General features: G+C 40.4%; 1 protein-coding gene across 1 annotated transcript; it reads left to right on the forward strand.

The window, feature by feature from the left end:
• Positions 1 to 29,487: 29,487 nt before the first annotated feature.
• DSC1 (desmocollin 1) lies at positions 29,488 to 59,946 on the forward strand. The gene is made up of 16 exons (XM_075532877.1): positions 29,488 to 29,550; positions 32,917 to 33,001; positions 34,280 to 34,482; positions 36,003 to 36,122; positions 37,104 to 37,259; positions 43,081 to 43,225; positions 44,772 to 44,938; positions 45,408 to 45,542; positions 46,450 to 46,635; positions 48,306 to 48,565; positions 48,735 to 48,877; positions 56,269 to 56,481; positions 57,168 to 57,410; positions 58,351 to 58,472; positions 58,918 to 59,163; positions 59,911 to 59,946. Exons 1-16 carry the CDS (start codon positions 29,488 to 29,490, stop codon positions 59,944 to 59,946), a joined length of 2,523 nt encoding a protein of 840 aa, XP_075388992.1.
• The last annotated feature ends 12,143 nt before the right edge of the window (positions 59,947 to 72,089 follow it).

Genomic DNA, 72,089 nt, shown 5'->3' on the forward strand with positions numbered 1-72,089 from the left:
AGATATATTTGAACAGTGAAAATTACATGACCTTGGAATATTCCTCAGTATCACTTCCCCTTTATTAGGAACTGAATAGCAGACAGTTCCAACTTGTCATCTTGAAAGGGGGCCAGAAATAAGAGTTACTACTGTAGAATAAATAAAGAACCCTGGTGGCATTGAGGGTTATGTGTTTGACTGTTAACCACAAGGTCGCCTGTTTGAGTTCTCCAGGCGCTTTGCCAGAGCATGATGAGATTTTGTGCTTCCAGAAGAATCGAAAGGCCCAGAAACCCACGGGAGAAGTTCCACTCTGTCCCACAGGGTCGCTATGAGTCGTAATCAACCGACTGGTGGTAGTGAGTTTGGCACAATAAATAGTGATTGAAATGTTCTGAAACTCAAAATGGATCTGTCAGAGTGGTAACTCCTTTTTAAAAATTAAAGTGTTTCAATCTTGCTATAAAATGGCATGATTTCTCCACAGTGTCCCAAAATTCTTAAAAGAAAAGTTAGAATTTTCTCTTAAAGAAGCTTGCCATCATCAATCTCACCTCTGAAATATTTACCATGAATTATCCATTGACTTCTTGCTATATACCAAAATGTATTCTAAAATGTAGGATGCGTCATTTGAAGAAGTAAAAGTTAGGCATTCAAAATATTTTTGAAAATCACTGTGAAGTCTTGCACTTTGACACCCTAACTTGCCCTCAGACCGACCATATCTGTGCCTTTTTCACTTGTCTTTGTTCTTTTTCACTCCTCTCCAGCTGTGTTCTGGGTTTGCAGTCTCTGAATCTTGTCTCTGTGTCCATGGCTCAGCCCTCCTTACCAAAAGGGCAAAGCCACTGTCCTTTCATGGATTCTAACTCATAGCGACCCTATAGGACAGAGAACTTCACCGTTGGGTTTCCAAACCTTTTACTATTTTAAAGGCTGCTGAGTGACTTGGGGGTTTGAACCACTGACTGTGATTGTCAGCTCAATGCCTAACCATGGCTCCATACAGTTTCACTGGAGAATCTCCTGATAACTAATTCTTCTTCAAGTATTTCTTAACACTTTTTCTTATCTTGTAATTTGTGGGGTTGAATGGTCATATCAAAAACTAGGATGATAAAATAATAACTTAATAGATGAAAATATGTTGGAATACCTTATCTAAGACATGAGAGCTGATACGGTCTATCCAATACTGTTTTCTGAATCAGCACCCCAAATAACTCCAAGGACAGACCAAGATACCAAGAAAAAAGATGTTTTTGTCAGGCTGTCTTATGAAACTGGAGACTGAAAATATAGCTAAATTTACCAAGGAGAAATAATCTTATTTTATAATATATGTGATCTGTTTTTATTTTATAAATAAATGGATAGGATTGCAGCCCCATTATTTTGGCTCAGTTATATTTTGGATTGTCTGAAAGGTCCTATTACTATACTATATTGTGGAATGAATATGCTACTTAACAATAAAGATGAGAGTAAATCTAAAGGTACTTCTGCTGGGTTTCCAGTTCACACATAGATGGGTGACAAACAAGACATGCAAACAAATGTCTCTGTGATCAGTGGAGGGCTGCAAACATGTTCTCTCTGTGTCCACTTGTCTTGGTGTCAGCAGGGTGCTGTACAATTTTGCCAGCCAAAGCAATGGCTTCCAGGGGAAACTGATGGCACGTTGCAATTCAAATAGAGAGGTCACTTCCAAAGCTTGTAGTGGTCTGATGTATTGTGTTGGTTTGTTGTTTGTTCATTTGTTTACTCCAAAGGGCTCACCTTGGTCATTTTTCTAAACAGACACAGGACAAACATGGCTGCTTCTTAGGAAGAATTCTAAGAAAACTGAATCCTAAAATAGGTTTATTCTCATAGGACAGTCCTAGTGTGTTTTATCACTAAGACAGTGATAAAAATCCATCGCAAAAATGTCAGGGTTGTCCTATGAGAATGTTATGGAGAAACTATCCTGTTCAAATGACAGTCAGCTCGGTCTTTCCGACTTCTTTTTGTTCCCAAAGTGCAAAGCACATTTCAAATGAACATGATACAAGTCTCTTGAGGATGACCAAACAGCTGCATTGAAGTGGTATAAATTGACGAGCACAGAATTCTTCAGGAAATTGTTAAAGAGCTGGAAACCACCTTCGGAAGTGTATGACCAAGAGGGAAGAAATGTCAAGAAACAGTAGTTTCTCATTTTTATATTTTTGTTGAGTGAAAAATACAAGAAACGTTGTGGACTGTCAGAACCCAAACCAAAAATCAAACTCACTGCATGTAGTCCATGCTCCAACTCATAGCGACCCTTTAGAACAGGGTAGGACTGCACCTGTGTGTTCCCAAGACTTAAGTCTTTACGGGAGTAGAAAGCCTTGTCTTTCTCCCTTAAAGAAGCTAGTGGTTTTGAATGGCTGACCTTGCAGTTAGCAGCCTAATGCTTAACCACTATCCCATCAAGGCCCCTTGCGCACTGTCAGAAACTAATCTATTTTAACAAAAGGGCAGACAGTGCCTCCCTTACATGGGGCATATTATTAGCTCCCACCCGTCCTGGAAAAGGATATCATGCTGCAGAGGCACAGGGTCATTGTCAAACAGGAAGATCTTCAACGAGATAAACTGATAGAGTGGCAGTGACAATGGACTCAAACAAAGCCACGATTGGTACAGAGCCACACAGGACTTTGCTCTTGGCACACAGGGTTCCTGGGCACTGGAATCAACTCGCGGCCACGTAACAGCAGCAACATGATTGTAGAGCAACATTTTTTGACTTACTCTTGTGCTGATGCTTATGAATGTTTTTTCATAAGCTGTCAGAGGAAAATGGTTTTATAAACCATAGTTCCCACTTCAAAAACAAAGTACTTAATATCAAGGATGTTCGATGAGGTGCTTACACAAACGCTTATGCATATAAATTATGAAGGAGCTCAAAAGAATTTGGTACTTGACATTGAACTTGGTACTTGACATTGGAAGAGGCTTCTGCCAAAGGCAGAGGACTGCACCCCTACCCCCTTGCTTATTCTAAGCTGATTTTCAAAAGTTGGCTAGCCAGTTTATTTCAGTAAGGAAACCCACCATCTCCCTTCCTCTCTTCCTCCCACTTTCTCTCCCAGCACACTCCCAGGAAGAACATTCATTTAGGATTACCCTCGAAATATCTACAGAATAGCTGCTGAATGACTCCAACTTTATGATTAGCAGAACAATGCTTAATGGGTCTCATTATTGTCTTGTATCTGTAAAGCATGCTTTTGGAAATGCCAACCAATGAGAATTTTTATCTTGTAAGTTCCTGGATCCTCTGTATTTAACCTCTGCTAAAATGATATTTCACAGTGGTAGTTGGGTGAATCCTTATGAGGTGCTACTTGATCCTGGATTATTTTGTTCCTTCAAACATCTCCTCCCTTAGGGTCACAAGGAAAAGACTAGCCAATCAGGGTGCAGTATAGCACCGATGAAATATACAACTTTACTCTAGTTCTTTAATGCTTCCTCCTCAGTACTAACATGATCCCAATTTTACCTTACAAATCCGGCTGGACCAGAGGATGCACACTAGGACAGATAAGAGCTGGAAACACAGGAAATCCAGGACAGATAACCCCCCTCAGGACCAATAATGAGAGTAGCCATACCAGGGGCGGGGAGGGGAAGGTGGGAGGAGAAAGGGGTAACTGATCACAATGATCTACCCATAGACCCCTCCCAAGGGGATGGACAACAGAAAAGTGGATGAAGGGAGACATCGGTCAGTATAAGACATGAAAAAGTGATAAATTATCAAGGGTCCATGAAGGAGGGAGATTGGTGGAGGGGGGAAAGTGAGCTGATACCAAGGACTCAAGTAGAAAGAAAATGCTTTGAAAATGATAATGGCAACATATGTACAATGTGCTTGACACAATGGATGGATGGATTGTGATGAGTTGTACGAGTCCACAAAAAAATGATTAAAAAACAGAACAACAAAACTCTTTTCATAGAAATTCCAGTTTACTCCTTGACAAAATCGAGATAATTAAAAACATTTATGAAATACTAGCAGAATCTATGGAGCACATAGGAATGGATGTTTCCGTTTGTGAAAGTGCGTAGAGATTCATTAGATTTTGGTCAGATTTTTTTTTAAGTATGTGACTGGCTCTTATTGACAGGAAAAGAGATTTGGGCTGTTTAAATAACATGTTTACCATGCCAACTACAAAAGCAACCCATAAGGGAAACCTGCTAGTTATTTCTGATAGTGTCCCATTACCCAGGCCTGGTGTCTCAGTGGAAAGAGAATCAATCACATACAGAAAAGCCGTGTAACAATCCCCGCATGCAACCCCCCGCCCATAACTTTAATCTATCTGCTAAACGTGCTCTTTCCTTCATCAGCCCCAACCCCTTCTCCAGGGCAGATTTGTCAACTCGGCAGTCAGCCTCTGGGATTTCAGGTTAAATAAGCACCTGGGAGTGGCCTGTGCTTATGATCCAGGCCCTCACTTTGGAGCCAAACTCACCCGTCATCAGGGGTGAGAACCACAAGAGTAATTTCGGCAGGCAAAGCGAAGGCAACCCGAGGATGTGTGGGGGGCGGGGGGTGTCCGAGCCAGTAGAGTAGAAATGAGTGATTAGAACTAAAAGCCTGAAATTTTCTTTACGGTTATTTCATTTTGCTTTCCTAATGTTGCTTCCCCAAATCAAGTCATTTGTTGTGATTAAGCCCAACTTCTCCTCTTCCTAGATAGAATGAGAGCTGCCATGAGCACGCAGGAAGGCCCTCTTGCCCAAGGGGTAGTATCACTTTAGGAGGGTGCTCTTTAAATAGCTTCCCCAGCAAAGGTGTCTCCCCTTGTTCAAGGGGAAGTTCAGCCTTTTGGTTAAATCAGCTGCGTACAAACCCTGCCTCTGTTATCGACTGGCTCTGTGTCCTTAGATAAGTCACGTTATATCACAGGTGTAGTGGTAAAAGGGGGATGGATAATAAGAGAAGGAATTGTTTGGATGAATTAACAGCGGTAAACCACTTAAGTCAATAAAGCAATCTAAATCTTACTTGGTACTTGCTGTGGTTAGTCCTGCCTACAAAATACCTAATTAGGAAGATTTTGGGTAACTTTTGAGCAAGGTTTTGAGTCTCCGATGTAGAGAAATAAGGACTATTCTTTTAAGTAGTCATCAGGAAATACTGGCTTCTCTACATTATGCATATGAATACAAACAGAGACAATAATGTCTGAATGAAGTCGAGTGCCACATTTCAATTTATAAAATAGTAATAATACAGATTTCAGAAGATGCTCAGAATGTATTTGACATAATTTGACAGCTGTTCCTGATAAACTGATCATTTAAAAAATATCTCAGACTAGAGATCTACTGTCTCCACAGCCCCCACTTGTCTGCCTAATGAGATTGCCACCTCGCCCCCCCACCCTCCCACACACACACCTCTACCCTATCATCACCATTTCCCCTCTCTTCACCACCTACCTGGGGCTGGTTAAACCTTGCAGTGAGGTTTCGGTTTAGCATCTGACACCAGAGTTTTGTCTTCAAAAGGAAATGCCATTGTTGAAGGAAATGAGGTGATTGGAGTGTTAGTGACTTAAACCTGGACTTGGAGGAGATAAGGAGATTCAGTAAGGATAGCTCACTCTACCTCAGAAACAAGGCGGACTTGAGAGGAGACTAGAAGAGGAAAGAAAGAGAAAGGAGAGACAATTGAAGCAGGGCACCATTTTCAGGCAAAGGATGTTGTGAGTCCCATGGACTGCCACAAGAATGAACAAGGCCGTCTTAGAAGCGCAGTGAGAATGCTCCTCAGAAGAAAGACTGTCCAGACTTCTCACAATTTTTGGAGATGTCTTAGGAGGACCGTGTTCCTGGAGGACAGGGGCCTTGGTGGCATACTGGTGATAGGTGGGCTGCTCTCCTCCAGAGCTGCAATTGGAAACTGCCAGCTTCCCCTCTGGAGAAAGATGGGGCTTCTACAAGTGTACGTGGACAGTCTTGGAAACGCCCGGGGAGCACCACCCTGTCCTGTAAGGTCACTGTGAATCGGCAGGGAGTTTGTTGGGGTTTCTGGAGAGAAATATCATGCTTCAAAAAGTGAAAGGTCAAGGAAAAGAGGAAGATGGTCAAGGAGCTGGACTGACACAGTGACCCTCACAGTGAGCTCAAATGGAACAACTGTGGGGACGGGGCAAGCCCAGGCGGTGGCCATTCTTTGGTACCCAAGGTTGCTGTGCTTGGGCATCGACTCCAGGTCACCTAGCAAGAACCACATCCTGACATCCGAAGGATGAGGGAGCCAGTAAGCAGTCTTGGCTCTTCTAATATAAAGAGCTGTGTGGTTTTTGTTTTCTAGTTCCTGCAATTCCCTCACTCTGCCTCTAAATCTGTACAGAAGGAGGTCTGATAGGCCCTTAGGTTTCTGGATAGGAGGATGTGCAGGGTGTGGCAAATAGAGGGTGGCACTCTAAAGGGCAATGAGCCAGACCACACATAAAGACTCAGGGGAAGAGTGGCTAAGGACCTGTAGAGGGTGCACTGTAGGAAGCTAATGAGAGACCGTGGCAGGACAGAGCGGTAGCTAGAGGCAGGTTCAGGACGCATCCCCTTTGCACTCTCTTCTCTTCATCTTCGTCTGTAACATACATGGAGCATGCGCTACACGTCATGCTGAGGAATTACCTATGGAACATAGCGCTCCCATCCAAAATCCCGACATCCGTCTTTTAGATACTCTCGCCATCATCTCCGTCCCAAAATGCGCAGTGAGTTAGTTCATCTTTTACTTCCCACATGAGGGTCATACACAAAAATGACAACTGCACCCTCCTTAATTTCACGGATGAGAATTGGTCTATCAGGAGCTCAAAGTCATCCCCGCCCAATTTCATCTTTTCACACTCTGAACAGAAGGAAAACTCATTCTGCCTTGACCCATGGAGGCAGACACATCAGAAAGAATTAGTTGTAATATGTGGAGGAATCTCATAGCTGGGAATGAAAATAACAATGGTTACCAGCAACTTCTCAGTTGACACCTCCTTCAAGTGAGGCTCAGGAGGTGTGCTATTCCTTACAGGCCTCTGATGTGGGCCAGTAATCTCTGCAGTCTGCATATGTTGTCACTTTAGCCTCACCAGAACCGATCCAGTTTGAAAGGGACAAGAAAACTAAGCCAGGAGCAGGATCATTTACTTGTTGAAGAGGATAGAGCTAGTCCCTGTCTGCACCAGAGTGCAGTTTAATATTCTTAACCACGGTGCTGGATGTCTTGGTTGATCTTGGAGATGGGGGATAATAGCTGCTATACACAAGAGCAACAAAGTCAAAAGTTCAGTGGGATGGCCTGAGAGGAAGAAGCTGAAATGATGGTGTGCCAAAGGAAGGCCCCAGCTGGAAGCTTAGGTCTGGCAGTGACCGTGAGGGACCAGAGAGAGTGTCTGCAATAGTAGATGGAGCTTTTGCTCCTAATTAAGATTTGACCTGGTGGCACACTGTGTGTGATGTGAAGCTCCTTTTGGCATGTATAAGTAGAAAATACTGAATTATGCAATATGAAGGTTCCAATTAAAATCAGAAATAGAAGAAAATGCAATTACTGGGAGTCAGTGGGTGGTGAAAGCAATTCATGCACTTAGCTGCTAGGGATGGAGGTTCACGTCTACTCCAATGTGCTTTGGAAGATGACAGGGTGAACTACTTCCAAGATATCAACTACTGAAGACTCTCTGGAGCACAGTTCTGCTCTGAGATCTGTAGGGTTGTTGGGAGGCAGAACAGAACTGACAGCAACTTGCTATTCTGGCAAATAGAATAAGATGGAAAACTGAAAACAGATTACAAAACATGAGACAACTGGGGAGAAGTAGAGAATTGCTGGTGTTCGCAAATAACAAGTGAGTCCATACATTATTGGGCGTGGAATTGGTTTAAAAATATTAGAGGGTTGTTTATTGGTGTTTAATAGAAACATTTGTGAGATATTGCTTTATAATTTATTTAATATAAATATTTGTTGACAACTGGCTACAGTTCTCATTATACAATATGGGTTTAGTCATTCTTAAATAATCCCTTTTGCCTTCTTGACATGATTTTAAGTTGAACCCTTGAGGTATTGTTAACTATAAATAGAAGGTTTTTTTATAAGTCCAAATACTGATGCCCAGAGTAGGTGACACAAGAACACAAACATGTCTTTATGTCTCAGCAGACATTTGTCTCAAGTGAGTGTGCCAGGAGTTAATGGGAAATGGTTATTTTAAAGTTTTGTTAAATGAAATCAGAGAAAAGGAAATTAGTATGTAAAATAAACCTATTTTGGAGCATTAACATTCCTAGGGTCGCTATGAATCAGAATGGACTCAATGGCAGCCGTAAAGGTTAAGAACACACACACACACACACATATATATATATGTATATGTATATATATATATATATATATATACGCACAAGACATAGTATCCAAGTCCCTTGTATGAAATTGAAAAAGACATTCTTCCTTCTGTCAGACACAGCTTCATGCTGGGGCACCTGGCTTGATCCAAGAGGCCTGTGAGTGCTCTTCAGGTGCCTTTACTAAGTGACAAACTGAAATAATGTGTACAGTACATTTGTGAAAAGAAGTCTTGTAAACAACACCAAGATATAAAGTGGTTTGATGTGACCCTAGGAAAATATATGCAGCATCCAAATGAAGATAAAGGAAGCAATTTCCTTCTCAATAGAAAATAATCAACGATGTGTGGCTGGGATGAGGAACTATCATAAGATACCAATCCGTGCAGACGTTAAAAATCTCCACCCCAAATACGGAGTTCTGCCACAGAGAGCATGGAGAGAGACCCAAAGGATATCTCTTAGATCAGAAAACCATTGCCCTCTCCAACTCTTCGGCGTCGGTTCTCCAATGGAGAAATCTTACCACAAGGGAAGGAGGCAGGAAGTGGAAAGTTTGAGATTTATTGCAAATAGATTAAGTTAACTAAAATACATCGTGACATGCAACTAAGATGAAGATCATTCTAAATGGGGTTGATTTTTGCCACTGCCACCCCTTGCCCCACTTTTCATTCCAGACTTTCCAAATGTTCTAACATTGCCTCCTTGAATCCTCTCACCAACCAGCCTGGCCCTACTCATCACTACTCAGGAGTTCATGAACATTTATAACTTCTTCCTCCAGATAGCAGAATGCACTGCTCTTGACGGCCCCCATGGGGAAGAGTTTCCATTACCACCCTGTGTCCAGGACCGCCCTTGAGGGGGCTATAATGTGGCAGCAGTCTATGAACCACTTCCTCCTAGACATTGTGCTAATGGATTTGAAACCCAGAGCCAGGCTTTGCTTTATTTTGTTTTTCCAAACTCATAATATGATCACACCTCCAAGAAGCCAGATGTGTGAGTTGAGGAAGACATGAAAGCACAAGCAGAAGCCTTGCGAATTTGATCATATAGTTTATTTTGCCCTCTGATTCTTCTTGTATCATGTGTCAGATATCAACTTCTATCATCTAAGGAACTGCCCCTGTTCTTGTTCTGTGCTGTCTTGTTGCTCCTGCCTCACAGCGACCTTGGAGAACGCAGCACGAAACACTCACTGCTTGGTCTTCTGCCAAACTCACAGTTGTCATGTCTAAGCACTATGTCAATCTACTGGTCAAAAGTCGTCCTTTTTTTTTTTTTTTTTTTTTTTTTTTTTTTACTACCCTTCTATTTCACAAAGCATGATGTCCTTTTCCAGGGACTGGTCTCTCCTGATAAGCTGCCCAAAGCATGTGAAACAGTCTCATCATCCTTCCTTCTAAGGAGCGGTCTGGCTGTCCTTCTTCCAAGAAAACTCTGTTTGTTCTTTTGGGAGTTCAATGGCACTTTCAATATTCTCCGCCAGCACTGTCATCCAAACGCATCCATTTTCCCGTGCTCTTCCTGATTGAATGCCCAACTCTCACATGCAGGTAAGGTGATTGAAAACACCATAGCTTGGTCAGGCGCACCTTAGTCCTCCAAGTGGTTCCTAGTTCAATGTCGATTTCTATAATCCAACTACCTGTTCACACTCTTACTCAGTCTTATGTGTTGGTGGATTTTATAATACTGTGATCAAGTGAATTGCAGAGTTCATCTTAAGAATCTCAACCTACCCTTTCACCAACAGGTTCTGTGCATAGAAACTCCCATCTGAAAACTAGATGAGGAACCATGGATTTTCCATTCTTATGTCTGGAAGCAGCTTGCTACTCAACATCTCTCTCTTAAAAAAAATAATTTTATTGGGGGCTCATACAACACTTAACACAATCCATACATACATCCATTTTGTCAAGCACATTTGTACATTTGTTTCCATCATCATTCTCAAAACATTTGCTATCAGCTCCTCATTTTCCCCCTCCCTCCCCACTCCTCCCTACCTCATGAATCCTTGATAATTTATAAATTATTATTTTGTCATATCTTACACTGTCTGACATCTCCCTTCACCCACTTTTCTGTTGTCCGTCCCCCAGGGGGGAGGTTATATGTAGATCCCTGTAATCAGTTCCACCTTTCCACCTCATTCTTCCTCCTCTACTCAAAATCTCTTGATAGAATTATACTCTGATAGCTGGTCACCTTAAAAATCTACTGATCATCAACACAGATACCTGTATATCCACCCACCTTGGTCATCACTTCAGCTTAGCTATCCATTAAATAATAACCATGGCAACCTTGTAAAAAGATTCTGCCATGCTTTAATCTAATCTTTCCCACCGAGAGTGATGAGATACTGTAGCCTCTTCACCTGGTGGCAGTCTCTTCTACTAGCTCTAGCCTACAGCGAAAAATCACCGCCGATCTCCACAAAGTGACCTGTGACCCCACACAAGACATTCCTCATTTATTTAGTTGGAGTAGTGTCCCTTGGCCCTCTCAGGTTTGGAAAATATATCCCACACATGAATTCATTAAAATATTTCCACTTCTCCAAACTTCATGACTACTTCCAATCTCTCCACTTCCTTGACTGTGGGCAAGTTCCAAGTTTGATTTGCAAGAAGACATGTCAGCAGCGTTGACTCTGAGTGTTCTTGCCAATATATTAAATCCTTAGTCATAGAATGGTGTTCTCATAATTTAAAAAACTGTACCTATGTAGGTTTTTTAATCCTCTGTCGTCCAGCACCACATATAATTTTACATAGTATGATTGGACACCAGTTGCAATTCCTTTCATATATTAACTTTTTCTTCTGGGTATAACTTGAGAGCTTAACTTCATTCTAGACTTGAAGGCCATGAAAAGAGATGGGGTTAGAACTTAGAAGAGAAACTACCGGTAGTCTCTTCCAACAAGAACATCCCATCCCAAGGGTTGACTTTCTTGAACTATTTCCTATTCTGAACTGAGTTTCCTAACACCAAAGCCTGAGACCGGTCATTTCCTTGAGATCTGAGGAGACAGTAGTGAAGGACTGGGGAAAGAAACGTGAAAGGGGGAAGGCTGAGACACAGCTACATTATTGGAGTCAGAATCCCTTGAGGTGACTGATACTCAATCCCACATGGACTTCTGAGGAGTTTTATGAACTGTCTCCCAGAGCTCTCTGGTCATGCAATGGAAGGGAGAATTATTTTCTATAAGTTACATCCTCTATTGTAAAAGATCATGCTTTTTCCCAATGGGCAGGCATGGACATCAAGTGTCACTGCAGCACAATGAGCCTTGTCACTCAGAACTGCTTAAGGGGTAACACAGGAAACCCAATATTCTATTCTCTGACTATAACCAATTCTCTGTCCATTCAGTCTGCTGACGACCTTGCATGTCGAGAGGGTGCTGCCAAAAGGTCATGGAAAGATGCTGGAATTTTCCCACAAATTCTTGAAGTCCCTTCATATTTCACCTACTTTCCAACTCTTTTTTTTAATTCCCATATTTCATCCTATTCAGAATTTCCTGCTGCTTTCAAGTTCATTCATATTCTGTCCCTACCACTTAGTAGCTTAGACCTTGAGAAGTCGATTTAACTCTCTAGGTCTGTTTTCTTGTCTATTTAACGGAATAACAAGAGTATCAACTTAACGAGGTTGTTTTGAGCACGACTTGAGCTCATGTAGGAAAAACATTTAACTCTGTCTATACGTAGCAACCAGTCAGTGATAGCTGTTATGATTACGATGGAGATTATGATGATGTCCTGAGATTGTCTAGCATAGGTACTACAGGTCATCGTTTCATCTACTCTCCCACCTTTGACCCTCCAGGTAGTACAGGAACTTCACTGGTGAATTTGAAACCCAAAGATTCATACGCTTGGCTGCTAGCTGAAAGGCTGGCAGTTTGAGTCTGCTCACAGGCTCCTTAGAAGAACGCTTAGCTTGGCAACATACTTCTGAAAATTCAGCCGTTGGAAACGCTATGAAACACTGGTCTATTCTGACCCACGGGAGGCTACTATAAGTTGGCATTGGCTCAGTGGAAACTGGCAACAAAAACAAAGGGCCAGGAAAGATTTGCCTCTTCACGTGATAGCTAAGTACACACCTGGAGATGAATGGAAGCTGTGTGGAACCAGCAGAACCAGGAGTCAGGCAAATTGGAACGTTTTTTGCATTGAATTGGAAAAGTTGAATGAGTGATTTCAACATAAATGCAAATATCTACAATATTATATAAAGTGATATAAAGATATAGAGCTGTATATACTTGCTTACAACTTGACAATGCATTCTAAGGAAAAAAACACAAACGAAAATAGTATGCCTGATTTAATAAACCCTGCACATAAGAATGAACAATAAGAGATGCTAGATCATTGCGAAGCAATGTCAATCTGCCTAATGTAGAAAGTTAAAAAAGTTATATTCGTCCTGTTTCATCTAATAAATTATAGATAAGCATAACTGCTCTAAATTGCCATTGATTTTCATATTAATTTTCATTTTTTGTCTAAATAGCAATTTTATTGATAATCTACATGGCAAGTAAAATAAGATATTTTTAAATATAAGGTTTCCTCAAACAATATTCATCTTAATCTCAATTACTTACATTTACTCGATTTTAATTATTCAAGTCAAAGGAGCATATTTGATCAATTTCTGATAATGAAATATTTTAAGGAATTCTCAACAAATATGTTTGTGTGCAACTCTAATGGCTAGACGAGTAAATTAGATGTCCTTAAAATTTTTAATTGCTAAGGACACATCCAGTTTATTTAGATTCATCCCTCTGTAGTCATACACAAGCCTGGAAATGCCCCAAATTTGCTGTTTTTAAATAAATTCTGGCAATCCCAAAATATTGGATGGCGGGTATGTTCTCACTATGGTTTAATTGGATCTTGTTTTAGAATAATGCTCAAAGGCTTGTTACCTTGTTTCTTCACCAGACCAGTGGTTTCCAGTCTTAATAACATATTAGAACCACTTGGAAGTCTTTTCTGAAATATACATGTGTGTAAGCCTCAATCATAGAGATGATGATTTTATTGGTTTGGGATGGGCCCTAACAGCAGTGGGTTTGAATGGTTTTTACTTTAAATAAAATCTCCAATGATTGAAGTGTCCGATTAAGACTGAGAACTACTGATGTAGGAAGTATATCTCAGGCTGGGCTACTCTTCAAACTTCTTGAGCACCAGTTAAACTGAGGTCACTCTCAAAAATAGGATTCAGGAAGTCTGAGGAGCTCCCAGGGAGCTGTGCCCTTCTCAAGCACAGCCAGTGATTTGGCAATTGGCCGAGCATAGGAAACGCTGATCCGAGACAGCCAATAAAAATACAAAACAAGCTAGACCAGTCTGTTTTGTGCTTAATGATGAAATCTTTGGAACACGTTATGTTATCATTTTTTACTTTTAAGTCTGTGTATATGTGTGTGTTTGGTTTAGTTATCTAGTTATACCTTTCAGAACATTCAAGAACCAATTAAATGCATTTATAGCACACACACATATGTACTCAGATAAATGTTGTGCACGTTTACGTATGTAGACCCTAAACAAACAGCTAACCACGCTGAACAATATACACATCTTTTCCAAGGATTGTTTTTTTTTTGGTAAGCGTGTCTTTCTTCATGACCAGCTAATTTTCTCACCAGTTCTGAATCACTAGGTTCTAGTCAAATGAATCTGGCATTTTTAATTGGTATCCCAGGAGCCTTGTGGCAATGGGTTTCGTATGCCATATAATCAAGCAGAGTGACTTCTGGTCTTTCCTGCCAGTACACCCTATCTTCACCCTCCTGTGGGAGATAGCACCACTAATTGGGTGTGGGAAAGGAGTTGCATTGTGATGACCAGCCTTTTCAAATGGATCCACCCAGGGAGACTTCCTACAAAGCTGCCTTCTTGTTGGATAGGCATCATTCGGTCAGGCATCAAATAGCAACTACTAAGCGGGGGTGGGGTATATTTTCATAGTTTAAATATTCTAAGCAGCATTCTCATTCATGGTGTCTGTTATGCGCATTTGCACTTCTCAAAGCCGCATGGATTCTAGAAACACACATCTCACCCAGAAAGACCTCTCTGGAACCTGGGCTCAAAAGGTAAACTATCTGGTTTCTGTTCCCAACGTGGAAGAGTTCCATAGACAGCAAGCAAATAAAACACACAAAAATGAAAAAAAGAACACCGTTTTTGGACAATAATTGGGGTTCTCATTCTTTATTTTCTTTCATTCAATTCTTCACCTTTTCTCCATTGATGTTTCCCCTTATATTCCCAAGTTGGATTTTTTCATTTACTTAATCTCAATCTGTTTCTTTAGTTTTACCGCTTCTTCGAGTAAATGTATAATTATTGTTATTTGCAAGTGGAGCTAGCATAAAACAATCCAGGTACACTAAAAATATCCCAAGGTCAACAACAGAATAATCCTGGCGATGCTGACAAAAGTTTCACAGATGACTCTTTAGGGGAGGGGAAATTTAAGAACTAATTCTCTTTTCTTTTAAAAAAATATTTATTAAAAGCTCTTACAGATAGTGTAACATTCCACTGTTCAGTCACAGAAAGCAGGGTTATACAATTGGTACTACAATCACTTTCAAAACATTTCCTTTCTTCTTGAACTCCTTGATATCAGCTCCCCTTGGTCCACTCCCTCCCCCATCATACCCCCGAAGAACCTTTACTCTTTTTTTTTCTATAATAGTTGTGTGTGTGTGTGTGTGTGCGCGTGCATACCATATCTTATACAATCCTATCTATCCATTCACATACAATTCTGCAGTTCGATCCCATCTAGTGGGGTTATACAGTCATCGATGCTGTTAGCTCCCCATTCTCCCTACCCCTCACCCCCATTCCATACCCTCAAGGAACCATTACTCCTGTTACTCTTTCTGAAGGGTTATCTATTTTGACTTTCATGTACCAAATGATCTTAAATATACAGTTGAACATATGTGAATCTAACATATTGAATGAAGTTAAACAAATAAAAGTCACAATAGTAAGGGGAGGAAATATTAGAGAACCATAGAAGAATTATGTGGTTTATCGGTGCTATACTACACCCTGAAATTTATCTCCTCCGTGTGGCCCTTCTGTGGGGGCTGTCCAATTATCTTACAAGTGGGGTTTGCATCTCCACTACATCCATGTCCCTTCACATCAATTTGGTTTCTTGATTTTGAATTTCTGACTCATCTTCCCATCGACACCTCATGATAGCACAGGTTGGTATGCTTCTTCCATGTGGAGTGTGTTGCTTCCCTGCTAGATAGATGGCCGGCAGATTGGTAATTTTCATGGTGTGAAAGATGCTCACACCGAACAGATCTTTAATGACCAGCACGATGCCTTGGAGTGCATGTTTGAGAAGTGCTGTAAACAGCTCGCTCGAGCCAACTAGGACCAGTGGCCTCAGTCCGCTGTGGTAGGACTTCACGTGAGTTCTCATGTGTAATGCGCATCACCACCTAGTGAAGGAGAAGAAGAAACCCTAAATATATAATCCTGAGAATTAGGCTTGAGTTTGGCATGGCCATTTATTAGCTGAATGAACTCCAGCTAGTGTTTTTTGTGGTTTCAGATGTATGGCAGTGACTTAGTAAAGCAATACTTACTGCTCTTCATAGACCTGAAAATAAGCAAGCAATAACCTTCCTCATAATGGATTTAAAATTGTCTCCTCCTTTATACCTCTGATTGGTTATTTTCTCCTCAGCATGTTTCAAAACAAGGGAACAGTGGTGTCCTATGAATGGCATGTGCCCTTCATGCGAGGTGATGACAACGGCGCTTTACTTCAGGGAATGACATTGGCCAAATGTCAATAGAAGCTCACCTGTCACACATCGGACTCCACCACACCAAACGCACTGCCAGCATGTCCGTTCATACTCACTGCAACCCGCGTCTGTCTCAACACTGCCAAGATCATCAAAATCTAGGAGTCTAAGAAACAAGTTCAGGCCAGGAGAGGCTAAGGAGACATGGTGAGTGAACGTTAAAAGTTGTATCCTGGATGGGATCCAAGAACTGAAAAGGGAAATTAGGTAATAACAATAATAACGCAGAAATTTCAATAACATGATGCTACTGTTGAGCTGATTTTGATTCATGACAAAACCATCTATGCTGAGAATTGCTCTGTAGGATTTTCAAAGCCATGAAATCCAATCCCTGAGGTGGTTTTGAACTACCAACCTTTGGGCAGATCGCTGAGCGCTTCACTGTTCGCACCCTCAGGGACTCGACAAATAAAGCATAGATGTTAGTTAATAAGGATATATCAGTTTGTTTCATTGATTGGATCACAGTAGTGTGTGCTATGAATAACAGGGAAAACTGGATGGGAAGTTTATGTGGACACTGCATAATCTGTGCAAGTTTTAAAAATCTAAAACAGAAAGTTTGCTAAAAACAAAAACACACACAAGCTCCCTGACATGTCTTAAGTATTTAAAAAATAATTCTTATGCCATCACTGAATTCTCTCTTTTGTTGGACAACATTTAAAACATGTTTTAGCCCATCATTTGGGTGATACAGCCTTAAGTTGGGTCTCCGGCCTAGGAGTTCCCCAACCTTTCCCAAAGAACCACTGCTCCTCCCTGCTTGACGGCCTTCGATGACCTGTTTCTCTGAAGAGATGGATCCTTCCTCCCAGCCCTTTCCCAGTTCCCTTGTACTCCTCATTCTCAGGACAGTAGAACGTGACACACCTACAGCTTGTGATGAACCAGATCTAATGACATTGGCATCCTTATGCCCTGGACTGAAGTTGATGTTTTCTTGTGCCTGACATCATGGCTCTTTGTATGTGGGGCTTATTTCATCATAAAAAAAAAAAGGAATTCAAACAAGTTGCCATCAAGTTGTCTCCACATCCTGGTGACCCTGTGTTCTCTAGAGTAGAACTGACTGCTCCATAAGGCTTTCTTGGCCGTAAGCTTGAGGGAAGCAGATTGTGGGGTCTTTCGTTCACGATGCTGTTGAGTGGGTTCATTGCTAAGTGTCGTTTTATAGATGAGGACAAACCTTTGCATCACTCAATAATCAAACCAAACGCAGTGCCATTGAGTCAATTCCAATCCACAGCAACCCTATAGGACAGAGTAGAATGGCTCTTCAGAGTTTCTAAGACTGTCAATCTTTCTGGAAGCAGACTGCCCAGCCATCCGGTGGGTTTGACTGGTGGGTTTGAATGAATGACCTTAAGGTTAGCGGTCCAATACTTAACCCACTGTGCAACAAAGACACCTTTGTGTCAACCTGGGACCTTTATTTCCTTATACTTTTTTGTAGAGGACATAGCTATGTCCGGAAAACCTAGAAAATTCCCTGGATTATGAAAGGGGAACCTTGTATCAGGTGACTGCAGTTGGTTCTGTGTGGGCGGATTTCTCCCATCCATTTTGTTTTTATTTTACTTCCGAGCCTCTTCTGTTTCAGGGGTCATCCACTCGTTCTTCTATTACCTTAATTCCGACCTAACTTTCTCGGCTCCATCTGCACACTACAGTAGTCTCTATTTCACACTCAGTTGCCATCAGAACACCATTAATGTGTCTCTCATTTTTAAAGGTGTTTTAGGTTCTCATAGTTCAGGGCCCTTTTCTTCTCAGAATTGACTCAGCAGCGGTGAGTTGTTGTTGTTGTTATTGGTCTTCTATGAGGCTTGTCATCCTCCCAGGTCACCTAATATTTGGCTCCCTACCATTTACTGAATCTCTGATTTTTTTATATTTTGTACCAAAGTATTTAGCACACAATCATTTGCTTATGTTCTCTCCTCTCTTTGGTGCATACATATTTTATCCCTGCAATAGCCTTGTAAGCTCTCTCAGGACATAACCATTCTCCCCTATTTACTTTGTTTCTCTCACAGTCTCCAGCAGGGAGCTAGACACACAATAGAAACCAAGCTGTTTGCTGCGGAGCCAATTCTGACTCATGGTCACTCCCTGTGTGTTCCCTTGGACAACTCAGCTGGTAGAAGGTCCTACTGCAGACATGTAATAGTTACTTGTTAATGAATAATTAGCGGCTTATTCTAAACTAGCATTATGGGAGGATTGGGCAAAATATTGTACTCCTTCCAATTTAAATCCAAGCTCTGAGAATGGAATCAGGAGTTTTTAAAGTCAGCATTTTGTAGTCTTAGTTACCCAGAATTATCCTAGGGCAGGCGAATTGTCTGTTACCAACTGATTGCAGAACCGCATCTAACGCAACAATTAATTTGAGCCCAGTGGCCAATTTAGACCATTTCTTAAAGGGAACATCTTTTAAAGGGTGTAGCTGCTTTTGTTTAAAGTTAATTACTCTTAATCCATCGACATAAAGGTAACAGCAGTTACCTTTACTTAGGTCTGCAACCAATACCCATGGAAGGAGCAATCAAGAAATCAAATGATGTTTTGCATTGTGCAAATAAATCTGTTGCAAAAACAAACAAACTACCCCCAAACAAGCAACTCTTTAAAGTATTAAAAAGCAAAGATGCCATTGACTGGAGCCATGGTATTTCCAATCACCTCTGGTGCATGTGAACGCTGGTTATTGAATAAGGAAACTGGAAGAATCGGGGTTTTGAATGGTGTAGGTGAAGAAGATCGGCTACATCATGGACTACCCCATTGCAGATCCATCTTTCAGAAGAAGTGCGTCCAGAACACTCCCTAGAAGCAAGCAGAGTGAGACTTTGTCGAAGTACTTAGAACATCTTCTCAGAAGGGCCAGTCCCTGGAGAAGACATCATTCTTGTTGAAGTCCAGGGCCTGGTAGAAGAGAAAGATCTTCAAGGAGATGAAGTGACACTGGCTGTAGCAAAGAGCTCGGCTATAGCAACAATTGTGAGGATGACGTGAGAGCAGATGGCATTTCTTTCCGATGCGGTACCACTTGGGGCCATAACTGACCGGCAGACTTAAAAACCACAGTTAATACATATGCAAAGTGTAAATGAAAGAGACAAGCACACATCACTACATTTAAGCAGAACTGTCCCAAGAACACTTTCCCCTGACCGTATTCCCTCCCCCCACCCCCGCCCCCTCCGATGGCTGTTTTTACATCACAGTGGAATGCAGGTGTGTAAGTACCCTTAGAGAAATTCTTATTTAAACTACCCCTCTCTCTCCTCTTATCAAGAGATGCTGTCAGTCTTTCTTTTGGGGACAGGAGTGTCCATTCCGTCTCCCTGGTAGGAGGACTAGCTAAAGAGGAAATCCAGGAATGAGGTCATAAATCAAGGTGCCTGAAACTTTACCTAAATAGACTTTTGTTTTACTTCTGTCAAGACCACTTAGTGATATCTATATTTTGACTTGCCCTTTCTTCTGCTTTCTCTGTTCTACCCTCCCTGAAAGATATAAAAGAAAATCGGCCAGGGGAAGGGGGGCTGCAGTCTGGAGAGACGTTTCCTTCGGATACTTCTGCTGCAGCCCAGGTGAGCCTGATATGAAAAGACTTCCATCATTCTAGTTGGACATTGTAGCAGTCTTCTTTTATCCAAACCAGCAACACAACACATATGTATTCTTTTTAAAAAACTCATTTTGCTAGGGGCTCATACAACTCCTATCACATTCCATACATACATCAATTGTGTCAAACACATTTGTACATTCGTTGCCCTCATCATTCTCAAAACATTTGCTTTCCACTTCAAAATTCTGTATAGAAATTAGATTGGAATGATGTACACCGAAAGGCTGATGTGAAATTATAGGTGACATATATGCTTGTGGTTTTCTTTGTACATACAATCAGCACAGAATAATGTGGTTATTGGTATTTAAGTTACATCACTGCCATTAAGATTCCAGTAATCAAACAATCAGCACCAAACTATTCCAGCAGTCATTAAATGTTTGTTCAGTTAGCATAGAAATAATGAGAAGAAATGGCAAAACATGGAAATAATCTAAAAATTAATGTTGTATGAACAAGATTTTAATTCTCCTGAGAACTTCATTAGCTATTTTAAAGATGTGCAGTCAATTTTAAGTCCCATGAGAGCAGAAGGCTGACTTCTCCCAGCTTTTAAAGCCACTGTTCCCAGTGCTTTAAGGATCCAAAAAATAAAATAAAATAAATAACTTACCGCCATCAAGTTGATTCCCCCTCCTAGTGATTCGATATAATGATTCTATATGGTGTTGCCAAGGCTGTAAATCTTACAGAAGCAGACTGCCTCGTCTTTCTCACAAGGAGAAGCTGGTGACTTTGATCAGCCAGCATTGGGGTTAGCAGTCCAACACCTACTCAGCAGCATCACCAGGACTCCTGGCTCAGAGTATCAATGGTGTGAATAAGTGATTGATGGGTGAATAATAATACAGAGAAAGCCAGTTAAATGACTGGATTTGTCAGCCCCTCACCTATTCTCTCTTTCTGTCCTTTATTCACAGTTGTCTGTGTTACCATTTCTCCCTGAGTCTTTGCCATCTGATCTCATGTTCTCATGTGTCATAATCCTTTAGGGTTTTAGTATAAGGGTCAGATAGGGCCAATCAAAATTTTCAATTATCCCAGTCAACTGATTGGTGCAGGGAGACAGGAGGTTTTTGCTCTTAGAATTCTTAGGGGTAAAGCTCTTGGCAACAAGCCATGCCTGTAAAGATGACCAATGATTAAGCCAATAGACTATAACCCTGTCATTGGTAGCCATCACGCTTTGCCTCTGGAAAGCGAAACAGTAATGAAACCAACCCAAGAAAGGCAAAGTGGAGAGAGTGATAATCTAACCTTCTCTCTTTCTCTCTTAAAAATGTGTTTATTACTCATTGGGTTAAAATGTACAGAGAAAAACAGTTTTCCATCCAACAATTAATACACATTTTGTTTCATGTCATTAGTTGGAATCCCAGTGTAGCACCACTTATTCCATTTCGTCCATATGTTTCTCAGGTCCACTCCTCCTGTCTTCCCGACTTTTCCTGGGGCAAATGTTGGCCTTTGGCTCTGAAACAGCTGCTTGTTTTAAGAAGTTCTTACTTCCCTAAAGTTCTTCTTCCCTTCTTGATCGAATCAAATAAACAACGAATGACAGCATTTGAACACCGGTCTATAGCTGTGCCTGACCTAGGTTTTCCCTAGGCTTTAAATGGCAGGACCTCACAAATGTCTTCATCCTCAACACATTGATTTTGCTTAAGCCAGATTGAGTGAGGTGGTGTGTAGTAACAGAGAGAGTTCTAAAATAGATGTATGCGGTGATCTCTTTTCATGCTCTTCCACAGTTTGCGTAACAATGTAGAGTGATCATCTACTGCAAAAATTAATCAATATTCTATTTTGGTCATGATTATTTGAGCTGCTTCTCATTTTTCCAAAATCTTCCATGTGGGTAAAAAGTGGTTTTTAAGTCCAATGGAATCCAAGGGACTTTTCACTGAATTCCATTGAACTCAGGGGACCCAGAAAGCTAAACCTCCTTTTTCTTTGTTCACGCTTGTCTACAGTTCATACTAATAAACATCACATGCCTGCTTTGACCCATTTCATTCTGATATCTTCCGTCATGTCTGTTCAGCACAAAGTGCCTTGTTTTGATTTCAACCGTGCACACCACATTCCTACCAATGCAGAGTTTTAAAAATAAATTGTGCCCAAAACAAACAAACAAAATCAAAGAAATTGTGCCACCAGACAGACAATAGCTATTGGTGACTGGAGGGTTTCTTTTCCCTTTTAAAAATCATTTGTTGGGGGCTCATACAACACTCACGACAACCCATAGATCCATCCATTGTGTCAAGCACATCTGTACATTTGTTGACATCGTCATTTTCAAAATATGTTCTTTCTACTTGACCCCTTAGTATCAGTTCATTTTCTCCCTCCCTCCCTGACCCCCATCCCTCACAAACCCTTGATAATTTATAAATTATTGTTATTTTGTCATGTCTTACACTGTCTTATGTCTCCCAATTTTCTGTTGTCCATCCCCCAGGGAGAAGGTCACATGCAGATCCTTGCGATCGGTTCCCCCTTTCTACCCCCACCTTCCCCTTACTCTCTTGGTATCACTACTCTCATTATTGGTCCTGAGGAGCTTATCTGTCCTGGATTCCCTGTGTTTCCAGTTCTTATCTGTACCAGTGTATAGCCTCTGGTCTAGCCAGATTTATAAGGTAGAATTGGGATCATGATAGTGGGCGGGGGGTGGACGGGAGGAAGCATTAAAGAACTAGAGGAAAGCTGTATGCTTCATCATTGCTACACTGCACCCTGACTGGGTCATCTCTTCCCTGCAACCCTTCTGTAAGGGGATGTCCAGTTGCCCACAGATGGGCTTTGGGTCTCCAATCTGCAACTCCCCTCATTCACAATGATATGATTTTTGTTCTTTGATGCTTGATACCTGATCCTATGGCTACCTTGTGATCACATGGGCTGGTGAGCTTCTTCCATGTGGACTTTGTTGCTTCTCAGTTAGATGGCTGCTTGTTTATCTTCAAACCTTTAAGACCCCAGATGCTACATTTTGGATAGCCAGGCACCATCAGCTTTCTTCACCACATTTGCTTATGACTGGAGTTTTTGAGGCCCTGAGCTTTTGCTGCAAATTAGCTATCCATAAACCTTCCTTATGAAACTTCACTGTGTTTTAAATAAGATGCATTCTTTGAACTTTTCTCAATATGACTGAAGCTGGAAATTGAAAAAGTGCTAGAGTGATGGGGTCTTTTAAAATGCATATATCTGTTTGAAAGACCACATATCTGTGGTGGTAGCAATAACATATTTTGTCCCTTTTTTCTCCCTAAAATCTGTACGGTTCCCATCTCCTAATAAATGCTTGAACCCTGTATGTGACTCCATAAATATTTTCTCTGTATACTTTATATATAAGAACTCTTTCATTGAATAGGGCAAGATATGACAAAACAACAATGTATAAATTACCAAGGGCACATGAGGGAGTGGGGAGCGGGGAGGGAGGGGGAAAAAAAAGAGGACCTGATGCAAGGGCTTCAGTGGAGAGCAAATGCTTTGAGAATGATTGGGGCAGGGAATGTGCGGATGTGCTTTATACAATTGATGTATGTATATGTATGGATTGTGATAAGAGTTGTATGAGCCCCTAATAAAATGTTTAAAAGATACTCTTTCAAAAGTTCATGAAAAATGGAATTAAAAGGCATTGAAATGTTCCCACCAACTTTTTGAAGTGCCTTCATTTTGGATAGTATCTACCAAAAGAATCTGCCTTTGCAATAATGTCATGTTTGTTTAACTTGAAATTCGGTCTCTTTAACTTTTTTTGCAAGGTATTCTTATCTAGGCATTTAAAGAATTAACATTAGTAAACATGTAACATTAGTGCTTGTTATGAATCTGACCTTGTTCCAAGTGCTTTCTATGTAATATCACGTGTTATCCTTAGAATCATTTTTGAATTAGCAACTACTTTTACCTACATTTTACAGATAAGGGAACTGAAGCATAGAGAGGTTAAATAACTTTACTAACAAGGAGTAAAGAAGGATTTTAATCCAAATAGTCTAACTCAAGAAACCATACTTCTAGCCACATATCAATCTTCCAATTACGCCTGTTCAGTTAGATATATGTTTTTAAAAAGTACAACAGTAATTCAGATAAAATGGAAATAGAGTTCTTTCAAAATAACCTGATGACAGAAAATTGAAAAACTTCTCGATTGTTTTCATTAAACCCAATTCTTCAAAGTAGGGTCCCTCTAATTATAATAATAACTTATTCTTGTCTTTTAAATTACTTTTATGGGGAACTTTTATGTCAAGTTACAAAAGGAGGAGGTATTATTGATGTGACACATTTGCAAACCACCGCCGTAGAGGTAGTTTGTGTGTAGTGTATCTGGTGTGTCTGGAAAAGAGAGAGATAATGGGAGAAGAGTGCACACAGCAGGCAGGTTTGATGGAATAGATCGAGAGACTCACCTTCCAGAGCCATGGAGCAGAGTCTGAGTTCCCTTGAGCTTACTGGTACATGACATCTCTTCATCAAGCCAATACCTGCTAACATAAAAACAAACAAAAACAAAACCCATTTTTGTTTATTTGCCTTTACTCATTTCAGTGGAGAATGGCATCTTATAGGAAGGAGAAGGTAATGATGCTTTCATTAGTTGAAACTATCTCCACTGACCAGGTAGGAAATGTAAGTGTTTAGTTCTTTGAGCTGCAGGAGTACACATGTGTAATTAGATATATACTTAGATAATTGTCCTTAAATACCTCTTAATAATACTTACAGCTACAGTACACATTATACATGGGCACTTAGATTATGACTCTCATTTCTATTTTCCATCCTATTCCTTTCTCCCAATTTGTGGACCATAAACATATTCAAGGGCAGTGGTTTTCTTTTTTGATTGACAGAATAAATCCTATTTAGATACTAAATTTATTTATTGGTGAGTGTGATCTTGGCAATAAAATGTTGCATGGTGTCTTTTAGTACTTGTTCCAAGGTCACTTATTAACCCAAAGTCCCTTGCTTCTGGTTAAAAAATGGTATATTACTATTTCTGCATCTGACTACAAAGGGAATATTTTCTTATGGCCAACTATGCCAAAGAATATTTTCATTTTTCCTTTCTCAAAAGCATGAGTATTGAGTAGTACCTTTACCTTGCAGACAAGCATGATGTAGAAATCAAAGCAGCAAGATCTGGATGAGTAATTCCTTTCATAAAAATTTATGCAGCACATGGCTTAACAGTCATTTTACTTGACCACAGAATGACTTTCACAAAACAGCTCCGAAAGTTCACAGAATTCCAGTGTTATTGGCTGCTATGACTAGTTGTGGGTTATAACTGCTTCCAAGTGCATTTTATTACCCTCAAATTGGCTTATGGTTTAGCAGACCAGCATTCTCACATACCTGACCATCATTTCTTTCAGTATATTGGTATTGATTTGTCATAGAAATGGCTTGACAGCGTGGAAACCGTTTCATTTGGGTGGCAGATATAGCTTGGGACAAGCATCTCCTTCTTGACCTTCTGCAGGTCTAAAGGCACAGGGTGGTGACTTCTTCTCAAGGGGTTTCATTTGCTTCTAAACGGGGTTTTCCTTTGGCTGTTGGAAATGTCTGCCTTGGTGTAAAAATGGTTTGTGTGGATGATGGTGACCTCCGACTTCCTCTAACTCTGTGAGAAGACTCACCATCAGCATAGCTCCAGGCTCATACCCCTGAGGTACAAGTCAGACATACCTGTGCTTCCCAGTCCTTGCACCAACACTGACACCAGCCATCTCCTCCACAACACTCCCCTAACCACAGCCCTTATTGTCCGAAGGATTCACTAGGTCTCTGCTCAGCTCACACAAGTGTAACAAAGCTGTTTAGTTCCACCAATAAGCTCCCACAGCATCTTACCCAGAGTTCCCAAAGTTCCCTGAAGCTCAGCTGTCTGGTTTATTGTACAAGAGTTCCCTTTGTTGGTATACAGGAATCTAACTGAATAAATCAAACGTGATGCATAAAGATCAGTCTCCTGTGCACTGTTGTTGCTGGTAGCTGCTGTTGAATTGGTTCTGACTCCTTGGGACCCTGTGTTCAACAGAAGGAAACACGTCCCCGTCCCCCACCAGTCTCACACTAGGTCTTCTGTTTCAGGCCATTGATGGAGCCACTGTATCACTCCAGGTTGCCACAGGTCTCCCTCTTGCTCACTGCCCCTCTACTTTACCAAGTAGGAAGTTTCAATAAATTGAAAGTAATGCATTCCCAGAGGCTCAACTGTCTGTCTCAGTGTAACTGCTTTGCTCCACGTTGTTCCAGGAAGCCCACTGAACTGTCTCCTCCGTCTCTGGGTCCACTCCTGTCATTTCTCTGCCACTGCATCTCTGCTTGCACAGTTTCCTCTGTGTCCCGGCTCTCCGAGGTTCTTGAGCAGGATGTTCTCTGCTCCTGCCTCTTCTTTTTGATGCTAGTAAGGCCCATGAAGAAATGGGCCAGTCACCGCATTCATTTTCCATACACGTTAACAGCATGGTCACATCCCCTCAGCAGTCCCTAACACTTTCTCATTGGCATTCTTAGCAGAGTGTCCAATCCCCTTGTTGGGTCACAATTACTTTAATTTCTATCTTCTAATTTGATTATCTTAAGGAAATCACAAAATCCTGAATGGCTAAAAGAACCCCATTAAGTAATTCAATGAATAGAGATCTACGTCTCCATCCTGATACATAAATATATTTACATATGTACATGTCTTTATCTAGACATCTATAAATGCCCTTTGCCTCCCAGCTCTTTCCTCTATTTCCCTTGTCTTTCCTCCTGTCCCACTATCATGCTCAGTCCCCACCAGGGTTCCAGCAATTCCTCTTGGTTACATTACCCTTGATCATGCCCTACCAGGCCTCCCATACCCTGCTCACCACTGATTTGGATCACTTGTTCCCTGGTCCCTGGGTTTGTTAACACCACTACCTTTCCCCTGACCTCCCGCTCTCCCATGCCCCCCAGAACTGTCGATCCCATTGTTTTCTCCTCCAGATTGTTCATCCAGCCTATCTTATTTAGACAGACCTGTGAATATATTTATAGGTTTAGTATTAAGGTAGCAGAAGGACATTGGGCCTCCACCCAAGACAATGAAAGAATGTTTTCTTCTATTAAATTGGTATTCTATGATGCTCACCTTCCCAACACGACTGCTGAAGACAAAGTGGGTAAATAAGCAAATGTGGTGAAGAAAGCTGATGGTGTCAACTATCGAAAGATATAGCGTCTAGGGTCTTAAAGGCTTGAAGGTAAACAAGTGGTCATCTAGCTCAGAAGCAACAAAGCCCACATGGAAGAAGCACACCAGCCTGTGCGATCATGAGGTATCGAAGGGATCAGGTACACGGCATCATCAGAACAAACAATCTTATCATAGTGAATGAGGGGCGGAGTGCAGAGTGGAGACCCAAAGCCCATTTGTCGGCCACTGGACATCCCCTTATAGAAGGATCTCAGGGAGGAGATGAGCCAGACAAGGTGCGATGTAGCAAGGATGAAAAATACAACTTTCCTCTAGTTCTTAAATGCTTACTACCCCCCACTATCAAGATCCCAAATGATCCCAATTCTACCTTATAAGGCTGGCTAGACCAGAGGGTGTACACTGGTACAGATAGGAACTGGAAACACAGGCAATCCAGGATGGATGATCCCTTCAGGACCAGTGGTGTGAGTGACGATACTGGGAGAGCAGAGGGAGGGTGGGTTGGAAAAGGGGAACTGATTACAAGGATCTACATGTGACCTCCTCCCTGGGGAATGGACAACAGAAAAGTGGGTGAAGGGAGACGTCAGACAGGGCAAGATATGACAAAATAAGAATTTATAAATTATCAAGGGTTCATGAGGGAGGGGGAGGGGAAGCAGGGAGGGAAGGGAAAATATGAGGACCTGATGCCAGGGGCTTAGGTGGAGAGCAAATGTTTTGAGAATGATGAAGGCAATGAATGCACAAATGTGCTTTACACAATTGATGTATGTATGGATTGTAATAAGAGCTGTATGAGCCTCTAATAAAATGATTGAAAAAGAGTAATTCAGTGCACCACTCACAGGCTTTGATTCATAGCAGTGGCTCCATAAATATAAATTTTAGCTCCCTCGCAGACCCCAAAGTAAGCAATTAACATTTGGAAATGTGTATGCTGATCCCTAACTTCCATTATTGCTATTGAGTGCAATTAACAATTGTTACGCTCACTGAATTTTGGCCAAAGAAATGATGCTCCAGTCCTTGTTGTAAGAGTCATTGGTGTTTTTGTTTTTAACTTTTCACTATGAATTCGGTAGAGGTCTACATTCCAGGTAATCACTTTTGTATTTAACAACAAAAACTACTTATCAAAGTTCCCAATAGCTTACTCTGTCCCACCTTGATTTTTCTTCTTTCTCATGTAGAATATTATGTTCCTGTGTGCAGCTCATTCGTGTCTTAAGAAACCTGAACTTGATGGAATGGTTGTTCTTGCAGGCTAAGGTAACTTGCATGCGATCTGTGACTTGCAAGTTATGATGAGGGTAGTGCTTTTGAGGAGCTGTGATCCCATAGATAGTAGTTGTCCTTGAATAAAGATATTCCAGCATGTACCTACACACACACACACACACACAACTTCATGTGTAAACAAAAAGAAAACAATAAGAAAATGACACCCAGAGTATGTATGTATGTATTTACGTCGCTCAGTTCAGTCACACATTTAAATAGAATTTGACTATGATGAGGTCTTCGCACTCTGGTAATTTCCCTTGTGGCATAGGTGAGACGGACAGTTGATCACAGGGATAGACAGAAGGCACCTGTGCGGCACTGCTCTACATTGGAATGCTAGCTCTTTGGGGAGCTGGTGCACTACATGGGGCGGCCTACACCCAAATGCTGAGATAGGGAGATAACTGCTGATGGATCTGATTACACGTGTTTATGTCCCCTGGTTGGCCAATGGCAGCTGCACAGCGGGAGGGTGGTGATTCCAATCCTGACTGGCTTGCAGGAAGTTTGTGCACAATTTATGTTTGTACCTGGGGGCAAAATAGGTTAATAAGGCCAAGAAGGAGGGGAGGACGTGGGAGTGGGTAATAACTGGGGAGAGCTTCATGGCATCAACCTTGGGGGGAAAGGGAGGAGGGCTGAGGATTGAGGGTGTTCCCTCCTTCTTTTGCCGATGTCTCAAGTGGCAGGAGAAATTTTGAAAGCTTTGAGGAGGAGCTAGTGACTAGGTTTTGGGGTGTTTTGTACCCCACCCTCCCCACTTGCTGGAAAACCTCTTTACAAGAGGTAATTGAATGGGAAGCAGGAAGGCAACCAGGGACTGGGAGAGAAGTGGTTCTCAGGCTGCTGCTCCTCTTATCATTTGCTCCTGACACGTCTCCAAGCAAGCTCCTCTGGGCCAAGGGGGCAGGCAGCCCAACACCCTGCACGCGTGCCAGCTGGGGGACATTGGCTTGGTCTGCCAGTGCATCTCAGGCTGCAGTGCTATCCGGTCACCATCCCTGGTCACTGGGACCGCTTCTGATGGCTGTGGCCTCCGCTGCCCCAGGGAGCGCCTTCTGCATGCTGCTCCTATTCTCTCTCCTGGTGAGTAACAACACAAAGGATTAGGGAATTCAAGCGTGGTTGGAGTTTAGACTTGAAAGAGTGAGGGGTGGGGTGAAAAGCTCAGGAGCTTGTTAGACAGCTTGTTAGAAGGAGCAAATGAAAGCAGAGCTGAGATAGATCCCAGGAGGAGTTGAGAGACTTGTGTGGGAGATGTTTAACAGACTCACCAAGTGCCCCTTAACACATACCCCCCCCCAAGGGAATTCCTTGTTCTTGCTGTGACGTTTTTTATAAGGAGTAGCAGAATAATTCATTCCTCAGGCCTTCGGCCCAGAAGGTTCTGAGGTTTGCTCTTGCTACTCGTCATTTAATCATCTCTGATTACTTGACATGGGCAGCTCCACAGAGCTGACAGAAGAGTAAGAGGATTCTGGGTGAAGAGTGAATTATCCAGCACTGTCTTAATTTCACCCAAGAAGTGCTAGGAGAAGGGCGGAAATCTTCATTCAAGCAAGGAGTTTAACTTGAGGGAAATGGCTGTGTAAATATGGCAATCATTAAATGAAAACAAACATTGGCTTGGTTTCCCGTTGGACTGTAGTAGATTTGTAGCCATGTACCAAGATGTTAACGTTTCTGGTCCCTCTGCCCATTCTTGGGAATTTCTTTACTATTGTGATTATTTTAGCTTTTTAATAATAGTTTGGCTCCCAACAGTATTTTCAGAATTGGAAGCCTTACTGTACAGATGTTCACCAGATTAATAATTCCTAATGCAGGGCAGATGGGCGAGTTCCCATGCTGTGCCTGACTGGAGTGAAGAGAGCGCAGAGACTGACTAGCATTAGTCAGGTGAAACGTTATAACCGCTCTCCAAGCATTCATTCAGGTTTCCTTTGCTTTACCCGCTAAAGCCACTTGTGTTTCACTGTGATTCACCCCTGCCCAGCCACCACCTGTCCACATAGTGGCTAAAAATATGCCTGACCTACATCCCTTATGCTCCCTCTAAGTCAGTACTTCTCGGATGAATAAACTACTGGTCAGTGGAAACTTGCAATGACTAGCTGCAGAGACACGACCCGCCAGATGGGGTTCTAGGGCAAGCAGGATGAAGCTGAGAAAGGACAACAGGAGCAGGAGTGTGGCATGTGTCCTATGAGAATAATGCCATGTGTGTGTGTGTGTATGCGTGCGTGTGTGTGTGTGTGCCAGAACTATTGGACTGCAAGGGTTAGCAGTTCCATCCAATCAATCAATCACTCTGAGTGAGAAAGATGAAACTGTCTGCTCCCTTTAAGATGTACAGTCCCAGAATCAAAGTTTAGGGTTGCTATGAGTTGGCATTGACTTGATGACAATGTGTTTGGTTTGCTATGCAAAAATGTATATACATGCATAATATATATAATAGAATGCATGCTTTCACAGACAACTTACCATATATACTCGAGTAGAAGCTGATCCGAATATCAGCCGAGGCACCTCATTTTACCACAAAAACTGCAGTTAAAAAGGTCCTGAAAAAGCTTGGCTTACACTCGAGTATATACGGTGTGCCTATAGGTAGATTTTTCTAGTTACAAAATACCCTTCCCACATTTTATATTTAGACCATCACTAATAAGAGTGTGCATTGCTTACAAGTCTCCTCAGATGTATTTTAATAGATTCCTTGCCAATCTGTGCGACAGGGTGGCCGTGACTCTAAATCAACTCAATGGTGGTGGGTTGGGCTCCGTTCTGGATTGCCTTTGGAAATGAACACACACATGACAAACAAGATGAACCAAACGTGTTTACTGTTATTTAAATTAAAATTGAATACAAATGTCGCTTTTTAATTCAACATGTCTGATGGTGAATCTATCTACCGACAAGTTTTTGTAGAACTACAAACTATTTTTATAGTCTCTTAAAATCTATCCAAACAGACTTAACCGAATTGGGTAGAGGTGGAAAACCAGCTGGCATCCTTAATATGGATGTTAAACTCTTGTATTTTATCTTGGAATGTGTGCATTTCACACCTGGAAGTTTGCCCTCAATTAGAGAAGTTGAGGAGAAAGTTCCGTGCTTCCTAAAATGTTTAGTTCAGCTTTACTTTGTATTTAAACACACAGACCATTCTTACTCTGATAAAGAGAAGCGAAAGCAAATAAACCGAGAATGCCACCAAAAATAAGGAAAATATGTCTTGAATGTATGGATAGTTCCTAATTTTACTTTCCACATAGTTTCCATTTTCTTCTTTGAACTACATCGATTTTTAGCAATCATTGGTCCTACAATAGGAAAGTGTACTAGCACCTAAATGTAGTAGTAGCAAGTCAGCATTTGGCAGGGAAAGATGAGCCTTTACGATGAGGTCATCAGGAATCAGATCCATTCAACGCCAGGGAGTGTAGATTTTTGTTGTTGGTGGTGCTCTCAGGTGTTCCGCACTGGGCTACTAATTGCAAGGTCAACAGTTTAAATCCCAAACTGCTCAGAGGCAGGAAAAAACGAGGCTTTGGGCTCTAAAAAATCACAGCCTTGGAAATTCTAGGGAGCGGTTCTACTGTGTCTTATAAGGTCTCAGTAAGCCAAAACTGTCTCAGTGGCAGTGAATTATATATCTATCTTTATGCATACATGCACATATATGTGTGTGTGTTTGCATGCATATATAAACAAACATATTCATACACAGATATACTTCAAAAATGTCATGAAAATGAAATGATAAGAGAAGTTTCCATAAACTTTATGAAGTATATCTGCATTTATGTGTGTATGTGTGTCTACATGTGCATCCCCGTATCCTTTTTGAAGATTACTACCTATATCTTGTATAATATTTCTATTTAGACTAGTTGTTTAATTTAGACTTTGAAGCTTATGCCAGGCCAGTCTGAAGAATGTTTTCAATGAGATTAAAAGAAAACCTAAAATTTTCCTTGACTTTCTCAGCCACACCCTGAAATAGTTAAGGGCTGTGAAAATAATGATTTGAAATTAGTACAAATATATGGTTATTGTGTTCCAGAATCAAGGGCTAAGTGCTTTCCCCCCTCCTTGCTAAACATCAAGGTGGCATTTAGGAATTGATTTAAAAATAAAGAAATAAAACTTGGTCTTTGAGATGATAATCTTTGCATAAAATCAATAGCTCATAATACATTTTCTTAAAATGATGCCGTATGACTCCAGTCCTATGAGCCACCGTTCATGCTCACATTGTTCATGGAAACTGAAGGATTGTACTGCTCTGAGAGCCACTTTGATTACGATTTCTTTTTTAAATGAATATAAAAAAATTGGAGGTGTGAAAACCATTTGTTTCAGAAAATGGATAGGTTTTTAGTGACTAAGACAAACCAGTAGAGTGAAATGTAACTGCAGGATTTCTCTTCTTCCTTTGAGGCGCTTACATTACTTTGTGATGCTTGTAAGAAAACATCTCTTCGGGTGCCTTCTCATCTTCTGCCTGAAACACTCGTAGGCCAAGGTAAGAAACTGTCGGAAGAGGTTCAGAGTTGTACTTTCAATCATTTAGCTTCAGGTTAACCCGGTAAAATGGGGGATAATAGTGATTTGGTAGATTTTTGGCATTAAGATTGAGCACATAATGGAAAGTGGACTACTTGGTTTTTGGTAGGGGTTGGAAACAATTAAAGTACCAGAGTGATCTGTATGCTTTTCTTGCCAGAAAAAAAATTAGTAGCAACAGAGGGATAAATTATTTTAGCTTAGGACCAACAGAACATGGCACCCAAAACAGAAGTATCTTTTAATCCATAGCAACTAACTGCTTCTAAATGATCAACATCCAGTTTTTTTAATTGATAGAGTGGATATATGTCAACACTTTAATTTTCCTATTTATTATAAATCCTTATGAATAAAAATTGCATCGCAGGTCAATAAGCATGAACAATTACTTTGACCTGTCAACAATTTGTATGTGATCCATTTCACAGGATAACATGAGAAATTCAAATAAAATATTGATGGTTCTCAAGGCCACAATCTCCCTTGACAGAACAAAGGCCCCATTCCTTTCTCCAAAGTATTTCACTGGATTTCAATTTATAGTAATATACTTTGAGGGTAGAAATGATACCTTTTTCAAAATAAAATTGTTTTGTTGAGCTCTGTGTGGTGTTCATTTATCCCTTATATTTTTAAGGCACTTAAAAGATAGAAAGTAAATATTATAAAGACACAATAAATACCGTAAAGGAATTGTTTTGATACCAGCTACAGGGCACATTAAGCACAGGAGTAATTAAACCTCCAAAAAACAAAGATACCACAGTCAGATTCTTTGCAATATACTTTGCATTACTTAAGAAAAGACTAGTCTTCTTATTTGTTGCAAGACAGTTTTACATATCCAAAGAATAATGCGTAGAAGTTCAAAGCCTACAGACTTCATACATTTTTACCACGATGCAAAACAGCTAAATTGCATATACAGGCACGTATGTATGTGTATGTGTACAAGTAATAAATAAGAATTGAAGTAGAAGCAGAGTAAGTTCAGTGACGCTAGACAATATGTTATATCTTATCATAAATTAACCTTTAACAAAAGTAGTGGAAGCATTCATTTCATTTAATTGTCATGGTCTCCCCTTTTGAGAATGGCTAGTAAGTACTCAGCAAACCCTCAGGGCAACCTCACTTTCTGCTTCTCTTGCACTAAGTAGCAGTCGTCATTCTCGAAAAACCTGTTCTACTCCTGTTTCATCTTATAGTGACTGTGCAATTCCTTCCCCCACAGTGAATCTGAAGGAATGTCTCACGTCTGCCACCAGCTTCCGGTCAAGTAGTCCTGACTTCAGAATACTAGAAGATGGTTCCATATACACGACCAATGACCTCATTCTGTCTTCTAAGCGGAAGAGCTTTTTCATTTCACTCTCAGACAGCCAGAGACAGGAGCAAATAGAAATCGAACTCGTAGTGGCTGCAAGGAAAACTAAGGTACACCGGCAAAGGTTTAAGTAGCTTGGTCTATGAATTTGTTTACAAAGTCCTTCCTTCCACGTTAAAAGTCAGTGTTCTTGAATGCTTGTTTATCTGTCCCACTTAGAACGTGTCAGAGTTATTTAGGAAACTCATAAAAGTCGACAACTTGGTATCCAGAGAGCCAAGAATATCAAAGCTTCCCGATTATGTTTTGAGGCTTGGCGCAATAAGGACAACCAATTTGAAATACAAAGCAGGGTGGGTGTGGGGCTCAGTGAAATTTGATTCAGACTACAGATGGGGCACTCCACCCTGAGTGGCTTTCTCCCAACTGATTGTGGGTTGAGTCTTGCTTGGAGCAGAAAAGACTGTCTCAGGCTTAGTCATAGGCTAAATGAAACTTCCATGGCTTCTCTGGCTTCTCAAGTGGAGGTGTGGCAAGTCCTCAATGAGGCTCATTGTCTTGCTGTGAGAGGGGCAATTGGTCAGGGCGAGAGGATTACTGAAATTCACTGAAAGCTCACTTTATACACCTTGAGCATAGTAATTTTAATCTTATAAAATCATTTATTCCTAAGTGATTCAACCTGTAAGAGCATTTTCCAACAAAATTACGTTTGATTACAAGAAAATTTCTTCACCTAATTAAGGATATGACTAAGGCATACAATTTGCCACTTTATATCCAAATTGTTAAAATAGCTCTGCGTTACAAAAGTAAAATATACTTGAACATTTGTTGACTTTTGTCTCTCTATATATACAAAGGTATATACCTGTAGCTTTACCTAATGTTTTGAGAATTTTTGATCATTTTGAGGACTAAGGTACTCTTGACCCAAGCCCTGGGTCCGTTAGCAAAATCAATTCTTAACTATTAGTTAATGGATAATCTATTTTTAGGGAGTCTAAATCTTCTCAAAAGAGATAACATGGGTTCCACTTTTGGCCTCTAACCAGAAGGTCAGCAGTTTGAGTTCACTAGCTGCTCTGCAAGCGAAAGATGAGGCTTCTTGTAAATATTTACAGTCTTACAAACCCAAAGGAGTCACTAGGAGCCATAATTGACTCAATGGGTTTGGTTTTTATTAAAGCTTCTTAAGATAGTGTTTTTACTAATACCCCATAAAGTCCTGGTTGAATAGCTGACTAACTTAGGGCATACGGAGAACTAGAGATAGCAGAAAGCACCCTGGGGCATGTGGGGAAGTCTGGGGAGGCTCACCGCAAGGACAGCAAGGAAATGCTGAGCCTCTCTTGGGGAGAAAAATGCAGCTCTCTACTCCTGTAAAGAGATACAGTCTCAGACACGCACAGGGAAAGTCACTGGGAGTCACCATCGACTTTTTGGCCAGGAGTTTTTGGAAGGATAGAAGGTAGTCTGAGATTGTGTGTGTGTGGGTGGGGGGGGGGGGGCTATCCATGATATTGTGATGCGCTCGTACTCTGGATATCTCTGTGTCGATATTTAAGTGAAAGGCACAGGTTTTAGAATGATAAGCAATCCTGTGTTTGTCATCCTGCACAAAATACAGGCTCATAAGAAGAGACATATTAAAGACACTGGCCTCCAACGTAGCAAGAGGCGATGGGCTCCTATTCCGTGTTCACTAATGGAGAATGCATTAGGCCCATTTCCACTACATATTCAACAGGTAAATATCAACTTGTCTCATTTTTAATTGTTATGGAATAGAGTTAAACTTTCCTTTTGAAATTGCCTAGTATATCCAATCAGGGCTTTAGACTATTGTTACTAATACTGATTATCCTAGTGACCATTTTGTGCCATAATGTAATAAAGCGGTATATTTTATTATTGTCTTTCATAAATTATATTTGAACATTTAGAAATGCTTTCATACTTTGAGTTTCTGATACCCTTAGTTCTGCCTCCAAGTTCTTCCTAACACACTGCCAGACTTTAGCACTCTTATAAAACAGAGCATTTCTGGAAATTTTTCATAATTTACCTCTTGCTTAGAGTGTGGTTTATTCTCCCAAAAGATAATAATTATTTTACTACCAAATAAAGTTATGTCACCATCACATAGCCAGAATGTAAACATAGTCCAATTATGAAATGATACATTCTTGAAAAAAAATTGCATTATTTCTGCTTTTTAATATAATAAAATTTTCTATTCCCAATAGTCCACAATCACTGAAAGAATGAGGGAAAAGTAGGTGAAAAATTAAAAATATATAATCAACTCCACAAAATTTCCCCAAATATTGAGGTCATTAAAAAAAGAATTTGTAATCAAAGAAATGATAGCTTGTGACTTTGCACATAGCAGAATGCAGTGAGGGATGGTAAGTAGATATTTTTAAAAAGAAAGAATAGACAAGGAAGAAGAGAGAAGTGATTTTAAAAAATACCTTGAAGAGAATGGTTTAAAGTGTCTTATCGTGACATATGTGATTGGCTGAGAACCACAAAGTCGGTTCAAAACTTCCAACAATTTCTCGGGAGAAAGAGGAGGCTTTCTGCTCCAGTGAAGCATTCATCCCAGAAAGGCCCCAAGAGAGCGCTCCCCTGCTCTATAGGTCGCTATGAGTGAATGTCAGAGTTGCTGTGAGTTTGGGCTTTGGTTTTACTTTGTGTAATATTCAATCATCACTTATCATTTTAGATCCAGTCTGATACTGCACAGAATTATACCATCTTTTACTCCATAAGTGGACCAGGAGTGGACAAAGAGCCCCTCAACTTGTTCTATATAGACAGAGACACGGGAGACATGTTTTGTACGCGAAGCATCGACCGTGAGCAATATCAACAGTTTTCGGTAGGATCATTAAACCATTACTCAAAAGGGAGGTTTTTAAAATTAATCATTAACATCCCCCCCCAATGGTGTGTCTTTGCATAATGAGGTAAACAACAATGTTATTTACTCTCTTAAATATTACTGGCTAATAACAGAACCTTCGAAGTGACGTTGGTTTCATTGATGAAGAATGACGATGGGTTTTATAAGGGTAAGGAAAGAGGGAAGATGGCAAAGAAAAGAATAAATGATTTTAAATAATGACAGAATTTTAGATAACTGATGCTAACCTCTAGGGCCCTGGGAAAGCAAATAAATTTTTGTAGTCCAAAATGTCATGTAATAAAATAGCCTATCATTCCCAAACCTTACTGTGCATGAAAACATATCTGAGGACTTTGTAAGAATGTTGATCTTTGGGTGCATGCCCAGAAATTCTCATTTAATTGTCTTAGGATGGAGTTCAAGGACTTTTTTTTATTGTTCAAGGTGATTCTAAGCACAGTGTCTATTCTTCTGCTTGAGCTTCTTGCACAACTATGTGGGCACAGAGCTTTCTCCTCTTTCCTTCTCTAGGGGTGTCCTGTAGCAACGGCAGCATTTTATTCCTTCTACAATCCAGACTTGTTTACTCACTTATTTAATTCTATTTTTTTCCAATCAAAAGAAAATTCTAACTACTCTGAAAATTAAACCCTCCCTTTTTTCTATTTCAAGCTTCCCTTATATCCATGGTGTTTTGCTTGCTAATCTGATGTATGGGACAATTTATGGTAGATGCCCAGGGTGATGGTAAACAAAACTCATGAAACACTTACCATCTTGAGCTTTAAAAACATGTAGTAAAGAAGCCCTCTGCTGAAGAAGGATATAAAAGGTAAACCTTGTCCATGTTCGGGCAGCCCAGAGATGTCTTAGCAGACATCTGCAAAATGAGGAAGAGTTGATTGAAGTGGATAACTAAGTGTTTCAAGTGATAGCAATGATATAAAACTGTAATGTTCTTTTTTTAAAATAAAAAAATACACCACAACTGGAGTGTAGACCGAAGTTAATGAAGAGTATGAATTAAAAGACTGGAAAGGTAAGTAAAGACCAGAGTGAGAAAGATCTGGTGTGTTGTACCAAAGAGATGGGGTCCTATCCTAAAAATTCCCATCAAAGTAGTCTACATGACAGTGAAACAGATGATTCAACATATATGTCAAACTTTAGGGATTTTATAATGTATTTGTACAGTGGTGGGTTGAGAGCAAGGCATTTTCTTTAAAATTCCATGTTCCTTCCCAATTTTTCTACAACAGACATTGATTACTCATATTTTGACCAGACTGAGTTTAAAAAGTATAGCTTGCCTGAGCTTTTACAAGAGAGATATGTAATCCACCATTAGAATAATTTTCATCTTTGTAACAAGGAGCCCTGGTGGTGTAGTGTTTATGCATTGGGCTGTGATCCTCATGGTTGACAGTTTGAAACCATCAGCAGCTCCGAGGCAGAAAGACTGGGCTTTCTACTTTCTTAACTGTTACAGTCTTGGAAACCCAGAGAGGGTCACTACGAGTCAACAATGACTCCATGGCAGTGAGGCTGGTGTTTTATAAGGACTTAAAACTGTCCCAGAATATATAGTTGTCTACAGCTTTTACAATGACTGCCTTAGAAGAAAAGACCCAGCACTAGTAACCACTCTTGTGGTTGCTGTTTATGTTGTCTACACTGTGTACTGGGCTGAGCTTCATTTCCTGAAAGATCATGTCCTGAGGACCTGCTTGTGAATTTTCAAGGTTTTAGCTGTTTCTCGTAGGTCATCCTGCTTCCAGCTTTGCTCCTTGCTGTGATTGTTGCTAAAAGAAAGGGAAAGAGAAGAGTTTAAAACTAAAACTAAGTGTTTCTGCTTTTGTTCCCATCTTCTAAGTAAAATTTTTTTTAAAGTATGTTCACACTTAGGAATTGAGTTAGTTTCATTTCAGGATTACCCACGTTTTTCTAGTTCCTACTAACCTGGTGGTGATTGAATTGGCCTTTAGAAAGTTTATTCACCAATTCGTAAAATTCATAAATAGAAGCAGGAGATCCAGACGGGAGCATTGTGCAAATAGAAGCTCACTCAAGTACTACGAGGTGGAAGCTTTCCTTGTTGAGATAGAAGAGGACATTGCAATGTCTTTACTTTTCTTTCAAATTGTATTTCAATTACGGCTCTCTACTGACAAGCTCATTTCTGTGGAAACTCGTAAGTCTTGTTTATTTCCAGGGTTTTTTTAGTGTCTCCGGCAAGAGCTTTTCAAAATCTTTCAAGTCAGTTTCCAAGTCTCAGTCTCACAAATGCCGAGAGCCTAAGTTTTGTTCACCAGACTTATACCTAAAACTAGAGTTCTGCTTAAATTTTTCAAAATATTTGCATCTATTATGTATAAATGTTCAGTAGCAATAATAGATTATTGATATTGGATGTAATTTTACTTCACACATTAGTAAGAATAAAAGATAAAAGCCGAAGGTCTAATTAAATGCATATTCTTGGAGCCTCTTTTAACTCTCTTGCTCCATGTCTTGACTGATGAAGGTTTGTTTGTTTTATTATTGTTGGAAATTTATCTTGTATTACAGTCATCTCATTTTCCAGGGTTGACATAACTCCCCTTTTAAATTTTTCGAGCAAGAGCAATATAATAAATTGTCAATAGTTCCAAGTTATGCTATGAAAAGTGGCAGTTTCAACCCTGGATTTTTGAGTATTGGCTGATAATTCATACCTTTTAAAGTTGACGGAGAGAATGTAGCAAAATTACATTGATTCCTTCATACATATCCGTGTATCTCCTTATCATCTTTGAACACATATTTTCTTTTCCTTACACCAAGTCTACACACTGTCAGTTCATTCACATGCCATCCCTGCTTAACCTGGGCGCCCTTTCCTCTCTCCCGTGCACCACACACATTTCTCTCAGGATGAGACAGAACTCAAGTTCTAACTACTGTTGACAACTGCTGCTGCTTCTCATAATGTCTAACTTTGTTCTGTTATGATTATTCTTGTCTAATAATAGCTATAGGTTCATTAAGGAGCCCTGGCAGTAGCTAGTGTACAGCTGCTAACTATCAGTCACTGTACTGGAGAAAGCATCCGTCTGATTTTGAAAAGTTTTGTAGCTTAGATACCGTATGAAGCAATTCTGCTCTGGCCTACTGGGTCACTATCAGTTGATACTGTCTTGACAGCAATGGGTATGGTTTTGGCTTACAGATTTTATTAAACAAGCATGAATGAATGATCATTCTAATAGCATTGTATTATTCAAAGGTGAATGAGACAGATACTTCTGTCCAATAATTCGTCAACTAGTTAGTCAAAAATTAGGAATAAATCATTATAATGTGGTATAGATCAATGTATGAGGTGGGTCACTATATTATGTTGTATCAGCTTCATATAAAAGTTAATGCAATGATTGTGGGAGAAGATATTAATTACACGTGAGGTATGCCTGTATGGATGGACTGAGATAGGAGTTAGTACTTGCACAACAAATAGGATTTTGAAACTAACCACAGGCAGTCAAAGAATTCCAAGAAGGCAGAATAACCTGAAGGAGACAAGGTTGGTGTTTGAAACGCTATTTATGAACATTGATTGTAGAATGAACGATGAGCGCGTCTGCGCCTACAGAGACCTACAAGCCCCCGAAGCCCTATGCTGCGCCATGATGAGTCAGAACTGACGCAGTAACAGTGAGACCTTTTTAATGCCGACATTCCACCAATATGTCTGCATTACTAGCGAGTCAGTAGAATATTTATTGCACTTTTTACAGGGGACACATTCCAGGGTAATTGTTTCCCTAATAGAATTAGATAGATGCGATTGAATATGAAAATAAAGCAAAACTCTTGATTGATTGAAGCTTACTAAATTTAAGGCACTATGCTAATTATTTCTGGGACGTTACTAAGTTGAAGGCCCTGTCCTGATGACAATTTACACTGCTGCCATTTTGAGATTCTTGACTGAACAAAATCATGCAAGTGTTAGCCTCTTTTAGATTATAAGAAAGAAGGGTTCCTACTTCTGCACGAGGAGTAAAAAGGGGGGCTGTCAACAGCCTCTAGATGCGATGATGGCGATAAGTACAGGGGTGGTGGTGGTGACAATAATGGTGCTGACGATAAAGTGTTGATGGTGGTGATAGTGATGATGAGGAGGGGGATGATGGCTATGTGTACACTTCTAAATGCAGTTCATGAATATGGAATCCACTAAGAATTAAAATAGAGTAGTAAAATTGATGACATTCAAAATACCGAAATAGTACACTCCGGGTGGTTTGAGGGAAAAGTCGTGAGGGTTAGAGACCGGCGACAGTTATTGATGTATCCTCTCCAGGGAAACAGAGTGGCCGTTCTTTTCCGTCCAGCTTTGAATGAGCAGTAAGACACAATGGTGAATGGAGATTTGGGAGGGAGTATTTTTGGGAGATGATGAGAAATCACTGAAGATTTCAATTAGGCAAGAACACGATTACATCTGTCCTTAATGAAAATGAGTCTGACTCCTCATTGCAAGGTCGGGTGGAGAAAGAGCGTCAGGCCAATGGTAGGGAGATGAGACAAGCGTGCAGGATAACCTTGGAGCTTAGTGAAGGTGAGGGCAGTAGGAATAGAAAGGACAAGATAGATTATTAAGACATAAAATGTTGTGATCGCTGCAGTTTGCACCAGCAAAGTAATGCGGTGGGGGTGGGAGTGGGGGTTGCGGCGCAGGGAATGAGTAGTTAGATATAAGGAATATTGAACTTGTGGAGCAATCTTAATTTTTTAGTTATTTGCAGGCTAATTCTGGCTTATGGCAACTGTATGTATAGCACATTAAATGCTGCCATATCCATAATGCTTGTATGCTGGAGTCCACCAGTCTACCACCCTATCTCTCGGTGTCAGTCCCTCCCACTGAGGGGTTTCCTCCTCTGGGCTCACTCTCTCCACCTTCAAAGGTGATGTCCTTTCCCACTGATTAGTCTTTCCTGATGATTTATCCAAACGGAATAAGCTGAAATCTCTCCACCCTAGAGCATTTATGTGTAAAAGAATGGTTACCATAGAGAAATTGTAGGAAGCTGGCTGCAAACGAAGAGCTGAATTAACTGCAGGATTCAGTTTTCCCAGCTTCGGTTTGTCCTGAGAATGAAGAAATCTGTTTAATTCAAGACCATTAATTAACACTTCACATGCGTAAATCCTACAAGAAGAGTGAATAAATATTTTGAAAGAGGAAGTAATTGACATGTAATTTTCAATGTGATTTTATTCGATTTACTATTAACAAGAACTACATGTTTATCAAAGAAAAGGAGAGAATTCAGATGAATAGATAAAAGAATCCACAAGTCAATCATTCAAGATCATCATGATATATATAAGCATACATATAAATAGATAGAATATTATTTGATGAACTTATTAAGGACTTGTTACTAGTACAACAGGGGGAGAGCTAGCTGTATAATAACGAATGTAATAGTATGTAATTAATTTAGAGAATAGAATAGCTTCACTCAACAATTATGCAATGTGCTTGGTGGGAGAAAAATGAGAAATTATGTGCACTGAAAAGAAGATGGAAATCATATCATGTAGCATATATCGCTCATACTCATGTGAGAACTACTTACTAGTAGATGAGAAAGTATACTAACTGATACTGTCTACTCTCTTAGTTTCAGATACCTGTATGGAAACTTTTTATAATTTTGCATCTTCTCTGAGTTGCCGGCTTCAAATATGTGTGTGGTTTGTCATTTAAGGACACATTCACAGAGGTATTTCTCCTTTGCAGCTATATGGCTACGCAACAACCTCAGATGGGTATGCACCGGAATACCCACTCCCGATCGTCATTGTAATTGAGGATGATAATGACAATGCCCCATATTTTGAAACTAAGCTGACTGCCTTTAGTGTGTCTGAAAACTGCAGAGCGGGTAAGTTGACATTGTGAGTATGGGCGCTTGAGTGCTTCAATTGGACCATTATATGCTGAGCATTGTGGGATATTTTTATTAAGTATTTACTTCCCCTTTGGAAACGGATGCTACAGGATGTCCCATTAAAAGGTCTTATGGCATTCAGAGCCAACTGGAAGTGTCTTAGAAGCAAGACTTGGTAATGTGCTTTCCCAAGGGCGTAGCATGGGAAGCCCGGAGAGCGCAGTTCTACTCTGCCCACACACAGGGTGCCCATGAGTTGCAGTCAAGTTCATGGCAACTGACAATAACAGCCCTAGAAGATTACTCTTCACAGCCCTAGAAGATGAAGCATTTCCCAGTCAAATCTCTGCCCATTTACTTTGTTATGCACGTGTGGATGGCAGCTCACATAAAGTTACTCAATAGTGAACCTAGAAGGTCTGGTAGAAGAATTCTATTTCAAGTCCCTTGATTTTTGCTATGTGAAAATGTTGCACACCGTATTTATAAAGTGATAAACAATTTGAGCCTTAGCAAAGAATGTTTAACACATTTTCAAGAACTAGAATGATATCATGGCTTAAAATGTTTATGGGATTTAATACAACATATGAGTTGTTTTGTTTGGCATTACCCCTCAAAAATTAAAAATGCATTTTGAACTAGTTTGATGAGATTTTGACCTAACCTTTCCAGTTATCCAGTTCTTTTTGATTATCCCCAAATTGGCTCATTTTTATAGTCTCTTCCATTCTGTTTTCATATGTTGCTCTCCCCACAGCAAGTCTTGCTAAAGTAATATTTCCAGCACTCTGATTTTGGGACAACTAAGAGTATACAAGGAATCTGTAGGCTGGGGCATAACAGAGTGTCTGAGGTATTACACAATATATCTATTACATCCATATATCGATAGATTAACAGATTTATTAAAAATAAATGCAAAAATCATTGTCATCATATGCAAATTTGTGCTACCCCTCTAATGAACATGATCAAGTGGGCTAGAAAAGACACAAGCTATATAGAGAAGGACCTACTCAAATATGGTCTGTGACCTGAAATACGGTTCACACCCAGCCCACTAACATCAAGTTACTTTTGACTCCTGGCAACCCTGGTGACCTAGTGAGTCACCCAGTAAGCAACTAAAGGCAAGATCAGCAGTTCAAGACCACCAGCCACTGTACAGGAGAAAAATGATTCTTTCTGTCCTCAGAAACCCACCGGAGCAGTTCTACCCTGCACCACACGCTTGCTAGGAGTCAGGTCAGTGGGTGGAGGGGAAGAGTATGGGGACCCAGGTGGGGTCACAGGAAAAACAAACCCTTCTCATATACAAAAAGAGAGAAACAAGCCAAGACTTCAGTGTCAAGTTAGGGGCTTATGGTGAAATGTTGAAGATGTTTGAGAGAACATGTTCACATCCCCCAGTTTATCTGTAAAAGGAAGCTATTTGTGGCTTTTGGGGAGGCACCAGGGCCTTGATTTTATTCTTGTTTGTAATTCAATTATATCATTATTTTAATATTTTTCTCATGATACTGATTTATCTAAATAGGCACTTCGGTAGGACAAGTGACTGCCATTGACAACGATGAGCCTGACACCTTACATACTCGTCTGAAATACAAGATCTTACAACAAATCCCCGACCATCCCAAGCATTTCTCTATACATCCGGATACAGGTGTCATCACGACAGCTACATCTTTTCTGGATAGAGAAGTAATCTTTTGGTCAATTTCTTCCCCAACCACTACCTTGTTTTTCAACTAATAGTAAAATGTCAACTGAAGTGACAATCTAATAACTGGGATGCCCTCTCGCCGAGCATATGTCTTTCTCTGTGTTGGCTTTGGTTAATGGTGGAACCTAGAGAATGCATGGAACCTGCAGACATGTTGGGAAAGTGCAGGCTACTAGAGGAGGTCTCACTTACGAATATTGTCTTGATTCGATGTGTTTAAGCTAACATAAATCTGATTCTTAAACAGTTGTATTAGACTCACTGACTTTTTACTTTATATTGATTTTGTTTAATCTCTTGTTCTGTATTTATGGTTCTTGGTTTTGGTCAAGGTATCATAAAAAGAAATGTTTGCACAAGAACCAGAGCTAGCACTGTAGAGACAGGAATGGCAAATCATAAGAAATGGAAGTGTTTATCAGCTCCTCTGTTACCTTTTTTGCCCAGCATTGTGATACATACCAGCTCATCATGGAAGTTCGAGACATGGGAGGCCAGCCTTTTGGCCTATTTAATACGGGAACTATTACTATTTCCCTCTTGGATGAAAATGACAACTCACCGTACTTCACAGAGGAAGCTGTGAGTATATTTCCCTATTGTGAACCTACAGTTTACTAAAATCAAGAACTTGGTAGTGCTATGAAATCATGACTTTTTGGTATGACTTTCACATATAAATAACATAAAGAGGAAAATATTTCTGTAAATGGATCATGTGAGAAGAAAAGCTGGGATGGAAATCTAGATTCCCTAAAATCCCATGGCTATCATCCTTCCACAAATTTATTTCCTACCCCTCACAGATTCTGCTTCTTTTTTGAGCAGCCCTGTAGCCATGTTTTTGTTTGTTTGTTTGTTTTGGGGTGGGGGAAGAACTGAGATATAATTTCTCAAAAAAGGGGTAAAATATTTCCTTTCCATTGATTGCCAGTTAAACAAAAGTCAATGTTTAAATACAGATGTGATCAGTTACTAGTACTTAATGAAATCAAAGTTTGCTGACACTGTGCGGTAAGCAAAAGGTCAGAGTTTCAAACCTACCAGCCACACTACAGGAGAAAGACGAGGCTTCCCGATTCCACAAAGATTTACAGTCTTAGAGACCCTGGGGAGGGTCAGAATTGAAACAATGGAAGAGGGATTAATATCTTAACATGAAACATGTATGAAGTCATGGCTGTGCTTACAACGGAAGTGACAGACTATAAATATGATAGGACTTTGGAGTAGAGACAAGTCTGAGGGATGAATATGAGGTCAACGAATTGTCTCAGAGAAGCTGAGCATGAGTTAATCTCTGCAGACTGGGTAAGACTGGAAAAAGCAGTGTGTTGTGGAAAGAGTGAAGCTATCCATTAAATTTGTAAATTATTTTTCAAACGTTGTGTGCACATGTCTGCATCCATTCCCTTTACATGCAAATTTCGGAGCAGAAATTAAACTTCTAAACCTATAAATGTATAGTAATCAGAGACAATTGTTTTAGTATTTTACAGAAGTGGAAGAAAACAGAATTGATGTTGAGATTTTACGAATGAAGGTGTTTGATAAGGATTTGCCCAACACTCCTCACTCAAAGGCTGTATACAAGATCCTGCAAGGAAATGAAAATGGCAACTTCAAGATTTCCACAGATCCAAAGACAAATGAAGCAGTCCTGTGTGTTGTCAAGGTAAACAAACAAGATATCAAAGCAATATTTTAAAGAATATCCAGTATGTTCAGGCATTGGTAGACAAGTAAATGACTAGACTATAGTCTAGCATGCTGAAAGAATTTACATTGATTCACATACACTTGTTTTCCTATTATTTTACTTTCATTTCTTCTTTTAGGGGAAAGCCACGGTAGATAGAAAACCCAACATGCTATATTGGGAGGAAAACCAAGGCGGAGAGAACTAAGAGTAATAATCACATGTTAGCCTTAGCAAGTTTCTTAGACAGTCACATTTCTAAAGCTCTCGTTTTATACATGGTTAAGACACAATGTAGAGAAATGGAGGAATCACTCTTCGAAATCAAACCTCTTGATTGTTCAACTTCTTCACATTCACTATTTATGATAATGTCTTAGGAAGACCTAGTAGTGCAGAGGTTAAGCATTCTACTGCTAACCAGAAAGTTTGGTAGCTTGAGCCCACCAGCTGCTCCCAGTGAGAGATGAGGCAGTCTGCTTTAATCATGATTTACATCCTTGGGAACCTGATGGGCAGCCCTTCTCTGTCCTGTGGGTTCTCCATGAGCAGGAATTGACTTGATGGTAATGTCTCTTTAAGATAGACTCCCCTGTGCTAAATATTCAGCAATGATTACGATCAATTACCCTCTGTTTTGAGGAAGCCAGTGCTTTGGATTTTTATTTATTAGAAGAATTATGGTTCTTCTGCAATACGTCATTCCTTTAGGAGTCTTGTGCTCATGGATTTCTTGTTTCTCTCATTAATTCCTTATAGGCTATGTATTTTTTTAGACGCCATATGCAGACCTTGTATCTTCCCAACAATATTTTTGGAAGATGCTCTTTAACTTCTCTACTGACACTTATTTTCCCACTTTGTATAATTGTGCATCTAGATTTCTTTCTCTTGCTTCTCCTTTTGTTATCTTTATACATCTTAGTTGACCCATTGATTGTCTTTACAAGTTTCATAGGTGCTGCTAAGTAAAGTTTATTATGCTTGTTGGCTCAAGATACTTAAGAATCTACACTATTATGGTCAGATATCATATTTGCTGTCGAATGATTTTACATAGTTAACTTGTGGGAACTTTTGCTCTTTTGGTTGTCATTATTATCCCACATGGTAAATAATAGAATTATGAAGATAAGTAGTCACTTTTATTTTGCATTTCTATTAACATTGAAACTTGGAAGGAAAAAAATGAAGGGAGGATTCTTTCAGATAAAAGTGAGAACAATGGGTCGAATGTTAAAATCAATCATGTTTAAATCATGTTTCTAATTCCAGAAAAACTTTAATTACATTAGCACCAGATTTTCTTAACATTTTAGGTGTAAAAATAATTTTGTCATTTGGGATAAAACTTGCCATTATAATTATAAACCTTCTATAAATAATGACATAGACAGATGGATAAGAGATCTCATGGTGCTGTTGGGTAAAAGTTGAGTTGCCAACCCCGAGGTCAGAGATTCAAACTCACCAGCTCCTCCTGGGAAGAAAGATAAGTTTCCCTGCTCCCCCAAGATTAATAGCACTGGATACCCTCCGTATGTAGGGTCTCTATTATTCAGAATCAACTCACCAGCAGTGGTTTGGGTTTGGATCTGGAGCTGGGAGGTTGTATACAGACTAATAAAAATATATTTATTGAATAGGCATTGAACTATGAGATCCAGCGACAAGTTGTTTTGCAAATTGGTGTACTCAACGAAGCACAATTCTCTAAAGCATCAAACTCCCAGACTCCTACAATGTGCACTACAACTGTCACTGTTAAAATTAAAGACAGCGACGAGGGCCCTGAATGCCAGCCACCAGTAAAAACAATTCAGACTAAAGACAGCCTCACACCTGGATCAAAGCTTTATGGCTACAAAGCACTGGACCCGGAAACACGCAGTAGTGAAGGCTTAAGGTACTTTACCTCTCAAAATGTCACTTGTTTTTAAGTGTGATGTAAGCCTGACTTCAAAGTTAGGCAAGCTCTGTGTGTTTTTCAAAAAAATGTGTTTTTTTTTTTAAAAAGACTATGTCCTTTGGATTGTCCTTGGCTTGTTCATTTATACTTCATTTCTAAAAACTAGATATATAAAGATGGGAGATGAAGATCACTGGTTTGAAATTAATGAATTAACAGGCGACTTGACAACTCTAAAAACACTGGATAGAGAATCAAAATTTGTAAAAAATGATCAATACAATATTTCAGTGATTGCAAGAGATGCAAGTAAGTGCCCTTTTCTAAAAATAAAATGTAAATATAGCATATTTTTCATGCTGGCAACATTTCATTTTACTATGAGCTATGAAGTAGACTCAGCTGGCAGGGCTCACCCCTCTCTTGGCTACATTTCTGCATTCAGTTTGCATCTTCTTTTCTGTGCCCACAATACTTCCTCCCCCCTGGGTGTCTTGCACTGCATTTCTTCTTTCACTTTCTACAGAATAGGGTTTAAGGAAATCTGCTTATTTCCAGGTGACAAGTTAATGCAATTCAATGATATACTCAAGCATCCCCAGATTTTTCAGGAGCATAGGTATAGGTTATTATGATTTTGATTTGCTGAGTCAGATCAACACACCTATTTCATTGTGTTCAAGGTAAGTTTGCTCTCAACCTTAAAAAAATTATCCTGTTGCCTAAAGAAATTATCAAAATGTAACTCTTACACAAGGCTTTCACTATGAACTACAATCCTTCTGCAAATTAGTTCTAGAACTTACATGGTTAAAAACAAGAACAAAACAATACCCTTCAAATGCCATGAAGTAATGATCAGGAAACACCTTTGAACGTGCAGCCTCATCAGTAAATCATAGTTAAATATGTGCCCCTTATACGTTTAATATTATGTTTATTTAAACACATACTATTTTGCTAGTGCACTATATTTGCCATAAGATTATTCAAAAGAGATATTGATAGAGTATGGTCAAAATAGAAATAAAAGGTGCAGTATATCATTCTACTTCCCAAATTAATTACACAATCATTTAGGGAAAACAATAATCAGATAGGTTTTGCTGGCAAAGCCTATCCTTTAAGTTAAGGACTTTCCACTGCTTTAATATGCATATTCTGAGCATTCAAAGCAAATTAATTGATGTATTATGATAAGGTTTCAAAATACAAATTTTCCCCGGAGAGAAAACCTCGGTGTGACTACTATCACCTTATTACATGGATAATGACCTCCCGACTTCTTGATATTTTCCACCTGCTTTAATGCAGTCCTTGCAATAGCTCCACCAACGCATTGGCACAGAGTCAATGCTGACTCATAGCAACCCTACGTTGTTAGGTGCTGTCAAGGGGCTTTGAACTCGCAGTGACTCTGTGCACAACAGGACGAAGCCCTGCCTGGTCTGCGCCATCCTCGCATTGCCCTTGTGTTTGAGCCCACGGGAGCAGCCACTGTGTCAGTCCAGTGTGCCAAGGCCTTTCTTCTGTTACCCCTCACCTTGACTTCACCAAGCCTCATGCACGTCTTCAGGGGCCGTCTGTTGCCTCCTTATAGATGTGTGAAGTATGCGAGATGAAGTGTCACAATTCTTACCGCTACGGAACATTCAGGCTGCACTTCTTCCAAACAGCTTTGTTTGTTCACTTGACAGTCCCTGGTCATTTCCTCACCAGTACCATAATGCGAATGCAGCGATTTTTTTGTCTTCCTCACTCAATATGTCCAACTTTCACATGCATATGGAGTGATTGAGAGTATCATGGTTTGGGTCAGGCATACCGTAGTCCTCAAAGTAACTTCTTGCTTTAGAACATTTGCAGGAGCTCATGTGCAGTAGATTTGCCCAAGGAAGGCATTCTTTGATCTTTTAACTGTTGCTTTCATGAGTACTGACTGTGGAACCACCCAAGACAAAATCCTTGACAACTTTAATCCTTTCACAGTTGATTGTGATGTCACCTGTTGGTCCAGTTATGAGGATTTTTGCTTTCTTCATTTTGAGTTGTAATCAATATTGAAGGCTGCAATCGTCATCTCCATCAGCAAGTGCTACAAGCACTCCTCACTTTTTGGAAGCAAGGTTGTGTCATCTGAAAATCACAGGTTGCTCATAAGCTTCCCTCCAATCCTGATACGGAATCACTCGTTATATAATCAAGCTTAAGCACAGTGGAACTGCCTCTTGGAGTTTCTGAGACGGTCAAGTTTTACAGGATTTTAAAGCCTCGTCTTTCCCCCTTGGAGTGGCTGCTGGTTTCAATCTTGCAATCAGCAGCCCAGTGCATAACCCATTACCTAACCGGGGCTCCCCACTTTCCATAAAGATAGGGGAAAGCTACTTGCTAAAGAACGGGGAAACATAGATGATAAATGTTAATTTTATCACTGCTGGGGGATTTGTTGTTCTTCTGTAAGTTTAAGTAAATCCTAATTGGTCAAAGAACACAATTATGTGGTCAACAAAGATACATATTTATTCATTTAATTTAAAACTTCTTAAATTACAAGCACTAGGAAAATTGCCACGGTAACTAGGAATCATAAGACAAGGCTGAATCCTCTCATGGTATCAGTTTAATTATTATCTACTAGGGTGAAGATATTTCCATGTTATATGAAAGGATCTTGTTGTCTCATAAGTGATTGTAATAGTATAAAAATTTTCTTACTCTATAAGAAGGTACTCTATACCTTCAGAAGTAGAGATGAGTAAGTTGCTGCTTGGGTTAAAAGAGAGAGAATTTTTCACAGAAATGCCGAAGCTTAATGAAAGGAAAATGAAATACTATTTGGCAAGAAGGAAAGTATAGATTACAAAAATATAAATGAACTTACCCTTTGAGTGTTCAAAAGGAGCCCTGGTGGCCCTGTGGTTGAAACCCAGCAAGTACTCTGCAGGAAAGAAAGGAGGCAGTCTGCTTCACAGTCAACATTTGCAGCCTCCCGAGGAGCATGGGTTTTGAGCGACTATTTCATAAGAAGGGAAATCTGAATTTATCTGCTTACAAAGTGTGCTGTAAGTCTTAGCCAGAGATTTTGGACAGCCAAAAGATGGACAGTCTCAGAAACACTGTGCAGAGTCTCTGTGAGACAACGTGAATTTGATGGCAATGGGCGTAGGTTTGGTATTGGGGCTAAAAGACAGTGTAAGTACAAGAGTTATACTACAGGGAAAGAAAACAAAAGTCTGAACTCAATGAGTCTATGTCCCAAGGTCATGGATAACTAGTGTGCTCAAGAAGAAACAGAAAATGGCATTAAAATTTGTATGGAAGACCATATGATGACATGAATATTTTATTTCTATGAATGTTTATCCATTAGTATACATAGTAATTACTTTCATCACCTGAAAACATAATAATCCCTTCTATTTGCACATGAGCATGTAGTTTTGATGTTCATAAATACTTCTCCATTATGTTGTATGTTCACACACATATTCAATTCAATGTATATACATACATTCACACATTTATGATGCTGATTGCTAATCAAATTATAGATCCCATACATGTGCTATATATGTGTATGTGTGTGCCACATATCCATGTATAAGCCACAGATATGGCACATATAATTCTCTCAATTTTTTTCTTAGGGAAAAAGACCTCACTACTCCAATATTTAAAAGTAAAATCAGAGCCCATATGTCAACTGATATGTAGAGACTGTAACTACATTTCTCTATCAAACTTTCATTTCATTCACTATTTACTAGTTTTCTGGGTTTGAAGTTGTATTTAGAATCATGGACGAATTTCTAAAAATCTCACCCTTTTCTTCTCTATTATATATTTATTCTCAGAGGAGCCATGCCTTTCTTTCGAGATATTTTAAGCTTGTTCCAACAGAATAGTTTCTAAAGAGCTTACATAAATCAGTATAAGTAATTGGTTTAAAAAGTCACTTTGAACACATTTAAAGGGGCCTTGAGGGTGTACTGGGCTCCTTGATGGGGTGCCAAGTATGAGATCAGCAGTTCAAATCCACTAGCAGCTCCATTGAAGAAAGAAGACTTGCTGTTCTTGTAAAGATTCACAGCCTTGGAAACCCACAAATGCGTTTATGCTCTGTCATGAAACCTACTCGGCGACAGTACGTTAGGGCTTGGGTTTTGAGAAAATACCTTTTGCTTTTTTGGTTATGCAACAGGAAAAAAAATTCCTGAAGTTTAATAGATGATACAACTTGGGTTATTCTCAGCAGAGGGAAAAAGTGATTCTATTGGCCTACAGTTTATTAATAGATCATAAAGTAGTCTTTATGATCAATTTGATGAACATATTTCCAAATTCAGACCTGTGTTCAAAGCTTTGAAAAAAATCTATTTTAATTTCAAATTGTAGCACCTTTGTTTATTATCCTGTCACAAATTCAAATGTAATTTCTGAATTTTATTATCTCTAAATACAAATAATGGACATTATTTTAACTAAAATTATTTATGGAGAATTACATGTGAAGAGTGAGGCCCACTCTAGTGGTAGTGTAGAGACACACAATATGCTATGTTTTGAGAACATATTAGTTAAATGACGGTACAGTGTGAGTGAAGTTGTTTGTTTATTTAATTAAACTTTTCCAAAGAACAAAATAATATTTGTATTATATTCGATGTCTTAACATTAAGCCTTAAATCTTCCAAGGCATATTGCCAGTCTTTCAAGATGATATGGCTTAAATCTTGCTATTTCAATGTGCGCGGCTGAGAAGGAGAGCCGACGCAGGAGTCGTGTTCTGGGAGGTCACAGGAGAAAAGGGCCTTCAATTGTTGGGAGATGTCGCAGGAAGGTTTAAGAGGAGGCCACCTTTGAGCAGCTTCTGGGAGATTTGGCCAGGCAGAGAAGAGCAGATAAACATTCCTGGCACTGATAACGCTCTCATAAAGAGAGAAAGAGAGAGAGAGAGAGAGAGAGAGAGAGAGAGAGAGAGAGAGAGAGAGAGAGAGAGAGAGAGAGAGAGAGAGAGAGAGAAGGAGTCTCGTGGGCGGGGGGATGGGGGGGAGTTTGTAATGTTCACTATCACTTCATTTCCTAATACACCTTTCCCCCTTGAACCCAGTTCCGGTGGTTGAGAATATACACAGCAAGCACCAGCACTCTACGGATTTCCACATGTGCAACTCAGAGACACTGCTTACATTCTTCAAACCACGCTGCTGTTCTCACCCTCCTTTTTGGATTTCTGCCCCGTCACTGACATAAACTCACGGTCCCCGGGGTTTCTATCTCCTCTTTCCCATGGTTGTTGGCTATTTGGTCCCGCTCGGATGGTTTTCTGATGCACAGTGTTTCAGGATGAATTTTTTTTAACCTCTCTTTTTAAAAATTATTTCATTAGGGGCTCATACAACTCTTATCACAATCTATACATACATCAGTTGTGTAAAGCACATTTGTACATTCAGTGCCCTCATCATTCTCAAAACATTTGCCCTCCACTTAAGCCCCTGCCTCCCTGCTCCCCCCTCCCTCATGAACCCTTGCCTTGATAATCTATAAATTATTATTTTTTCATATCTTGCCCTGTCCGACGTCTCCCTTCACCCACTTTTCTGTTGTTCATCCCCCAGGGAGAAGGTCACATGTAGATCCTTGTAATCGGTTTCCCCTTTCCAACCCACCCTCCCTCTGCTCACCCAGTATTGCCACTCACACCACTGGTCCTGAAAGGATCATATGTCCTGGATTCCCTGTGTTTTCAGTTCCTATCTGTACCAGTGTACACCCTCTGGTCTAGCCAGACTTGCAAGGTAGAATTGGGATTATGATAGTGGGGGTGGTGGCGGCGGCGGAGGAAGCATTTAGGAACTAGAGGAAAGTTGCATTTTTCATCGTTGCTACATCGCACCTTGACTAGCTCGTCTCCTCCCCTAGACCCCTCTGCAAGGGGATCTCCAGTGGCAGGCAAATGGGTTTTGGGTCTCCACTGTACACATCCCCCTTCATTCACTATGGTAAGATTTTTTTTTTGTTCTGATGATGCCTTGTACATGATGCCTTCAATACCTCGTGATCGCACAGGCTGGTGTGCTTCTTCCATGTGGGCTTTGATGCTTCTGAGCTAGAAGCTTGTTTACTTTGAAGCCTTTAAGACCCCAGCTGCTATACCTTTTGATATCCGGGCACCATCAGCTTTCTTTGTCACATTTGCTTATGCATCCATTTGTCTTCAGCAATCATATCGTGGAGGTGAACATACAATGTTATGATTTTTTTGTTTTTTGATGCCTGATAACTGATCCCTTCGGCACCTTGTGATCACACAGGCTGGTGTGCTTCTTCCATGTGGGCTTTGTTGTTTCTGAGTTAGATGGCCACTTCTTTACCTTCAAGCCTTTAAGACCCCAGATGCTATCTCTTTTGATAGCTGGGCACCATCAGCTTTCTTCACCACATTTGCTTATTCACCTGCTTTGTCTTCAGCAGTTGTGTTGGGAAGGTGAGCATCATAGAATGTCAATTTAAAGAAGAAAGTATTCTTGCTTTGAGGGAGTACTTGAGTGGAGGCTCAATGTCCTTCTACTACCTTAATACTAAACCTATAAATTTATGCACAGAGATCTATTTCCCCATCCTCATATATAAATAAATTTGCATATATACATGTCTTTATCTAGACCTATATAAATGCCCTTTGCCTCCCAGCTCTTTCCTCTACTTCCCTTGGCTTTCCTCCTGTCCCACTATCATGCTCAGTCCCCACCTGGGTTTCAGCAATTTCTCTTGGTTACATTGCCCTTGATCATGCTCTACCAGGCCTCCCACACCCACCTCGATGACCCCAATTAGAGCAGCCAGTACACGGAGGCAAAGCACTGGGGGAGTGCAGCGGAACAGCAAGGGAATGGAGCGGCAAGCAGATGGTGGACTTTGGGGCCAGGGCGTGATGCCCCAACAGACTATACTGGAAAACATTCCTAAAGACCAAGCTGACATTCTTTACTAGTGAAGCTAAACTTCTGTTTGATTGGAAGAAGATTTGGGGGAATATTTTTAACTTCAGGTGTAAGGAGCAGGTGAAGGTAAAGGTCAAGAGGAGTTGTGATGGTAATGGAGAGAAAGTAGAAGCATTGTAGGCTTTAGATAAGTATAAGCTCTTTCTATAGAAAGAACATGTAAGAAATTAATTTTCTTTTTAAAATTATTGTTGAAAAACATGGATAACACATTTTCCAATTCAAGACTTTTCTATTGTACTGTGAAAAGAAACCAATTACATCAGTCATGTGATAGCCCTCAGCAACCAGCATCCCCATCTTTTTGGTCCCCATAGACAGTAGGTCAGGGCAAGTCAAACCAAGGTATTTCTCTCTTTCCCCTTCCCTCCCAACCCTGATGACCACTCGTAAAGTCGGACCTCTATACACTTGCCTAGTGTGTTTTATCAAAGTGAGATTGTACAGTAATTTTCTTTTGGTGATTAGCTTCTTTCTAATGATTCTGTAATGAAATTCCTTATAATCTCATATTTTCAGTTGGTGAAAAAATGGATCCTCTGAGAGGTTATTGTTTTGTTCTTGTAGCGATACTGTGAGAGAAAGTGCGTGCGCCAATCCAAGTTCAGGAATGTATCAGAAAGCAGGTATCAGTTAATCAAAACAGAAGGAAATTTAATCTAGCTAATAACCTCTTTGTTATTCATCTCATAGGTGGAAGGTCTTGCACCGGAACACTGGTAGTTCTTTTGGAAGATGAAAATGATCACCCCCCACAAATTAATAAAGACGTCACAATTTGTCGCCATGATACAGAATACGCTGTTCTCGAGCCTGTCGATCTAGATGGGCCTGACAATGGTCCACCGTTTGAATTCTTTTTAGATAATTCTGCCAGAAAATTGTGGACGGTAGAATCAAAGGATGGTATGTAGTTAAGCCAAATTTTGTAGTCAATAGGAATTCAAGATGACTGAAGGTCTTGACTCTCAGCTTAGTTCATTATAATAAATAAGTACTCAATCTAGGAAATTATTTTAATGAACAGAAAATGAGAAAAAGATAAAACATTGTTTTTGATATCCACAATTATATTTCTCTTAAGATGTGGAGTGGTTTTTAAGAAAACATATGAATCTTTGTATAGAATAATTTTCAGGCAAAATTATTTTTATAAGGAATCAGTATCATTTTTAAGACATAAATGCACTATTGTATAATTTTCTTCCATTCTAAGTGTTTCCTCCCCAACCCCTAACCCCAAGACTACAAAGGAGAAATAATATTGTAATTGAAAAGTCATCGGAGGGGATATCAGTAGTAGTTGTACAACATAAAGAGTATAAACAATGGCACTGAACTAGACATGTAGAAGTTGTGGAATTTGATAATGCTTTGTTGTGCATATTTTTGGGAAAAATGAAAAAACGTCACATGGATAACAAAGAGTACAGGGAAAAAGAAATGTTCCAAAATGGATTGTGGTAAAGATTGTACAGCTCTTCTTGAAATTATGGAACTATTGAACGATATGATAGGTGGATAAAGTGCCAATAAAATTGTTTAAGCAAGGTCATATTAACATATGGTCATTCTGTCTTTTCTCTCTTTAGGCAAAACTGCCATTCTTCGTGAACGGAATCCTCTTGGTTATAACTTTTATTCTGTGCCTATCCAAATAAAAGATAGACATGGTTTGTCTGCAAAACACGTCTTATCTGTAAGAGTGTGTGATTGCACAACACCATCGGAATGTACGATGAGATATAAACAGGAGAGAGACATTGAAATGTCAAATGTCATACTTGGAAAATGGGCTATTCTTGCCATGGTGCTGGGTTCTGCATTGTTGTTATGTAAGTTTATTTATTTGTAATGCATTTGCTGAACTTCCTTTTAGCTATCTTTGTAAAACATTGAGTTGATTCTTTTTATCAACGATATTTACAGTCTTTAAACCTAATAAATATTGTACCTACTAGGTGATTGAAAGGACCCCTGTTAATGTGGTAAATTACATGTTGGGCTTGCCCCATAAAGAGTTACAGTCTCAGACACCCTATATGGAGTCGCTATGAATGAAAACTGTCTTGTTGGCCATGGATTTGCCTGATTTTTGTTGTTGTTTAATTCACTGATTTGAGCTTTCCACATGAATTAGATGTTCCTCTTAGCATTACATTAGTTGATGCACACTAGCTAAGCTAAATATTGTTTTCTATGAAAACAATGTTGTCCCTGTTTACATTTATGCATAATGATTTTTTGTGTGGTTCTAAACTTACTGAAATGTGTGCTATATAATTTTATTTGATTTGCTCTGTAAGTTTAACTATGACTAATGTCAACTTGCAACATACCTTACTCGGGAGTAGAGCGTTAGAGCATGGGCTAAGAAGTAGGAAGGGTAGGGTTGCCTGACAACTTAAACTTGCAACACTGAAGGTTACTATTAACATGTGAGGAAATAAAAGAAACACATGAATTTATTCTGGACCTGGGAAGCGAAGCTATCAATAAATTGTTCTCACTCCACCCTTCTTACGTTAGATGGATTTATTATTTGCATAGCCTAGGGACACAATCTCACCAAAAACAGGGATGATTGCTATTTTTGTAAAGTTCCTAACATTATGTTTAAAAAATATTGACCTAAAGTGTTCTTAATTAATTAATAGAGTTTTACAAAGTGCTTTGGAGAAACTTTAGAAAATCATAAAATTCAAACACTTTAATGTATTACTACAAAAGGAAAAAAAAACAGCCATCTTAATTCATTTTTTTACTATATTTTAGGTATTCTGTTTACATGTTTTTGTGTTACTACTAAGAAGACAGTAAAAAAATGCTTTCCAGAAGACGTAGCCCAGCAAAATTTAATTGTGTCAAATACTGAAGGACCTGGAGAAGAAGTGATGGTAACTCGATTTTAATTTCCCTTTGTATTACTTGGTGATTCACTGGTGATAGTTGGACTATAGCATCATCATCATCACTAACACATTTATTGAAGGACTTTTGGTTACACTTTGAGCAGCTTACGCCAAGAACTATGGGCCTGTCCGCTGCAGTAAAGATTTAGAGCCTCAAAACCCCAAAGGGGCAGTTTTGTCTTACAGGATCTCAATGAGTTTGTACTGACTTCAGGACTTTCTGTGTGAGGCAGAGTGCCCAGTGCCCAGCATATGCTAATTTATTTAAATGACATCCTCCTGTGGCACACTTGCTATTATCACCCATGCTTGATGTAGGGGAACCTAGAGACGGAGTTGTTAAATGATTTGTGTATGGGAGGATAAAAAGTGAAAGGGTATCGCTCGTTTCAATTTGATTCATTCTTTTTAAACTTCTAACTTTTTTTAGGAGGCGAACATTCGACTCCCCACACAGGCTTCCAACATTTGTGACACAAGCCTGTCTGTTGGTGGCCAGGGAATGAAAACACAGCAAAGTTTTGAAATGGTGAAGGGAGGCTACACTATGGAGTCCAACCAAGGGGGTGGACACCAAACCTTGGAGTCCAACAAGGGTGTCGGTCAAGGGGTAACGGACGCTGGCAGATACACGTACACGGATTGGCGTAGTTTTACCCAACCTCGTCTTGGTGATGTAAGTTCCAATGTCTTCAAGTTCAACTTCTCTGAACGTCTAATCCCATTTGTAAGGCAGGGTTTCCCCAAAGCATTACTTCTCAAACACTCGGAATTCATGTCACCTGCTCTCGTGCCAAGTTAGCATAGATGAGAAAGCCAGGTCCAAACTCACAAAAGAAAATTGCTCTCCCAAAGCTCCATCTTTCAAGTCAGGGTGATCAAGCACTGCCCCGGAGTAGCACAGACACATGTACTTAGGAAGGAAGAAAAGATGGGCACTTTCTTCTTCAGAAATCTTCAGAAAAGCCACCTAGAATGAGATATGTGTTGTACGGTGCAGTTCTCAAATGATGCAAATGTGTAATGGAATCACAAATACTATTGGGTGCTCTTGAGTCCTCTAGATGGTCATGACATTGTGAGTGTAATGGTCGGCCAGGTTTTTACATTTTTCTTCTTGATGTTAGCTCCTCGTTCTTGTCTTTAAGCTCAGATTAATCGATATAGATAACACAGATTAGCTACAGAGTGGTGAAAGACATAAGAATCATAATTCACGCTGTTTCTCCAAATGTATGAAGATGCTTCAGAGGTAGACTTCAACTATGCAAATCTCGTGTTCAGAAGGGAAACGCTTCATTAAGTGTGTGATGTATGCGCAGCTTTAATTTTCATACATGTGTTCACTAGGACCATATATTTATTTGCTATATTTTAAGAATGAATATAAATCAGACCAATCATGTGCATTTTTTATATGTAGGAATCCATTAGAGGACACACTCTGATTAAAAATTAAACAATAAAAGGTAAATCAAAGACATTATTTTTATGCTAATATGTTTAGGTGTTTTTAAAAAATAATAATAAAATGTGCTCTTTTTTTGATACAGAAGGTGTATCTGTGTGGACAAGCGGAGGAGCACAAACATTCCGAAGACTACATTCGTTCATACAACTATGAAGGAAAAGGGTCCGTGGCTGGTTCCGTAGGCTGCTGCAGTGACCGGCAGGAAGAAGAGGGGCTTGAGTTTCTTGATCATCTGGAACCCAAATTTAGGACATTAGCCAAGACAGTAAAGCAGTAAAAATGTCTTTTATAGAGCAACATCTGTAAATGGATAGGAAGGAGTTCACTGAACGTAAAATGCTAGCGGCGTCTGCTAGCATTTTCTGTTTATTGGAAGCAGATTTCAAGTCATGTCTAGATAAGACTATTATAAACTAGAGACTCCCCTTAAATTTTCTTGTTTGGTGCAACTTCAATGTTTTCTAGAAATAACGGTTTCATTTAATTTTCTTTTAAATGTATATATATATGTTTTCCATCTTAGGAGTATCTATCTACTCTGCCATCTCATCTCGCACCTCCTACCTGAAGACTTAGGAAGCTTTCTCTAAGGATGTTGGCTATTCTTGTAACTCCTACTTGAAAATGTATGTCACTACGTTTGCTATGGAAGAGTATGCGGGAGAGCTGGGTGTTGTAGAGGCTATCAAAAAGCGAATTTTCCTTTCCGACAAGCCAATGAAATGTTTTCTTCAAAACTTAAGGGGAATATCCCTTTGGTGCCGGAGAATTGCTTCCTTTCTAACTGAGTGGGCCTGAATGGAAGGAGTTCTCAGTAATTTTAGGTAGATGTTTTGCTTTGGTAAACGAACCTACTTTCTCACTACATTTGTCACCCTTTGGAGATGTTTCCAGTACTGCCTACCTTTTCAAGGATCCTCCAGAGCTCAGGTGTTGGATCACTGCCATTGTGAGTCAAATAATTTATTTTAGTAATGCTGCATCTATTGTCTGACTTACATGATGAAAATGAAAATGACACTAATTTTGATGTTTGAGAGTATAATTTTATTGTGAACTTAGAAATAAATCATAACAACACTATACGTCATTTCCTAGAATGTAGGTGCAGAATATTTTCTGAAGAATTAAAATATATCATTAGCCAAACATTAACCTTAATGTGTTCGCTCGGATCTTCATCTTTCTCACATACTTGCTTATGTGTGGACGAGGCAATTTATATCGAGATGTAAAGTGTTGTTAATTGGCAAAGCTAGATTTTTCAGTCAACAAGAGAAGCCACTATGAAAGCATTAAAAGAATACTGGAAGGTGTGGGGAATTCATTTGTATTAATCAAAGTTGGCTATTTAAAATGCTTTCAAAATATCATTAAAATGTATTTCTATAGTGGAAGTCTTATTGTCTCTTAACTTGTTCAAGCAATTTAAACTTATTCTCTACTTAAATACAAGATAAAAATGCTAATTTTATGATGAATAAAATTCACCAGATTGTTTATAAGTTCCAAAAGATATGTTTATCAAAAACATTATATTTTATGGACTTATTTTGTGGAATTTAATTGTCTACCAATCCATTGTCAATAAGTTAGTTACTATGACTTTTTTTTCTTTATTTAAGACAATGATAAGTGGGAAAAGCACAATTAATTTTTCTTTATCTTGATTCAATCGCAAACTATTTCATGTGAAGAAATTTCATGGGAACACCAACGTAGAATAAAATCGATATAATTTTTATAAATGCGCTTCATTAAACATTTCCTTAAACTCACTGTGCTTTTAAATCTCTCTTAAACTTACTTAAAATGTTTTATAGAAGTTGATATTTCAGCATCGGTTTACTTGCAAAAAATGTATGCTCTACTATTTAGAAAATGTTCAAAATGTTTTAGAGATGAGGAATTTTATGATTACAGTAAAACAATACAAAGTCCTTTTTTTAATAGTTTGTGATGAAAGTTCTGTACTAAATGATAACCCTGTATGAAATTAGACGGATGAAACAAACCACTCATTGCTTCATTTTTCTAATCCCTTTGATCTGATTTTCTAATAAATCTGAAGCACTGTTATATTTGACACACAGGAATCATCGATTTTGCCTTGGTCCTGATATGGGGAAAAGCAAAGAGAAACAGAGCATGAGACATATTACTTACTGCGGATACATAGACCCTGGCCATGAAGTGCGATCCAACTCACAGTGATGCTAGATGCGGTCCCCGATTGTCCGTCTTCATGGGAATAGACGGCCTCTGCTCTTTCTGCTGCAGAGTGCATGGTGGCTTTTAACTCCAACCTTGTGATTAGGAGTCCCATGCCACCAGAACTCCTTAGAGTATTTCACCCCAAAATCTCTCACTGCAGAATCCAGTTGATAGCTATTAATAGCAACCTCATAGGACAGGTTAGAACTGCCCCTGTGGGTTTTGGAGATTGCAGCTCTTTACAGGATTAGAAAACGTCGTCTTTCTCCTGGGATTGGCTGGCAACTTTGAACCCCTGACCTTGTGTGTAGCAGCAGCCTGATGAGTAACAGGGCCTAGAAAAATACAGTGAGCACATTTCTTTTTAAATAAAAGAATAATGGTATACAAAATATAAAAACCTTACTTAAATAACCTAAAATTCCTATTAACAACAGTAAAACAATTATTTGAAAATAAATGACATTAAGTGTCTAAAAAGCCTTGTGAAAACAAATGTGACAAATTTATCTATCCTACACAATTTTGTGAAGATAAATGATTTTACAGTCTCTATAAATGTGAGCATTTTGCTCAATAGGAATGAAATGTTCTTTGATAAAACCAAATTAGAGTTAGAAGATATTTACTCCATAACTTCAGAGAGAAAAATATTACAAACAACTCTGACTTCCCATGGGTCTAGGTTTGGCTTGTGAATGTGGCTCCCTCACTGTCATCAGTCACTTCGATGTTGAGTTCTGGTGCCACAGGGTTATGTGGCGGGTTGCTAACTGAAAGATCAATAGTTTGGAACCAGCAGCTCTTCCATGGAAAGAAAGACAGCGCTTTCGGGTCCTAGTAAGAGTTAGAATCTCTGAAACCCACAGGGGTAGTGATGAGAATATGGAGGATTTAAAAATATTTTATGTTTCGTCTCCTGGGTGCAGCAACTAACATCTATCAGGATGGAGTTTTCGCTTGCCATGTTTAGAGCATTTTAAACACTGTGAAATGGAAGCAGTAAGCCTAGAAGGAAACTTCCAGGCTTTGTCTCCAAAACGTGTGCTTTTACCTCGGACATGCACACAGTGAATGGCTCGATTATGATCACCCAAAAAGTTGGTAGTTCAGACCACGGGGGAGGGGGGGACTTGGGAGACAGGTTTGGTACTTCGTGTTTGAAGGTTTAGCCTGGAAAACCCTTTGGAATGTGCTACTCCGAGCACATAGCATAGCCGTGAGCTGGAAGCCACTTCATGTTAGTCAACCACAGAGTTATTTTCTGCCGGGTAGTCCTGTTGACACTGGGGCGCTAGGCACTAATCACACAATTGGTGATTCAGCCTCACCAGGCCGTTCCTCCATGACCCAGGAGAAAGAAGGCTGTCCACTCCTGTAAAACTTACAGTCTTGGTTGGAAGCCCTTTCTGTAGAGGGCCATTTTGAGTTCGGATCAACTCAAAGGCAGTGGGTTTGGGTTACAAGTGCAAGAAAGGACCCCTAGTGGTCCAGTGGTTAGGACGCTTTGCTGGTAACAGAAAAGTGGGCAGTTCAAATCCATCAGCTTCCCCAAGTTAGAACTATATGGCAGTTTGTGAGCTACAATCCTCTCTAAAGATTTCATCTTTGGAAAACCTGGAGGTACTTTCCCTCTTTCCTACAGGATCACTCACTATGAGTTGGAACCAGCTTAAGAGCAAAATACCTGGCTTTGCAGGGCCTACAAAGAGTCAGGATAGCCTCAGCAACCCACAGAGGCAGCTCCACCCTGTGCTACAGGGTCGCTCGGCGTCAGAACTAACTCATAACAGTGAGGCGTTCCTTATGTATTTATTTATCGATTTCAACAGATACTGTTCGTTGTCCAAAGTGGAAGTGAGAGAATTACTTTGTTTTAGCTTTACCTTTTCTAAACTATATAGAACATGTATGTACTTAACTGTTGGGTTGCTAATTGCAAGGTCAGCGGTTTGAAACCACCAGCCACAGGGGAGAAAGATGAGGTTTTCGACAGGAAGCCTTACAATCTCAGGAACCCACGGGAATGTAGCATTGCTTCGAGTCAGAACTGACTCAACGTTGGTGAGTTTGAGTTTGCCCTTTGTACAGTTCTCCATCATGGTCACTAAGCTTTCTACAGTTCAGTCTCCCTTAAAATCCATCTTCATAAAGACATATGGGTATAGTGTCTGTCACAAGAGGGATGTCAGGTCAAGGGAATCCTTCATTTTAATATTTCTCATATCTTTGAGATCTATCCTCTACATTTCTAAATCAGTGGTTTTCAAAGTGTGATTTCTGGACTCGGGTCATTAGAATGAGAGCCAGGGCAGCACAATGGTTAAGTTCAGAGGTCAGGAGGAGAAATTGCACTGCGAACCACAAGACCGGCCAATGTTCAGGAGACAGCCATGCCTCTGGACAAAGATGAGGCTGTCTGATCCCTTAAAGCAGTGGCTGGCAACCTTCCTCAGGCCATGACCTTGTCATACAGTTCCTCATGTTATGATGACCCCCCAACCATCACATTATTTTTGTTTCTCCTTCATCACTGTCATTTTGCTACTGTTATGAATCGGGTGAGAACTGCTGCAGATTATAGACTTGAAAACCTACAGGGGCAGAACGCCTCAGGACCACTGTGAGTGGACCTCACAGTGACAGTGTGAGCATTAGCATGAAGTGGAAACTTGTTAGAAATGCAAATTTAGGGTCCACTCCTCAGGTCTCCTGAGATTCAGACTCAGCCTCCTGAGATACAGACTCAGCGATGAGGCAAAGCAATTTGTGCGTGAGTCAGACCCCCTGGGCCTTTTGATCGGCCTTCAAGGTGGAGGACTGTCTTCATGGTATCACGCCCTCACTTTGGTACTTCACTCTTGGGTCCTGTTGTCAGCGGATTAGCAACATAGTTCTCACTTGAGAGCATGCTAGAAAAGTAGATTCTCATGCCCCACCCTACACCTCTTGAAACAGGATCTGTGAGTCAGAGTTGATGGACGACAGAGGGTGAATATATCACTAACCCCTCATTAAGAAAATTTACATCTTGATATTCTTTGTTTTAGTCAGACCTATCCGGCCGTTTTTGTTTGTTTGTTTGTTTGTTTGTTTGGGTCAAATTTTCCTTGAAATCCAAACTGAAAAGTCATAATTGTTTTAGCAATTCAAACAAACACACCAAAAACAATCTAATGCCAGAGAGTCCATTTCTAACTCACAGCAACACTATAGGGCAGGGGGCCAGTGCTCCAGGCATTTCTGAACTTTTTACTGTGAATCGGGGGATGGCTGACAGAGCAGAAAAGCAGTTTTACCTTCAACAACTCATTCATATTTTGTCTCATGTCATCCACTGCAGTCACCTCAATGTAACATCACTTATTCTACTTCCCATGTCTCCTTTTTCCTTCTCCCCTCTTTCCTAACCCTTCTGAACTTTGTCCTTGGGTAAATACTGCCCTTTTGATCGCACACAGTTGGTTCTTCTAAGGTGTGCACACTTCACTAGTGTCAGCGGGGGTAGCTGACAACTTCAAAGGTGTGGCTCGGAACCTGCCCAAACCAGTTGGAGTGCATTGTCTTCTGCCATGATTGTTGCTTTCTGTTTCAGATTGTGAAATCAAGAAAAGAACAATAAGATGAACTTTCAGATTTTAAAGGAAACTTTCAGAGGGCTATTGCCACTGATCAATACAAGGCCCTGGCTCTTTTGTAAAAGCCAATAGAAAGACCAACTCTCCTCTCAACTACCTTCTTGCATAGAGATGATACTCCGATTTCATTGGGCAGGACCATGTGGGTGACTGTTGTGGCTATTTGGTGCCTTGGAGTGAGTGAGCCTCTGACTCATGGGGACCCCCCATGCAAAGCAGAAAAAAATGCTTACTCGTCTTGGTTCACCCCCACTATTTGTTATGAATCAGGTTATTGTGTTTCCTTGACTGACTTTCATAAAGAGATCACAGGCCTTTCTTCCTACACCTTCTTAGTCTGAATGTTCTGTTCAAAGCTGTTCAACATCATCCTACCACACTGGTCCCCAACTGGTAGACAGGTGGTGCTGGGAACTGTGCATCTTCTGAAATCAAACCTGGATCATTTTCCATCCCTCATGAATGAAGGGTGATCACATCTCAGATTCTGGCCAATGAGAAACAAATGCTGTGTGTGAGACGTCTGTGGGTCTCTTAAAGGTGGCTGATCCAGCTGGAAGGTTTTATTGTTGGCGTTTCCACTACTTCTACTTCCTGTGCTACTTGGCACCCAGGCAGCCACGCTATAAGCACTCAAATGGAATTCATGAGCACAGAACGGTGGGATAGGATCAAAGTCAAAGGAGGCTAGGTCCCTGATGAGGTGGTGGAGCTGCCAGGCCAATCCTGGGCTTTCTGCCTGAGGATCTGCTGCTGTGCAATGAGCCAAGGAGACTTTGAGCTTTTCCACTGCATGTAGCAACATGTGATTGATGTAGGGAGAGAAAGCAGACTGGACAGAAAGAACAATATATGCAAGTTATGAATCCCTGAAATCCATGTGTCCCAGGACCTCATTTGGAGCTGTGGGTGGAGCCTTGGGCTGCTGATTGCAAGGTTGACAGTTCAAACTCAAGAGGGTTCCACAGGAGAGAGCTGCAGCTGTCTGCTCCCAGGTAGACTTACGGTCTCACAAATCTCATATGTAGTCAAAGTTCTATGTGTCAGAATTGACTTGATCGCAGTGTGCTTTTTACCCTCACATACACATAACCCAAGTCTAGCGTCCTCTAAATCTCCTTGGAGCAGGGGAAGGACTCATGATTTTATGGGAATTTAAAAGATTTACCACCTAGTGTACTTGAAAATAGAAGGGATTTGGGCACCAAAAGAGCTGTTAATGAAAAGGTTGATGGTTTCAACCCAACTAAGTGGCTTCTTGGGAGAAAGGTTTTCTAGATCTGCTCTGCAGAGTCCCATGGAGGAAACCTTGTAAGGCAGTTCCACTCTGTCCCATGGAGTTGCCGTGTCAAAACAGACATTGAGCCCTAGCAAGACAGTGAACGTACTATTCTTCCCTCCCCTCTTAGTCTGACTTTGTGGGAAGTCAGAGATCCTGAATTCAGAGTGCTTGGATCTTCTATTAACTTGTTCTATAATCTTTATTAAGACATTGGGCCTCATTTATTGGAATCGCTTCAGTGATTAAAGGAGTTTTATTTGCTAGCTTTATCAGCCAGATTGTATATTTTTCAAAAAGGGATATGTTTTAGTCATCAGTGGATTCTCCCCCACATTTGTGCTTGAAAAGACTTTAAAAAAATACAGCTGCATTTACTATTTAATTGTAAGATTAAATTAAACATGCAGACGAAGAGCTTTTCTAAAGACATGGATTTTAAAATATAGGATGTGACTTCTATCATCTCCTTGGTCCTTAGGGATTGTGGGATTGTCCCTTTATGTCTTTGAGATTCCGAATGGGGCCGCATTCTAATGGCCTTGAGTCATGCTTCCATTTATCAGTTAATCAACAGAAAACTAAATAAAACTGATTTTCCCTTGTTAATGAACCCAATGCATGTCCATCACACTTGTAACTCTACGTTCATGGACTTCTGACACATACAATTGGATTTACCAAAGGTAGGAAATTATGGGGTTTCAACATGCGACAGAAGAAAACTAAAACCCAAACCCAAATTCACTGCCACAGATTCAGTTCCAACTCCCAGTGACCTTAGAGGACAGGGCAAAACTGCTCCTGTGGGTTCCTAACACTGTCTCTCTTTATGGGACGAGAGAGCCTCCTCTTTCTCCCAAGGAGTGGCTGGTGGTTTTGAACTGCTGCTGGGTTAGCAGCCAGATGTGTAACCACTATACCAGCGATTTTATTGCGTGTTATTTGACAAATAAGTGGATCTAAATGCTAATGGACTCAGATGGAATTCTATTATTCAGCATTGTATTCATTGTACTTATCCAGCCAAAGCCCACTTCTGTCGAGTCTTTTCTGACTCACAGTGACAGTAGGAAGGGTTTTCAGGGTTAGCAGTCTCTACAGGAGCAGTCATGCTTATCTTTTTCCCTGTAAGAAGCTGGGGGTTTGAACCATCAACCTTGCCTTTAAAAGCTCAGGATTTCCCCAATAGCGTCACCAGAGCTCCTACAAGTACTAAGAGGGAGTCTCTTTTAAATGATCTCAGTGAAATCCAGTAGAACTTGCATTATTAGGCCGCTGGTAAAATAAAAGTCAGTGTGGCGGACACAAAGTTTTTGTTTTTTCTAGTGTAAAAGAGGGGGCATTGCCGATTCGGTGGTGGAATACTCACCGTTTAAGAGGGAGACCGAGACTTGATTTCTGGCCAATGCACCTCATGCACAGCCGTCATCCATCAGGAGAGACGGCTGTGTTGCTATGAGGCTGACCGGGAACCAGCAGAGCTTCAAGACTGAGACAGTCTACGAAGAAAGACGTGGTGAACCCTGAAGCTCTGGGAATCCCGACAGGGTGATCTACAGCCGACCTTAGAGCTGGGCTGGACCAGAGAGAGCAGCATCTCATTCCTTTGTGCGTTTCGCAATGAGGCCGTGACCGACTCAAAGGCAGGGAGCACCAGAAACGCTGTGACATGGTTCAGTCGTGGACTTGTCGGGAGGTTTCTAAACGTCACCCAGGGCCCAGGGGCCTTCCCTGTTTCTGCTCAAAGACCCTGTGAGCAGACTACTTCATAGTCACAAGATGACTAATGCGACTCCAGCTGTCACCCCTGTGTCTAAAGCAGAAAGAGTAACGGGAGGAGCCCTTTTTAGGGGGCTCCTCCGGACTCTCCCCTAATAATGCCGACCTGAATATCTTTGGAAACGCCTTCCTGTGATATTATCATCACGGTGGGAGTGAAGGGAGGGTGAACTACATTCCCTGACAAAATCGAAACCAAAATGACCCCGAGTGGGTCCGTGATGGAAGCTAAGAGGGACAGAAAGTCCAGTGACACTGGGAGAGTGGCTGTGACTGAGGTTTGTGTAACCCATCACCCCGGGCGGTGCCCCCTCATCCTCAAACTCCTAACACCTCTCAACCTTCATAGGCCAGTCAGCAGGGACTGTCCCTTGGCCCGTGGGACAGGTGAGGCACCAGTCATTCTTCTTAACCAATGGAACCCCGACTTAAGCCAAGATGATTCTTAATACGATAGGTTTGCCTAGGGGCATGCTTTCACATTTGCTGAATTTTTTAAAACTGAAAAGAGTAAAAACTTACTTCACGAGTCACAAAAATACAACTTGAGGTGTTTTCAGAGATTTAAACCTGATTGCATTCTTAGGACAGATGGGATTTGCAAACTTTTCCTGGGGAAGAGGATGGGCTTCTAATATTGAAAAAACAAAAACCTGATCAATAATTCGCCGTATTAAAGATCAGGACATTTTGCGCAACAGGCAAATTTGTGACATCTCTTGAAAAATTGGATGTCTGGTAACACATGTGTGCCCAGCGTGGCACAAATGGTTTGCTGTCAACTGAAAATCAAAAGGCTAGCCTTCCAAGTCCACTCAGTGGTGCCACCAAAGACTGGTGTGGCCCCCAGCTTCCATTAATACGAAAACTCCAACACTCAAACCCACTACCATCAAATCAATGCTGACTCATAATGACCCCTAGGACAGGGTAGGACTGTCCCTGTGAGTTTCGGAGACTGCAAATGTTTATGGGTGTAGAAAGCCCTGTCTTTGTCCAGAGGAGCCCCTGATGGTTTCCATCTGTGGACCTTGAGGATTGTAGCCTAATGCATAGCCAGTAATATTACAGTAAAGAAATGTCCTCTGTAATACAAATGGTCACCACGCATTGGAATCCGTTTGACAGGAGATGGTGTTTCTGTAACACTGTACTGGTCACTGGAAGTCATTAGTGTTACCCAGCCCCTTCTGGCTCCTCCCTGCCACCCCCCCTAGAGCACTCTACGGCTTGCTATTCACACACCAAGACTACCAAGTGACACTTTATCGTACCGTTTTCACAATGATTTTGTCAAAGCAGATCCGAGGGAAAGAAGAGAAATGCTGATCTATACTACTATCTTTCTCAAAAGTAGACTAATAATAATAATAAACATGAATAAGAAAACAGCTTTCCAAGACCCGGTTTATTTATTTTAGTTACCTTCTTGGCCCCAGCAGGCCTTGACGTCTGTGACCACTTACCTATGTAAATTTGTAATATCAAATGAATTATGTTGCCGTTGGCATACAAAATCGCTTTCTTTGTATTGTCTTCAGTGGGGTTTGCTCCCTCTCCCTCTCCCCCTTGTCTGCCTCTCTTGGGACCTGCATGCAGGGCCCGGGGCCTTTGGGACTAGACTTTGTCCTGCAGCCTGAAAGGAGCTCAGTGACTGTTTATTGAGGGGATTTGTAGAGCACATTTTATGTTCAACGTCAGACCATGATTTCATAGATGTCATCTCTTTCAGTATTTAGTGACAGACTGCGAAGTTCAGGTATTATTCTCCCTGGCTATAAAACAAAACAAACAAACAAACAAACAAACAAAAAACCACCCAAGGCCAAGGACAGTAAGAGATTTAAACAAGGCAAGGCTGCTAGGTGGTGATAATGTCAATATTTAAACTCAAAAGTGCCCAATGATCCACCCCGGAATATTTCCTTTCGCCTGATCTTCTACATCTGTGGGTTGGAATATTAGTGGAGGACGTTTGACACTTCTAAATCGTAAGAATGTGTTACAACTTTCCACAAGGTGTATTTTTGTATTTTTCTCTTCAGCAGCTACGTTTCTGTGGGGAAATGAAAGACAGAGGGTTCCCTTCCACTTCTCAAGCTCTCCCCAAGAAATCCTCTGTGCAGCAGGAGCCAGGAGCCCCACAGACGCGCTGTGTTCCATGGAGCTGCCCTCCGTGTCGACTCACACTAGCCCAGCTTGCAGTCCTAGAAAAGACTTCTCTTCTTAATTCTACACCTGTATTCTTTAGCGGTGATGTCAACCTCCAAGAGCTGCAGGAATCCCAAACTCAGTGTACTTCAAAGCACGTTAAAGAACGGCCTCACAGTCTAGTGATTTCTCCTGCTCACCCTCTCTATTACTAATAATAGCATTCACCCAAGTGTCAAAAGTAAAGACAAAACCAGTTGCCTTGGATTCCATTCTGACTCACGGTGGGTGACCTTAAGGGTGTCAGGCCTAATGTATTTTCACAAATAATGCACACATATAAATAATGGGCTTACACATAGCACACTGACAAAAAGAATGCACGAGGGAATTGCTTTCATTGGCAGAAAAATGGGGAACAGGTATATTATTTGCTTTAAAAGATGGAAATGCATTCTGCAGGTTTTTAATAGCTGCAAGCTTCCAGTAAATGAAGAGGCCTCCTTCCAATCATGTATCCCCGCATGGTTTAAAATCCTCACCCTGTCAGGTAGGAGCCAAGCATTCAGCTATTTGTGCCCCTCAGGGACTCCCCAGTTGTTCAAGTGTTTATTGTATCAAACTAACTTCTGCAACGATCTCAGCATATTACAAACAGAACATGCACTCCCTCGGAAACAGACAGAAGGCAGCGCTTGTTGACAAGTAGCCCACTCCTTAGGGGCCTGTGGCAGGAAGCTAATTTCAAAGTCAGCAGGAGAAAGTTGATGACTTGCATCTCCAGGAAGACTGACGGTGTTAGAAACCCAGAGGCAGCAGTTCTACACCAACATAGAGGTTGCTGAGCATCAGAATGAACTTGACAGCAGGGAGTTTCTCTTGAGTTTCAAGGACTCTCGTACAAAGCCCAAACAATACAAACCAATCAGAAACAGTGGTCTTTCCAAGGACACAGTTAGAAAAATTACTCTAGAGGAGGATGGGCTGAAGAGGTGCGAAGATGAGTTATGACATCCACATGAGAGGTGAGGGTTGGAGGACAACAATGGTGCCCAAGACTGACTGGA

Source organism: Tenrec ecaudatus, chromosome 15 (genome assembly GCF_050624435.1).
Source record: "Tenrec ecaudatus isolate mTenEca1 chromosome 15, mTenEca1.hap1, whole genome shotgun sequence".
NCBI lineage: Eukaryota > Metazoa > Chordata > Mammalia > Afrosoricida > Tenrecidae > Tenrec > Tenrec ecaudatus.

Coding starts and splice junctions, on each gene's coding strand:
- DSC1 (XM_075532877.1), top strand. CDS start 29,488: ATGGCTGTGGCCTCCGCTGCCCCAGGGAGCGCCTTCTGCATGCTGCTC. Junction 37,260..43,080: donor AGCAATATCAACAGTTTTCG/GTAGGATCATTA, acceptor TCTCCTTTGCAG/CTATATGGCTACGCAACAAC. Junction 48,878..56,268: donor AGTGATTGCAAGAGATGCAA/GTAAGTGCCCTT, acceptor TTCATCTCATAG/GTGGAAGGTCTTGCACCGGA.